This window comes from Pinus tabuliformis, chromosome 5_2 (assembly GCF_031772625.1).
Source record: "Pinus tabuliformis cultivar Carrire ecotype Pingquan chromosome 5_2, CPIR1, whole genome shotgun sequence".
In the NCBI taxonomy this organism is placed as follows: domain Eukaryota; kingdom Viridiplantae; phylum Streptophyta; class Pinopsida; order Pinales; family Pinaceae; genus Pinus; species Pinus tabuliformis.
Window position 1 is genome coordinate 359,048,814 of NC_142306.1, and position 72,089 is coordinate 359,120,902.

The following is a 72,089-nucleotide window of genomic DNA, read 5'->3' on the forward strand; positions in this document are numbered from 1 at the left end:
CATGGAAGCTTTCACAAGGACGACAAAACGACACAGGCTAATCAACCACATTTGTTGACTAGCGGATTTCCTTGCATAACACTCATCTTCTTAGTATGTTCAATTTTCATATCCTTGATTCACTGAGTTAACTCTTTAATAGGGTCATGGTCAACCTTTTTGACTTCTTTTCCTTTAGGCTCATAAGACTGCGTTGGACCTCTTTCAAAACTAGGAATCTCATATTTTCCAGATGCTTTCTTATCCTTTTCCAACCCTTCAGCTAAACTCTGAGCAGTGTTTGAGTCAATTGGCTTAGCACGTCTCAACTCATAAGAAGTATCAACACTAAATGCATCTAGATAGTATTCCAACAAAGATTTATCAATGGGCTTATAATCTTGATGCATGTCTTTAACAATACCATTAAACTTCTTATTAAATTCATCAATGGTCTCATTTTCCTTTTTCTTGATATCACTGATGGCTTTGAGTAAATATCTTCCTTCTCTCTTATCCCCATATTTATCTTTGAAGGCAGTGAAAATGGCTTGCAGAGAGTCAAAAGAATTATTAGGCTTGTCTAAAAACCAGTCTAATGCATCTTCTTCCAAGGAAATGACAAAGAGCTTCATCTTGACATCTTCGTGACTGTAAGTTGCTCTGTTAGCATGTTTCATCAAGAAAGTTGAAAAGACTTTGATGTAATAAGCTTCAACAATGATTGCATTGTTCCCTTGGAAGGAAGGAATTTTGAACAATGTAAACTTTGAAACGGGAACTATAAACTCAAAACGGGAACTCTGGTAAAAAAACCCAAAAAAAAATAAAAAACAGTGCTAAAAACGAAAAGTGTGTATACTGGAACGATGTTTTTATTTTTTAGGCGTCAATTTTGAACATGTTTTAAAAATGGCAGTGACTACGAAATTTACTATGAAATTTTCATGCAAAATATAGCTTCAAAATGAAAGTGATGACACTGGAACAATGATTTTTTTTTTAGGGTCAATTTTCAAAATTTAAAAAAATGTTGATAAAACCAAATTTTTATGTGTCAAACAAAGTTGTTTATGAGGGAAAAAACCCACCAATGTTTTTGGTAGAATAACATTTTTCTTTCTTAAGTATAAATTTAACATGTTTTCAACCATAACATGCTAGATACAAAAAAAATTGAATTTTTTTCAACTATAAAATTAAAAAACCCTGACATTATGAACAAATTACATCACTAAATGAATTCAAAAGTCATTATTTGTATATTGAATAAAACATACATTATATCTCTAATTTAATATTGCATTGTAAATATTTTAAACAATAAAATTTATCATAATTAAGACATATAATCCAACAACATAAAAATGCCTCATAACTTCTCATTTAACACCATATGGAAAACATTAATTTTATTTGAAGATACGATGCATACATCAGTGATATAAACTGTCTTAAAGAATTATTCAAAATCACTCATATTTTTTTTCACACCATCAGAATTCACATCTTCAGATGAGTGACTGGATGCTGACGAAGATGTTCCATATTCTTCTCTTTCATCAACTAGTGCCCCATCTGAGTCCACATGCATGCCCAACATTTCAGGTTTCAAAATTATTCTAGATCTACGACTGGTTTTAGCTGACTCCCATGTCAACACTGTTCCTTCTGGTAACAACCTTTTCAGAATCTCTATCGTCTTAAAGCGAAGAGTTCCTCTCTTTGTTAAATTGAAGTCATAAACAAGTATGTCAACATCCTCCAATTTTAATGTCTGTGCGGCGGCGATTTACATGTGTACCATTTCTTTTTCTTTTTCCGCCATTTTTTTGTCAACTACCATCTCTGGCTTATACACACCATTGAATGGGTGTGTATTTGTGGCATACCAATGTACTTCAACACTTATAACATCCTCATTTTCTGTAAATACCTTTACAACTTTAGCAACCCAAAATGGATAGCCATTGGGATCTCCATCTGCTAGCACTGCAATCATGCAACCCTCCTTAATATCCTGTACTGAACCCCTATAAAGGTCTTCCATGGCTTCACGTTGTGCACGAGATCTTCTGGAACCAATATATATCTCTCTTTCCGCTCCCTGTGAAGAATTAATAATACCTTGAGATTGTTGCTGTTCAACAATGTTTACTTCCTCATGTTCATTCGACACATTTTGTGGCCAAATAAATGGATTTTTCAAAGGTATATCTTCATTTGTTGTTGTCGAAATGATATCACTTCGATTATTGAAAAATGACTCCCACCAAACTGAATCAGCAATGTCAAAGTACTCATATGTATATCTAATACATTTTTTAATTTCTTCCAGGCAGTCAGAATAATTTATAGCTCTATTCTGTCTACGTGCATTCTGAACTTCACCAACTGATTGTAATAACAATATTTTTGATGCAAATATTGGATGATCTGGAATGAACTTCAAAAATTGCAAACCTGATGATGGTGCCCATTCTGTAATAGTTGAATACTTCTTGCCCCATATTAGTGTTTTCCCATCAATTTTTTTGATACGAAATTGATGTTGGAAGCTAATGTCATTAAGTTGTTCAATGCATTTCCCCTCACCATATGATCCCAGAATAAACCTTCGCATGTCAACAGTTTCTTCCAACACATCAAAAGTAGGCTCTGGCATGTATGATTTTTTAATACATTCAATTAGTGATGGTAAGCTCCCAACTTCCTTCCTCCTCAATGTCACTGAAAAACCGTTGAACATCTAATCAATATGGTCATGAGTGTGCCCAACAAGAAGGAAGCCAACCTTTACTTTTTGAAAAATTTTCAATTCAACAAGCATGTTTAGATATCCAAAAACAACCTGATTTTTGTTTTCACGGCAAGTGTTGTCCAATTGTAGATACAAACTTATAGGAAGATCACCAGACCAATGAGAAATCACATCATGAATTATGGTTATGGTCAAATTTGCATCATTATGAATATTTGGCGCTGTGAAGTACACCCTTGGCAACATTTTCCCATTGAAGACCATACAACCGACCAAGTGAAATTGAATAAAGTTTTCCTCTTGTAAATTTTTGGGTGTGCGAACAAAATGTGGTAAAAGCGTTTTCTTCTGGTCCATACCATCAATTATCAAACCCAAATATTTATTCGGATTATCATAACACTTCTTTCGATGCTTGTACAACTTCTTCATTTCGTTTGTTTGTTGTTCGCGATGCTCCTGAAGTTCTTTGACAATTAAATCTACACAACATAAAAGAGATTCATTAAGAAATATGTTTTCATAGTTGATGACTATACAATTTTAAAAGTTAAAGTTATGAATGCTTACCTCTTTCTGAGCCTTCACATTTGTCCCTTTTTGATTTAAGAGAAGCACATGTACTGCAAATCCCCATCCTTGTCTTCTTAGGAATACGGACATTGTTGAATTCTTTCTTCCATACCTTCACAAAATATTGATATGTAATAAACTGGCCATGTCCCTCAGCACCTTCTGCATATTCTTTGTATAAGTTGTAGATTTATCGTCTTGAAAAATTATCTGGAATATGTATTGTCTCTCTATTTGGCATACACTCTCCATGCTTTGAAAAGAAATATTTCATCCATGACATTGCAGTATTTGATAATGGACCAAACTGTCTTTTATGACGTACTTCTGAATAAAATGTGGGATCATTTTCCAAATTTTCTTGAATTCTCGAGAGACGAAAATTCCCAATCGAATGAAACATTTTGAAACCTTTTCTACAGATAAAAAAAGGTCCCAATATGATAATCATAACCTGACAATGTAGATTGCATGCACCCAACTAAATATGAATTTTGCATGCTTTTATTCATTGACAAATATCTCTCCCTGCTTTCTAATGCAAATTTGAAATCCATATGTTACAAGCAATCTTTTTGGCAACATTCACTTGAAATGAGAGCACTGATAGAACTTCTTCTCGTCAGATATTCTGCTCTACCCCTTGTATAACTAGAACAACTTGTATTGATACGAAAAGGTCTGCTCCTACTCCTTGATACAATATTTCTTGGCAACATCTCCATCATTGGATCATCATTTGTATAAGGCTTTTCATCATCATTAAGAGGAATGTTATCCACACTATGATCAGCTCTGCTTTTCAAATATTTCCTCGGAGGATATTCTTCATCTTCCGCTTCTTCAGTGCTACTGTCGTAGTCCTTAGAATTCGCACTGAATGGAAAATTTGATTCGATGTTTAATGGATATTCTTCCTCATATGCATTGTCAGTGCTACTCTCATAGTCCATAGAATTAGGACTACGTTGAAAATGTGACTGTTTATTTATTGAAGATGCTACATCCCATCCTTTGTCACTGCTACCTTTATACTCATTAGAATTAGGACTAAGTGCATCATCCTGTCCTTCATCATTGCTGCTCTCATAGTCCTTAGAATTAGGACTAAGAGGACACAATGACACTCCATTCTTTTGAAATTCATCATCACGCTCTTCATAACTATTGCTCTCACAGTCCGCAGAATTAGGACTATGTTGACACTGCGGCATTTTAATCTTTTGAAATTCATCATCCCACTCTTTATCACTGCTGCTCTCATAGTCCTTAGAATTAGGACTAACTGGACACTGTGACACTCCATACTTTTGAAAATCAACATCATGCTTTTCATCACTACTGCTCTCATAGTCCTTAGAATTAGGACTAAGTGGACACTTTGACACTCCATACTTTTGAAAATCAACATCATGCTTTTCATCACTACTGCTCTCATAGTCCTTAGAATTAGGACTAAGTGGACACTTTGACACTCCATTCTTTTGAAATTCGTTATCACGCTCTTCATCAATGCTGATCTCATAGTCCTCAGAATTAGGATTAAGTGGACACCGTGACACTCCATTCTTTTGAAATTTGCCATCATGCTCTTCAAAACTGCTGCTCTCATAGTCCTCACAATTAGGACTAAGTGGACACCGTGACACTCCATTCTTTTGAACTTCACCATCATGCTCTTCAAAACTGCTGCTCTCATAGTCCTCAGAATTAGGACTAAGTGGACACCGTGACACTCCATTCTTTTGAACTTCACCATCATGCTCTTCAAAACTGCTGCTCTCATAGTCCTCAGAATTAGGATTAAGTGGACATCGTGGCACTCCGTTCTTTTGAACTTCACCATCATGCTCTTCATCACTGCGGCTTTCATAGTCCTTAGAAGTAGGACTAAGTGGAATCTGTGACTCTTTATTTATTTGAAATTCTCCATCCCCTCTTTCATCAGTGATACTCTCATAGTCCTTAGAATCAGGACTAAGTGGAAGAATTGACTTTCTATTCATAGTGTAAGAATTCCCGCTATATTCATCAATATGAGTAGAGTTGTTACGCGATGAAGAAGTTGATGGTGTATAAATCGAAACTTCACTATCAGAACAATCCATCCATTTCAAATAGAAGATGTTGAATGATACAAATGGAGAGTCTCCTAAAGATATTATATAGCTTAAAGAATGAAATTTTCCCTCCAAAAATTTTCGCGAAAATATTTCCCTCCAAAAAGTTTCGCGAAAATATTTCCCTCCAAAAAGTCTGTTAAATTTATTTACCTTCACTATTTTGTTCTACAATTTATTGAAAAATGTAAACTAAATTTTTTTATGAAATAAATCATTAAAATTAAAATTGTACACTACAACTTCTACATTAATTATTTTAATAGTTAAACTATATAATATTCGCTTTACAATTCTACAATATTCACTTTATAATATTTTAAAACAAATTATCTCACATTCAACCCGTTGTAAAACAAATCTATAATATTCACTTTATAATATTGTAAAACAAATTATCCCATATTAACCGTACAGTAAAACATCTACGTAATTTCACTTATATATTAAAATTTCATTATCACTATTACTCACATCACATCCAGGTTTCTGAAAATCGTTGAAAGACTCGTGAATTTGTGGTGCAGCTAAATCGATATCAAAAATATATTCAACGAAGAATTTTCGCAATTGAAAGGTAAGTTAAATTTTTTTCCTTGAAAACTTTTATATTAAATTAGTTTAATGAAAAAGATTATTATTATTATTATTATTTTTTTTAATTAATAATTTTCCTGAGCCAAAATAACAATTACATCCACCGTGAGCATGGTGGGTCCGATCAAACTCATTTGCTTAATACCCGTGGGTGGACCGATGTGGTGTCGCGGGGTGGGCGGGGAGGTCGGGCGGGGTGTGAGGGCATGGGGGAGCGGCAGGGGGTGTGGAGGCAGCTCGTGCAGGCGCCACCCGGGCCGCCCGCATCCTCGCCCGGCAGGCGGCAGGGCGATTCCCGAGCGGCAGGGGGTGTGGAGGCAGCTCGTGCAGGCGCCACCCGGGCTCTCGCATCCCCGCCCGGCAGGCGGCAGGGCGATTCCCGGAATCGCCCTGCCACCTGCCGGGCGGGGGCGCCGGCGGCCCGGGTGGGCGCCTGCACGAGCTTGAGTCACCCTGCGGCTTGCCGGTCGGGGGCGCGGGCGGCCCGGGTGGCTCGCTCCCGGAAGGCGGTAGGGCGATTCCCGGAATCTCCCTGTCGCTTTCTGGGCGGCCCGGGTGGCGCCTACACGGTTAATTCCTGCCACCTACCGGGCAGGGCGCGGGCGGCCCGGGTGGTGCCTGCACGAGCTGATTCCTGCCGCCTGTCGGGCAGGGGGGCGGGCGACGCCTGCACGAGGCAGCTTGTGCAGGTACCACCCGGGCCGCTCGCGCCCCCGCCCGACAGGTGGCAGGGCGATTCCGGGAATTGCCCTGCCGCCTGCAGGGCGGGGGCGTGGGCGGCCCGGGTGGTGCTTGCACGAGGCGGGTGAGGGGGGGGATAGGGAGGGCGCCCGGAGGGGTGGGGCAGGCGAGTGAGGGCGTCGAGCGGGTGAGGGCTCCCGGAGGGGTGGTGTAAGGTCCTCGGAGCTGCGGTGCGGTTGGGCGCCGGGTGACCGTGCACGAGCGCGCGATGGGCGTGCGATAGTGCGACGGGCGGGTGCGACGAACCGGGCGTGCGGAGGAAATGCGATGTTTCTGCGAGCTCCTTGCGACGAAACCTGCGACACTTGGAAAACAATGCGATGGGTGAACAATGGTTTATACACACGGTTGGAGGTTGCGATGAAGGGTTGGCCGACATACCATGGTGGGTAAGGCCGACTTAAGGCCGACTTAACAAACATCCAAAGGTGTGTATGTGCGATGGTGGGCGGTCGGCTGGGCAGCCCACCCACATGCGATGGAGTCTATATATGTGCGTGCGATGGAGTTCATTACAACCAACAAACTTCGCACTACATCTTCGCTCTTGGAAGAGAGTCTTCAATGCGCAGATTTGAGGAGGATGAGCGCATAGCTCATGCGCTCCTCTAGTGAGTCGCACTTGGTGAAAGGCGTTCTTGGTGAGAGGTGGATGCGTTGGGCAAGGCGTGCCCGAGTGTATTGTGCGGAGGCGTTTGTGCGGCGACTTGGCGTGGGTGTCTTGGCGACTCGGGTGAGCGCCCGCCCACCGTGCAAGTGTGCACGAAGGTGAGACGGAGGTTGGAACCAGAGGTTGTAGAGTTGGGCAGGCGGTACTACGTGTTGTGCACACAATTTGGGCGTTTGTCAAGAGTTGGCAAGCGGGACTGCGTGTGGGCAGGGATACACGGTTTGGGCGTTTGCGACCAAACGAAGAGCGAACCGGCGAAGACGTGCAACGAGGTGAACGACAGGTTGGAGAGTCGTGCGACAACCGTGCGGAGGTGCCGACGAGCTGGGCAACCGAGTTTGCCGAAGTTGTGAAAATTTGGCTATGTAAATTTGGGGTTTCCCAAGGACTTAGTCTGTACATTGTAAAAATGATGATTATATAATATATTGATTCAGGCAGACTCACATTACGGGGAGTTGCCCCTCCCCTTTATACTGTTGCAATTGTTGTTGTTCTTGTTATAATTGCTATGGATAATGAATGAGTATGGCTTCATTGGTATAAAGGATAAATGTATGTTTACGTAGTTGCGAAACACAAGTTAAGTAATGTTAAAGTGAAAGTAGGCGTAGTCCACGAACATAAGTGTTGGTGAAAAGAAAGTGTTTGGTGGTGCCGCACCTCGCTATAAGCGGTTGGAAGACTACCGCAGGTGTAGGAGCATGACAGTGGGTATCAGAGCAGGTCTGAAGACTTGGAGAAGTCTTGCAGGAAGCTGGGTGAAGCAAGTGTGCATACACTTGGAAGTTGATGACATGTGATATTGAGGCTTGAACAAGGTTAAGGTGTTGAAGCATTTGAAGGTAGTTTCAAGACTCGGTTTGAGCAGGGTTGCTCGTGACAGTGGAAGCAGGTTTAGCAGAGGTGAAGCTTAGTGCTTGGACCAAGCTGAACGACAAGACATGGCAAGTTTGGGAGAAGGTGAAGGAAAGCTCTTGCTTACCTTATACAGGTTGAAGAGGTTGAAGGAAGAGAAGCCCCGGATCCGAAAGGAACTTGAAGTCTTGGAAAAGAATGTTGAAGACGAACTTCTTCAACTTGGATGGACAATGGAGCAAGGTGAAGTTGCAGATTGTGCTATCAAGGAAGAGGAAGCCGTGATGTTTGAAGATGTTGCAGACATGACAACGATGGAGGATGAACTTGAGGATGATCAAGTTGGACCAGGATCGTGCGGTTTGCAGACATGGATGAATGAGGAAGAGCCTCATGATGATGATGAAGGACAAGGATTGTTGATTGTTGCAGGACTTGTTGGGGTTGTTTGTGACCTTATGGTAGAAGGTACAAAGGCTCGTGGCAAGGGTGGAACTTGATGATCGTTGTGGATGATTGGGTCATGCTTTACCCACATGGCTAAGTGCCTGGCATGACTCATGGACAGATTGGAGGGCACACTCTTGGGTGGACTTCTCATGGCTGAGACCAAGAGATAGTCTTAGTGGACACTTTGGTGGAGGAGCTATGATGGAGGGACTCATGACATGATGATATGGTTGAGTGATCGAGTTCACTAGACCGAAGATTGCCGACTTGGATGAGGATGACCGATTGTTGTGATGAGTCTACTTGGTTGGACTACATGGGCAACTTAGTCATGGACATTAGGTTGGAGACATGGAGCATGGCAGTCTTATGCAGGGACATTGTGTGGGAGCACTTGTAGAGGTGTCATGGACATCCAATGAGGAGTGCCAAGGTAGGAATGTTGTGCAGATGGATTTGCTAGTGTGACATGGAGACTTACTACTTATGAGTTGATGGAGAGGTTGTGCACTTATGTACAACAAGACCATGGACTTGGATGGAGTTGTGAGCAGATTATGGAGCTCATGATGACATGAGGTTGTGACTTTTAGGGACTTCATATATGGTGGACTTGGAGGATCTAATGCATTGAGGAGCTGAGGTCAGAGACTTTGATGCAGTATGGGATGCATATTTTCAAAGTACATATATGGGTATGGCTTGGAAGAGTGACTTGATGTAGAGGATCGATATGAGACACTTTGGAGTGATGGAGTTACAATGATGAGGATGCTTTGGTGACTACACTTGAGCATGGGTTGAGTTGAGACTCAACTACCTTGGACAACATGTTGCAGATGAGATGAGGGCTACTTCATGGACCTGAGCATGGCTTGCACTTATATGGAGATGGATTCTTGATCGAGTTGAGGATGTGACAGGATGCTTTGAGGAACAAATGATGGGGGCATGAGGATGTGCATTCTCATGATTGAGTGTGATAGTTGGACTGGCCATCCGACTAGTTCAAACATGAGGGAGCTCAATGTGCAGAGATGTGTTAGCATTGTGTTGGAGTATCATGGCAGCAGTTCACGTGATGGCACATGATGAGGTTGACACGGGATGTTGCAGTGGAGATTGTGATAGAGGGGTCGATGATCATGGATCGAGATGATATCTGATGGAGAGCATACCGATGAGATGCATACCTTGGTATGTGGTCTTGGTGACAGATGGTAGCCAGGGCGAGACATGGTGGAGACAGTGGTTCTACATATGTTGCGATGATGGTTGCAGTATGTGGAGGAGTTGACATCATGGATATTGATGATCTTGGTGGATGGCTACTGGGATGATATGTTGTCGAGGACGACAATGATTTCAGGTGGAGGAGGATGTAAGGTCCTCGGAGCTGCGGTGCGGTTGGGCACCGGGTGACCGTGCACGGGCGCGCGACGGGCGTGCGATAGTGCGACGGGCGGGTGCGACGAACCGAGCGTGCGGAGGAAATGCGACGTTTCTGCGAGCTCCTTGCGACGAAACCTGCGACACTTGGAAAACAATGCGATGGATGAACAATGGTTTATACACACGGTTGGAGGTTGCGATGAAGGGTTGGCCGACATACCATGGTGGGTAAGGCCGACTTAAAAACAAACATCCAAGGGTGTGTATGTGCGATGGTGGGCGGTCGGCTGGGCAGCCCACCCACATGCGATGGAGTCTATATATGTGCGTGCGATGGAGTTCATTACAACCAACAAACTTCGCACTACATCTTCGCTCTTGGAAGAGAGTCTTTAGTGCGCAGATTTGAGGAGGATGAGCGCATAGATCATGCGCTCCTCTAGTGAGTCGCACTTGGTGAAAGGTGTTCTTGGTGAGAGGTGGATGCGTTGGGCAAGGCGTGCCCGGGTGTATTGTGCGGAGGCGTTTGTGCGGCGACTTGGCGTGGGTGTCTTGGCGACTCGGGTGAGCGCCCGCCCACCGTGCAAGTGTGCACGAAGGTGAGACGGAGGTTGGAACCGAAGGTCATAGAGTTGGGCAGGCGGTACTATGTGTTGTGCACACGATTTGGGCGTTTGTCAAGAGTTGGCAAGCGGGACTGCGTGTGGGCAGGGATACACGGTTTGGGCGTTTGCGACCAAACGAAGAGCGAACCGGCGAAGACGTGCGACGAGGTGAACGACGGGTTGGAGAGTCGTGCGGCGACCGTGCGGAGGTGCCGACGAGCTGGGCAACCGAGTTTGCCGAAGTTGTGAAAATTTGGCTAAGTGTAAATTTGGGGTTTCCCAAGGACTTAGTCTGTACATTGTAAAAATGATGATTATATAATATATTGATTCGGGCAGACTCACATTACGGGGAGTTGCCCCTCCCCTTTATACTGTTGCAATTGTTGTTGTTCTTGTTATAATTGCTATGGATAATGAATGAGTATGGGCTTCATTGGTATAAAGGATAAATGTATGTTTACTTAGTTGCGAAACACAAGCTAAGTAATGTTAAAGTGAAAGTAGGCGTAGTCCACGAACATAAGTATTGGTGAAAAGAAAGTGTTCGGTGGTGCTGCACCTTGCTATAAGTGGTTGGAAGACTACCGCAGGTGTAGGAGCGTGACAGGTGGGGTGGGCGGGTGGGTGAGGGCGCTCGGGGGGATGGGGCGGGCGGGCAGGCGGGTGAGGGCACCGGGCAAGGGGGGCGGGTGAGGGCGCCCGGACGGGTGGGGCGGGCGCTCGGGCTTGGCGGGCGAGCGGGCGAGGGCGCCCGGGCGGGTGAGGGGGGGGGTAGGGAGGGCACCCGGAGGGGTGGGGCGGGCGGGTGAGGGCGCCCGAAGGGGTAGGGGGTGGGTGGGTGGGTGGGTGGGCGGGCGGGCGGGTGAGGGGGGGTAGGGAGGGTTGGGGCGGGCGGGTGAGGGCGCCCGGGCGGTGGTGCAGGTGAGGGCGCCCAGGCAGCCCGGGGGGGGGGTTGGGAGGGTTGTGGTGAGCGGGTGGGTGAGGGCGCCCGTGCCGTGCAGGGGGGGGTCGGGTGAGGGCGCCCGGGCAAAATGTTTTATTCGTGATTTACTTTTTTTACACTAGAATGTTAATGCATGCCCTTTTGGAATGTGAGGGGCGGTGGGTGGGGCGATTGTTGATTAAAATTTATGATATATTTTCGTTGTTAATTTAAGTTAATATGTTTTTATTATTTACTGATTTATGTGTTTCTATTTTTCAGGAAAATGGCATTAAAGAGAATTTCAGTGAATCTTTCTGGACCAAAGACTCTTAAAGGTGCATCTAAAAGAAACATTGGTGAACGAACTCCACTTGAGCTCATGGCTACAAATCTTTCAAGTGCCTCAGGTGATAAGAAGATGATTTCAGACTGGAAGAATCGAAAGAGGTGAAATTTCCATCAAGAATCTGGTATGTGAAAGAAAGAGAAAGTACAGATGTGAATATATATCTATATATCGATATACCGAATGATAATGGAAATTTTGAGGTGATGGGAAGAGTCGTAGATATGTGTTCGGTACCGGACACTGAAGTTGTTTACGTACTTACAAAATCTCCCAAGTCACATGAAAGGGTTAAATACCAACTATCATATTCATTGTATGACACGAGAGAGGTATCTACAAAGTTGTGTAATCAAATCGTAAATGAGATGACACAAAACATTGTAAGTATTGTTATTTATATTTGTATTTTGCGTTCTTGAAAGTGTCTCACTATCTTTTTTAACTTTGTTTTTCATTGACATATGATATTTTGTTTGGCAGAATTTCGTTGAATGTTGTTCAATTAGGTTGGGAGGCATTCATTTCATTGAGCATGATATCATGAAAGTTGTCGGCAGTTTTTACGCAGTGTCAGAAGAAGATGTGGAAAATAGGCAAAATGAAGTAATTGATAATGCTACAAAACTACATCCAAAGAATCAGAGAAAAAGGCCTCTGGTGGATAAATCTAGCAAGGGTAAACACGTTACTTTTGAGAACGATGAAGTTGAAATTGACAATGGAACATATGTTGTCATTACTGAAGATGACATTGGAACTGAGAAGAGCCATAAAAAACCAAAAGTAACAATGCCCAAGAATAACTCTGTTGGGAATGTTATGACCAAGAAAAGTAAAGTTGATGATTTTGAAGCAGTCGTTACCAACAGTCAAGAACCTAGTGAAACTTCAAAAGAAAGCAGAGAAATCATTACACCAGGAGTTGATTTAGAGGATGGCATTATCAAAACAAAACAAAATGTCATTCGAGAGAATTTGACAAAGAGAAACTTAATTGATGGTGGTCGCACATTTCAGTTTAATGTCAGGCAAACCTATAAAGCAAGTGAAGGACAATGTCAATATCAAGTTAGAAAGCCACATCATCTGCATGTTCACAACTTGAAGACATTGATGAGGTACAATCCATATGCTCATGTGGTTAGTTATGTGCTTCTTGTTGATCCACTTCAAGTTCCCAACAAAGAAGCATTTGATAAGTCAAAATGTTTTGAATACAATTATTATGTGCTTGGGGGGAAACATTCTGTAGAAGCTCAAAGACAATTGATGGAGGAATATCCTAATAACCCACGTTTTGAAACAATGAAATGTATCATTTACGCTGGTTTATCAGATACAGAAGCAAAGTTAGTGGAATGGGATCATAATTTAGATAATGAATATAGGATATCTATGACTTTCATCCAAAGGGTTAGATTTATTCATAGTGAATTTGAAGAAAAATGTGGTGGGGATAGGATAAATGTTACTGCAAATTTCCGAAAGGAATGTTGTATGGAAATAGGATATCAAATTGAAGAGAAAACCAATTCAAAAGGTGGAAAAGGCAGCAAACATAGTGATTTATTCAGAGGTGTTGATAACATTTTCCAATTGGCATTTAGAACTGGAGATGTTTGGAGGTTGATTGATGAGATTTTTAGCATGTGGGAAGACATTGCCATTAAAACCAGAAGGTCAAAAAGTCTAAGCCATTGATATGTGGCAACAGTAAATTAGCTCCCGAAATGAAGCATCTTCCAGACGATATGACTATCACACCTTGGAGGGCGATGCAAGGAGTGAAAGATGAAAAATTGTCAAAACAATATTATCTCGTGTGAGGTCAGGGGAATTATCATTGGAGGAAATGTTTGAAGAATTTCAAAATTAAGTTTGTTGAAATATTTTTATTTATTTCTAGATTATAATTATATTTTAAATAAAACATGTTGTTCTTGGTAGTATTTGTTATACATATCATTATATTAACTTTTTGTTACTTTATCTATGCAGTCACAAAGTTTATATGAAAATTCAAGAACAAATGGTTAGATTGTTGAATGAAGATAGTTGGGATGATGTTGTACGCAACTATCCAAATTCAAGTTCTACATCAACATTAAAAGCTTTTTATCTTGCATTTAAAAAGGTATCTTGATTTATACATTCATTTTTATTCATCTGTGTACTATTTTTAATTTATAACTTACACATATATTTGTTTATTTTATAAAAGATGAGGAAGGATGATAATGGAGTGCCAGATAGTTTCAAAACCTTTATTGAAAAAATAAAGATCGAAAGACTAAGGAAGCAACGTATTAAGAATGTTCAACTTGATCCAACTCTTAATCATTTCATTTGGAATGGGTTAGACACTATTCAATATCAAGTAATACAAGGCGACTGTGAAGACATTGCTAATCTCATACCTAAAAGGGATTATGGCTTAGTCATTGCAGATATTCCCCATGGTTTCAATATTCCAAACATTGACTATAATAGTGACCCTTATACTTATCAAGCTCTTAGTAAAGTGGTTGTGGGATTTATAGAAGTCACGTCATCACCATTATGGAGATTTGTGACATTTAATTTAGACACACAATTCGCAATGATATTGTCAAGCTTCAAGGGAAAAGCAAATTCAATGATGCAGCTTACATGGTAAGACGTTTAAAATGTATATTTGATTAATGTTGAAAAATTTATTTATGTACAAGTTAATTGAACTTTTACTATTTCATGTTACAAGAAAAAGTCAAATCTTCTTAACAATGAAGATCAACAATTTATAAATGATTGTGAGTTCATTCATATTGATAGTTGGGCAAAAGATGATAGCCATATGTCTATGATCTTTAATCGGGTAGACAGAAAGAGTCATAGCCAAATACTGACTTATGATGCTGTTGTGAGAAAACTAACATATGAAGACAAAGAAACAAAAGGAGAGATAGTTAACATTTATCAAAAACCACAATTATTGATTAACTATCTTATAGACATTTGTTCAAATGAAGGAGATTGGGTTCTCGATTTATTTTCTGGCTTAGGTAAGTTTTATTATATGGAATTGAATTTCAATATGTTATTTTTTTAATTAATATGTCATTGTACTAATTTAGTTCATTATTTCTTTTGTGCTCGATAATTAGGTACAACACTAGCATGTTGCCTTCAAAAAAGAAGAAATTGCATTGCAATTAAAAAAGATCCAGTACAGTGCAATTTCATTCAGCAAAGAATTAATGCTCTTCAATTTTTTCCAGATGCAATGCAAGAAATTGGGTTGAAGAAAGGGGACTTTAGTGAATCACGTGTGGCAAAAAAGGCAAAGGAACCCCAACCACCATTACATGGAATGTTTGGAAGGACATACATTGAGAGATTCGCAAACATCAAAGACCCATTAGAAGAGGAAAATGAGAAAAATGAAACAGAAAATATTGTGGAAGAAGACAATGATAAAGCTCTAGAGGACGAAGAGTTTGGATTACGTGACATTGTTGATAAAATATAAGTTATGCTTGTAAATCAAGCTTTGCAATGTTTTGACTTTGACATTTTATGAGAAGAATAAACACTCAATTAGGGTTGTTATACGTTCAATATTTGTAATATGTGATTTTTGCATTGATTTTTAAGTTAATCATTATTTTTTGAAAAAAAAGTGATTATCATTATTTTTTTGACATGAAATTCATAAAAAAACTATTATTTAACCATTTTTAGTTAAAATTATCGTATAAAAATTGTGATTTTGACATGTCAATTCTAGCAAAAAATTATCAAAACATGTAGTTTTTTAGTTATATTTATGTTAAAAATGGTTATTTTTATGTCCATTGTTAAAAAATATTGTTTTTTAGAAACAATTATTTCATGTGGATTGAAAAATTAATTAAGGATGTATAAATATGTAGAATATCGAAAATTCTAAATATCGACCTTCTAATTTAAAAATGCAAAACAATAAAAACCTCACGAAAAAAAATAATAAAAATTAAAAAAAACAAGAAAATGTGAAGAAAACGACCACTTCAAAAATTATCAAATTTACAAAATAATTATTTATATTTTATACATTAAAAAATTTAAAGCCAAAAAACAGGGCTTTTAAAAAAAGGGTGTGATGCAGAATACCCACTTTTTTAAATCAGCATGAAAATCAATACCATTCTAAAACGTGATGTACATAAAAAAAATTAAAGTGCCAAAAACTATTCTCTAAAAAAAACGTGTGCGTTCTGCATCACCCTTTTTCAAAATCAGGTCACTTTTTTGCTATCTCTACGAAACGGGTAACAGTATCAGTTCCCGTTTCAAAGTTTACATTGTTTTTGTCCAAACCATTTTTTGGAAGATCATAAGGATGACCCTGTATATTAGCAAAGTTAAAAGGAGCAAAAAAATCCATGGTGTTTGGCCCAACACGGCTAGGGAGAAGCAAATGGATATCATGGAGGGCTTCTTGATGCAGGAGCATTCTACTTTCAAGTCAAAATTTATTTTGACTAGACCTAGGGGTTTTCATTTACCAAGGGAGTTGGTTCTCTAAATGAGTGAAATTGTTAAATTTAATGTATTTTTCTAAGTTTTTAGAATAATCGAAAGTAATTGATTAAGGTGAGGATTGATGTAATTAGATCTTCTCCAAAAGGGATATCTCGAGAGTATTTGGGAGAGTTAGAGAGATTTTAGAGTTAGTTGGATTTATGAGAGGATTTTGTGATCTAGGAGATTTATAGATAGGATTTGTTGAGAAGATTGTGGATTTGAACTAATTCTAGATTAGAATTCCCTTTTGTATATACTTTGTAAGACAAAAGGGATAAAGAGGAGGATAGAAAGAGTCACGAGAGTTTTGAAGGCCGAATAGGGCCAAGAGGCCAAAGGAGGGATTCATTGATTATCAGGGAGAAGGGCCTTTTGTAATTATTTGTTTGTATATTCCTAAGGAGAACAACTCTATTTAGGGTGTAATTGAACTCTGAGTCTCTGTTTCTTGTTGGATGAGTGTTTGCTTATTATTTACAAGTGTGGCATATATATTTTTGTTCAATTATTAATGTTGCAGGTGTGGTTGAAGCTCAGAAGGGCTCCATATTATTATATATACTGTTTGCAAGATCAGAGTAGCCAACGTAAGTGTGGTGGGAATTAAGCTCAGGAGAGACAGGGATTGATTGTTGATCAATGAAGGATCGATGATCCATTAAATAGAGGTCATGGGAGTTTTTTTAAGAGTACCGAGCATTGCGCACCAGTAAAAGGGAAACTTGAAGATAAAGGCTGGAAACTAGAACAAAAGAGTCGAGTTTGAACCATAGGAGCCATAAGCGATATAATCAAGCTAGAGGAGTAGAACACAGAGGAGCGACACACATTTAGTTTTTTAAGAGTTTCGACGGGATCGATCACTTGACAACGCCGAGAGACGGAAGTTGGACTTTTGTTGGACGAAGATTGTTAATTAACAACGCCAGGTTGGAAGGTTGGAAGCCCGTAAGGTTTTCGAATTTTTGTTTTTAAAACTCGCATGAAAATTGACGGAGGAGTGTGGTAGTAGTTGACAGGAAACCCAGAATCCAAGGACTTCTAATTAATGTTATTCAGGAAAGCGCTGGGCACTATCGAGCAAGCATTTAAGAAGAGAGCTCACGTGGTAGTGTGGGACCACTGAGGATTATAATAAGAGGACGGAAGGTTTATTAAAAGGAGTGCGAGCGACGACAAAGACTTATCAGCGAAGAGAGGCAATGTGCATTGGGCCATACTCGGAAGGCTACAACCTGAAAGATTGAAGGATTAACATTTTAACAAAAGTTACAAGATATGAAAGGTCTGGGTTTTTTTTAAGCGCTTGGTTATAAGCGAGGTCAGAAGGCATGATTCAATGGGGGGGGGGGAAGGAGCTGGGACTGGAGCAAAGTAAAAGGACCCAATCTATGCACGCTGCACTGAAATAAAGGTAAAGGGGCTGTGTTATAACATAATATTAGGGCATATGTTTAAAAGGATTGCATTGTAAATATTATAAAGGGAGATACCATTTTAAATAATCCCGCTATAATTTATATAAGGGGATTATATCTCGTAAGCTATATGAAGCAATATAGGGTATGAAGGAAGCACCTTTTTTGTAGCACAGAATTGGGACTATGGGTAAAGCAAGCTCAGAATTGGGCTTGCATCAAAGTGGTATCAGAGCTATATAATAGAGACAAAGTGATGATCAGATCAATTCTTTAAGAGGGAAAGTGGTATCAGAGCATTCAAGCTTTGAATCCAGAATAAGAGTGGATGAGAAGAAGAATATGTGCTATAATAGAGGCAATTTTGATTTGTTTCGCAATTTTAAATATTGAAGATTGTTGATCACAGGGAGACGCTTGGAAATTTATGAAGACATCATAGATTGTGAGCACAAAAGACTACAACAGAAAAACATTGCCAACATAAAACTGAAACAGGGGAACGAGTTTGAGACTGAAACTATTGGAGAAGCAAAAAGACAGGTTTGAATATTGTTTTTGGTATGATTGCAGAAAGAGCCTTGATGATTCTTTAGGCATAGGGTAGATTTTGTTTTGGATTGGAAGATGTTTGTTTGAAATATTACAATTGAATAGGAATTGTAAATGATGGAGCAAGTTGAAATTCTCTTAATATGAAGAAATATCCAGAGAGGAGTGTATCAGAAGAGACAAGGTGCACAAAATTGTTGAAAGAACGAGATCTTGGGGAAAGGTCTTGATAGGTATTGATGTTTTTATTGACACTAGCCATAAAGTGTTGTGTTGCAGGTAGCAGCCATACAACAAATGAAGTTGTGATAGGAGAAACCCCAAATGAGAATGTGTTTGCAGGGTGGAGCAAACACTAGTAGAAGGAAGTTGACATCAGTCAGATAGCCAACAACACTGCAAAAGAGAAAAGGAAGCAAGCAGGCTCTCAGAAGTAAGGATGAATGTGACAAATCCCAACAACAAGATGGATTGCTGAGAAAGGACAATAGAAGTTCTCTAAAGAGAAAGTGAGCAGGTGAAATTGTAGCAACCTAACAACTTTTGAAGTTGAAGAGAAGGTGTGCTCTAGAGGAAGGAGAAGAGGTTCTACTACAGAGAACCAAGAGAATGACAACTTCCAACAAGCAGAGTTGGGTAGAAGTTGTTGCAAGCAGTTCCATAGTGAGTGCGGGTAGAATTGCCTAGAGAGAGAAAAATGAGGCTTGTTGTAGCTCACAAGTGAACAAGGAGAGTTCACAAAGAGAAGGAGGAGGTACAGTGGCTATGAATAGTCATGTGATGGGTTCAAAGGAAAGTCATGATCATAGAAGATAGGATGTCGAAACAACTGGCAAAAAGAGAATGAGTGATGAAGAAAAGGAGCAGGAGATAGCTGAGATGAAGGAGGTGCTTAGTCAAATGAAGAATCTGTTAATTTCTAGTAGCATTGGACATGGAATGAGCCTCAAAATTTGCAGGGAGGCTTGGACACATGTATTCCACCATACCCAGAAATCGTTTTGGGAAATTCCCCTTGGAGACAATTTTATTAAAATAATTGATTATTTTTAATGGGTGCCTAAGTCTAAACTTAGGAAATTAAAATAATTAAAGGGTATAAATCAAACTGTGGGTGAAACTTCTAGAAGAAGACAAGGATCAAGCCAAAATGATCTGAGCCATTGATTAGAATCTAATGTGGGCCATTGGTTCTCAACTGGAGGATTATGAGAGGAGGCTTGATGGGCATTTGGAAATTACATCGAGTAAGATATCAAAGATCGAATTTCTGAAGAGAGCAACACAACAGTTGCTAGAGAGAGATTCAAAGTGATTTTTTGCAGTGTGGGGCAGGGATAGTTATGGTTGGAGAGTTTCCCGATCTGGGAATACATCGCAGAGGAGGCAGAGAGAGATCCAGAAGAGGTAGCGTAGAGGCCACGCTGGGCAACAAACACTCACGCAGAGGAAACACAAAGCTTCAAAGGGAGTTTGAATTCCAACCACGAGAGAAGAATTTCAATGTGGGACGCTAGGCTGTGAGACCGAAAGGCTTGAAGTTCGAACCTCCTGACAACAAGATATCTGGGAAGAGGTGACACATATCCCCAGAGAGGCTGACACATAACTATGTAGGCTGACGCAGTAGCTGCGCAGAGCCACCGTGGCACTAGCCATCTAGGGCTCAGATCAATGTCAGATCCCTAGTGATAGTGTGAGGTATTTCTCACTAATATTATACCGGTCAGATTCTTTGTATTGGATAGCAAGCAAGGCATCCAAAGATTGTATTCAGAAAACCACTGTTTAGTAATACAAACCCTCAACCGCTGGACTGATTTTCCCACACTCGGTTTTTTCGGGGACATTTGTCCAAAAATAATTGTGTAGATGTGTGATGATTATTTCTCTCTTGTGTTGTATTTAGTTTCCGAAGTTTTTATTTGTGTAGGTTGCAGTGTATTTAATTCGATATTTTCCGTATCACAACACTAGTAAATTGTTTAATAGAATTAACATCAGTTGTTGCAGTAGGAATCAGGTAATCGATTTTTCACAAAAGAAACTACAGAAACAGATGAAGCAGTTGCAAAAGAAATTGAGAAATGGAATTTATGTTGGAAAACCAATCCAATGGTTAGTCAAGAAATTGCATGCAAGAAACTAGAGAAAGTGGACGAGGCATTTGATTAGAAAATGGTTGAGGATGCTCAGAGAATCTGAATCTGAGGAAGAGGTCAAGTGCATTTGTGCACCAGAACAAGGATCAATCCTAGGAGAGGATGATAGCAATGAAGACACTGATATGAGACCTTTCGAGAATCTCACAAAATGTTTGGACAATTAATAGGTGATGGCCGAAATGTTGATAGAAGAAAAGGGCCAGATTAATTTTAATTTTAACCATTGGAGTATGAATGCAAGAGTTTTTACAGATGAAGGTCATAAAATTATTTTGTTCTATGTAGAGAAGAAGAACAGTCACTGGATATTTCTGAACAAGTTGAGAAAAATGTTAGAAAATTATATATTACAGAGCAATGGAACACATAAAATATGCAGAAATATAAACACAAAAAACACACAAAACAAGAGAGACACAGATATACGTGGTTCACCCAGTTTGGGCTATGTCCACCCCGAACATCCAGTCCTTCCTTTCTATTATCCAACAAAATGAAGAGACACAACCTACAGCAAATCCGCTGTAATATCCTCTGTTTTCTCTCACAGTCTCACCTCTCTATTTCTCGCTCACAGAATACACATCTATATCTCAGCCTCCAATACAATGCCCTCATACAAAGAAAGGGGTTGCCTTCTAGGGAAAAAAACCCTAAACTAAGCATAATTTCTATTGTCAGATCATATGCCTAATGAACGGCCCAAATTGACTAGAAATTACTATACTTTTACAAGGCAATTTTACATTTGTTTTTAGCTTCGGGGGCGCTGCCCCCGAGCCCTTGGACCCCCCAGTCGGGGGGGATCGGTCCCCCCGGACCCTTGCGGGGGGGACAAGTCCCCCCCGCACCCCCCCGCATGGAGGGGTGTACAAACTTCCTGGGGTATACATCCGGCTGAAACAAAGACCTCTGAACAATCATGCTCCACACACAACAAAAAAGACAAAATTGTCTTTGGAATTTAGTCAAAATGAAGATATGGAGGAACAACCCGAGAATCAAAAGCACATGTGTGTAGATACTAAGGATGATGAGGAGAAAGTTGTTACTATGGAAGAGGCAAATTTGATGGGAAAATTGAGAGTTTTAGTGCTGCATGAGGAAAGGGTAGTGGAGGCAACAAAGGAGACTTCAAGGTCTCATATTTTTAAAATTGACAAATTGTTTGTGTTTGCAGGTAATGAAGATGTGCAGGAACCAGTGAGATGGCTTGGAAATACTTCAATTAATGAAGTACAAGAACCATTGGAAGAGGACCTACAAGACTATAGAGAAGTAAGCATGGAAAAAATTGCAGCTGAATTGAGTTTTTAGAAGACTGGTTGGAGAAATCGAGGACAATAGATTGTAGTAGTCCAATTAAGGACGAGGTTAATTTTTCCATGGAGGAAATGCAACGACAAATGGACAACAATGATAGCGAGTTCCAGTAGAAAATACAAGGCATTATGAGGGAAAATCCAAGCAATTGGTATATGATATGTTAGTGGAGGACAATAGCAAAGTTCAACAAGGAAACACCAAATTCTAGCAAGTAACCATTGATTTCTGCCATCAAGGTTTTGAGGGAGAAATTTTGTGGCATCAAGGTTCTGTGGCTTTGTTTTGGTAGCGAAGGGCTAATATGTGATAATGCATGCCTATTCAAGGAATTTCTAGGGACAATGAGGGTAAACAAGTGAAGTCTAGGCAACAAACAACCCTGAAACCCTACTTCATTCATGCAACACATCTTGAAGGAGTCCTTCTGTGGCAGAGAAATTGTTTAAAAGGATGAATCTTTTGTAGCAAAGTTTCCCGAGGCCCAATCTGAGGAAACTATCATCATGGAGGTGTCTTTTCTATGGAAATGAGGGACTTACTAGGTAGCGAAACATTACCTAAGGCAGTGGTAATCTTGGAGGTGTCATTTATGTGGTAGTGAGGCACTAACTGGGCAGCGAAACCCTACCTGAGGAAACAACCATCTTGGAAGTAGAAGCGAGGCCTTAAATGGGCAGTGACATTTGCTAAGGGATATTACAATATCTCTTGGGGACTGTAGTGGCATCATATCATTTCCCCAACCTTTATTGTGACAACAAATACCATCTGAGGGATCTCCTAGGCCTCAATTGGTGGCAACGAGAGGTTTTTAGCAACCTAGAAATTAAGTTGATGGTGGTAGTAGGCAGTGAGAACGCAATTGAGGAGCGAAGAAGTGAGAGATTTCAGGCAATCAACAAGGCCATAACTGGATGTAAGGTCAGAATAATGGTATAGAGACAACAAAGAATGTTGGCATAATTAGAGTTTGATTGTGGAGTTAAACTACAATGTATTTTGGATGGATCATGTACTTGTAACCTACTATTGAGTTGGCTTATTTGTATAAGTTTATTAGTGTAATCAAATACTTGTCTACCCTATTTGTTCATTTAATATTATTTATGTTTGCAAAAGCTAAAGGAATACTATGATACTAGCTAGAATAAAAAAATTGTGATGTGCTCTTTTCAACCCTAAGGGTAATTTTCCAAGCGACACTACAATTGTATTAGAGCTGGCTCTCCTACCAACCTGGAGGGTTTATTCAAAAAATATTGCAACATGAATTAGTTCCCCCTTGGGAAATGAGTACACAAAGTTTTGGCAAAAATTCAAAGATCATAATAAGAACCTAACAAAAAGGATAGGATAGGCTAGAGCATGGGTGAAGGTACAACTAGTTTATTTACATGACTAGCACCTTCTAACAAGGATCAAATGGATGCCCACATAAATCAAGCAAGGGAGGCCAAAATTAAATAGATAGGTTCCAAAACCTCTGAACAACCAATAATCGCATGCCTATCTTCTTGTCTAATCCCAATAGATCCCAGTAGCAAAGAGTTGATGCCTATCGTCAACAATCAACTTTGGGGGCCTTCTGTAGAAGACCGTAGCATGATCCAATCTCATTCAAAATAGTTGCAAGAAATTCAAGAGGGTTCTTTGGTAGGACACTCGATCCATCTTGATAATGGGTTATATCAGATATCTGAAATATCTTTTATTCAAGACATGGGTCCCGTTCAAATGTTGCCAAATGAGTTTCAACAAAGTTTTTAGGAGCCTAATGATCTTGAAATTGTGGGAAGTATAAAGGAGGCTCAATCGTTTACTCACCGGCAAGCAAAGAAAGACAAAAGTGCTTCTATAGGCATCAAGAAGGGAAAACTCGTTGATGATGTGCTTGGAGAAGAGGATGATTCCTAGGGATAGAGAAAAAGGCCTAAAAGGGTGCAGATTAAGGTGAATGTGGATTCAACTAATTTCTATGAAGTTCACCCTCTTTCTGTCAGTGCTAACGTCTATGACGATGAACCAACTAATGGGACAAATCCTAGCAAATTGGTCTTAAAATTTGAATACTTGCTAAAGCTCATGTTGTTTGTGTTGGGATTGATGGTGTGCAAGGAGGCAATGATAATTTTTTTTCTTATAAACTTGTTTCCAAAAGACATTGGGATGGAGCTTCCTCCTCAAATATATAAACTGCCCACAAGTGTCAATTTGGCATATGATGAGAAAAGAACACAAATTCCATTTAAATGGGTTCAACACTTGGCAGGCATTGACTTTTTCCCGAAGCTCCTCCACTGTTTGTCGATAACATATCTGGAAACATTGAAGTTGCAAAAGGTGCACCTAATTTAGCAATTCTGAATATATATAGAGAACAACATCATGTACAAACCATTTTGCAGCGGATTCTTGCTCGATAGAAGTCTCAAATGGATCTTAAGGAGAAACTTGACTCATTATCAAAGCTTAGGTTGCCACCTTCAATATTCAAAAATGTACCATGGGCAATGTATAACTAAAAATGCATTTTGCATAGCCGATCTTCAGTGGAAGTTGGACATACATATTTCAGTAACTTTTGTTGCTGGAGAAGAGCCATGGACTGATACATCACTTTTTTTGGATGCAGAGGGCGGCTCTCTAAAAGTAGAATTAGAGAGTACAAGGGAAGATGGGGGAGCTCCCATTAGGAACACATGCTTCCACCATGCTAATGAAAGAATCTGATTTTGAGAATTTAGACCCTCTCACTTTCATTTCAAAAAGTTTCGCTCTCGAAAGGGGGACATATGAATAATATAAATGATTTATTTATGGTAGCTTGGATGTTGGAGACAATTTAAGTGAAGATTTTGGGGAAGATTTCGCTGTGGCAATGCAAACTTATCTTGATTAATTTGAATTAGCACGAACAAAACTGGAAGAAGATTTTGTAGTAGATGTTAGATGGGTATTAAAGTTGGAAAGGCCTGGGAGGATTTTGCAGTGAGAGAATTTTGTCTAATATATAGGAGAGAAAATGATCATTGTCAAAATATAGTTGATATGGAAGTAGAAGGTTTTCATAAAATAACTTCCTATCATGATTGTCTATATATATTGGTAAATTTTCGACTAGGATTGAGGCATAGCAAACTTTGTTTCCTGTGCTATTTTCTAATGGAAATCTAATAAAGCAAGGGGATATGAAGGATGAAAAACACTACGCTGATTGGGAACATCCTATGAAGAATCCTTGCTATCTATTTGCCTCGGTTCCTCACCCATTAGTCAGTAGAAACAATACATTGATTACATGATTAGGATGCCAAGTTTCACTTCGCATTTGAGCTCATATCGATGATATATCAAAGACTACTCATGCCTTGTATTCTCTCAAGGTGGCCATGAAATGGGATGAGGATGCATTTGGTCTAGAATATGATCTTCATATATTTAACATTGTGACAATACCTGATTTTAACATGGGAATGATGGAGAACAAGAGCCTTAATATTTTTAATTAAAGGCTTGTTTTAGCATCACCACAAACTACAACGGATGCAAACTATGCTGCTATCTTGGGTGTTATTGGTCATGAGTACTTAAATGGACTGGTAATAGAGTAACATGTTGTGATTAGTTTCCTTTAAGTTTAAATGAAGGATTTACAGTTGTTGAATTGAGACTTCTGTGATCCATAATAGTTATAAGAATAGCTTCGGCGTAAATCACATATAGAAAGACCTTTGTTGACGCGTTTCGAGCCAGCAAGTGTGGCTCATCGTCAAGACAAGTTGAAGAAAACAGATCCAGCTTTGCATGTTAAATAGTCAGAGCAAGGCCTCCAACAACTATCTAGATTAATGGTTAGCTTTGACAGGATTTACAGTTTTTAGAGATTTGTTTGACATGGGCAGTTGTGTTGTTAAGTGAATTGCAAATGTGGTGAAGCTTCGTAATTATCAATTTCCTCAAGATGCTAGTCCCATGGCTCACCTTGTGCATCCCCATTCATATATTAAGATGACCAATTTATATACTGTAATAGTGTATGAGAAGGGCGCAAAAGTTGTCAACATGTACAATACCATGTTAGGGAAATAGGGGTTTTGTAAGGGAATGGATCTTTATTTTTAGAGACATGATGGGCATGTTGTAATTTGTGAAGATTTATTTTCTGCTATGCATGATACCAATAATGCAAATCTTTCGAATTTCTTGCTATGGTATTCACAAGCGGAAACCTTTGTTCTAAAAGTGCAATCATCCTACAACCCTGAGGGAAATACTTATACCCTTGAGTTTAGGCAAGAAATTCCTCCTATGCTAGGTCAATTAGTGAAAGAACTGATGTTTACACCTGTGGCTCTTGTGTTGATGGATTCCATCAGAAAGTATTTGCCTCTTTCATTAGTCTATAATGGAGAATATTTGCAGTCCTTTACTAGTGAAGGTCATTTTGTTTCAACAATAATCCTCTGTATTTAAAAGGAGGAAGAAGAGTTTGTCTTCATTGACATTCTTGAAAGGAAAATTCCCTCTCTATTACGCAATTATAGTGCTCCTGTGCATCTTGTTTCAAATATCACCGATGATGATGTGCTCAATAGTGTGAGGAGGAGTAAGGGTCATGGAATTAATAATGGAAATTTTGATTTTGATGACTTCCCTGTGTGTGGAGGTAGAAATGGAAGCACAATTGGTAGAAAGAAAGAACAAAATGAGAAGAAATTTTTTAGTCGCAGGGATTTTGGAGTGGATGAGAGCTTGCGATTTTCCATTGTTAAAGCAAGTCACATTCTAGACTTGGATTTAGATGACAATGATGATGGTGATGATGTTGCTGTTGATTCTAATTGGAAAAAGGCAAGCGATGGAAGTGTATCTAAAAGAAATGGTAGAGATTCTGATAGTGCTAGAGAAAAAGGGCGGGCCCATAATTATGATGAATATGGGTGGTTTGGAAGTCACAGAGGAAGGAATATGGATAATTTGATAGATCTTCATTCTTGAAACCAATAGGAGAGAAGAAAAATTTCAAAAACTTTGGGGAATTGGATTTGGATGATGATGATGAGGATGATATCTTTGAGTTTGAGGACAAAAAACCTTAGAAATCTAGATTATAGTTGAGAGGAGAGAAAGCTCTGATCATGGCAAGGGAGAAGAAAAATTACAGGCTATTAAATTTGTTGTAGGGTAGGAAGCAGAGGAATGAAACATGCACTAGGTTGAAGTATTCAAAGTTTGACAATGAAGCGAGGATAATATAGGAAATGTATGTTGGAGCATTCTTCAAGCATAATTGAGATCATAGTATTGATGTACCAACCCCGCAATTGCTTGAGGACAATCAATGTCGGGAAAGGGGAATTGTAATGTCCTCTTCTAACTAAATTTCCCAAGGGATGAAAAAGTGGCCTATTCAACCCCGTAGGCTATGGCCATTTGTAAAAGGGGAAACCCATTATTTGATGTTATTGGGGTAACATTGGATAATTTGGGGTAATTAGAGGAAAACTTGTGATAAAAGCCAATTTGGGGCAAAATGGAGGGAAACTTGTTAGCCCCTCAAATTAAAATTAAGAGGGAAGACACCAAAGGGAATCTATAAAAAGGAGAGAGGAGAATCATTTTACTCATCATGGATTGTGGATCTTTTTAATTTTTGAGTTGAGGCTCTTGGATGGTTTTAAGACCCCTTTCCTTTGATTGGTTTCATTGGTGAAAGATTCCACCCTAGCCAATACCTTCTCTTTAGTTTGTTTAAACATAGTTCATGAGACAACATTCATATAATTGTGGCAATAAGGTTTTTTGAGGGAGAAATTTTGTTGTATCATGGTTTTGTGGCTTTGTTTAGGTAGTGAAGGGGTAATCTATGAAAATTTAGGCCTACTCAAGGCTTTTCTAGGGACAGTGAGGGTTAGCAAGTGAAATCTGGGCAACAAATAACCCTAAAACCCTACCTGAGGCATGGAACACACCTTGAAGGAGTCCTTTTGTGGTAATGAAATTGTTTAAAAGGGTGAATATTTGGTAGCAGAGTTTCCTGAGGCCCAATTTGAGGTAATGACCATCTTGGAGGTGTCTTTTCTATGGTAGTGAGACACTTACTGGGTTGCAGAACCTTACTTAAGTAAGTGGTCACCTTGGAGGTGTCTTTTCTATGGTAGTGAGGCACTAACTGGGAAACAAAACCCTACATGAGTTAGTGACCATCTTGGAAGTAGCAGGCAGACCCTAACTGGGTAGTGACATTTCCTAAGGGATATTTCAATATCTTTGGGGCATTGTATTGATAGTAGATCATTTTGCTACGCTTGATTGTGTCAAAAAATACCATATGGGGGATTTCCTAGGCTTGGTTAGGGGTAGGGAGAGGTTGCTAGCAACCTGGTAATTAAATTGATGGTGGCAGTAGGCAGTGAGACATCACAATTGAGGTAAGGAAGAAGTGATGGATTTTGGGTAGCCAACAAGGCCATAGCTAGTTGTAAGGTCATAATAGTAGTATAGGGACATGTTGACAGTGCTGGACCAGCCAACATGTCAAGGGATCTCCCCGCTAAGAAGTCCAAACTAGACCTCAGACCATTTGGTGTAGGAGTCCCAGCAGTGGGTCGTATGGTATCACCTTGACCGTGGTTTCGCAAAAAGGTAAGTAAGATGTTCCTGTTGGTGGCAAGGGGGTGACATAGGCAACGAGTCAAGGAATGTGCATGAGCGGTTTTAACACACGGGGGTGAGGTGAGTGCACCCCTTGGAAGCCTGTGAAAGCACGAAGTTAAGAAGGGATCACACGAGCTAAGATGCATCACAAACTGGAAGGCAAGTGAGCTAGCAATCCAAAGTGATGGTTATACCAACAACACATTTCAGTAAGATTCATACATACATATACAGAAAATAGCTACACATGCATGGCTAAGCAAACATATACATATATCATTTAGAGTAAACAGGATCGTTGAAATACAATACGACATATGCATGAAACGTGCTGGCTCTGTTATATTAAGAAATATAAGTTCTACTCATACAATACAACGATGACCAACCACTAGTTTTGACAGCAGAACGTTACAGTCACTGTCGCTTGCTTCTCCAAAGAGATATACTAGCTCCGAACAATGGAGAAGCCAAGGCTCGTTACAATACTCTCCAAGCTTTCTCTAAGATACTCCTATCGGAAGCTTGGCTGACCAAAAGGCTTTATAATGAGTTAGGAGGGAATATATATAGCAAAGGGTGGGGTGGCCTAACATTCCCCTTTGTGACTGCTCACCTATCCTCATGAATCTTCATCTACTCTATGACTGTTACATCTAACTATCGACACTTGAACTTTCACTTGACAAGACATTACATACAATCTGCACATGTACCCATGTGAGACAAAATAGGATTGAGCAAAGCCATGCAAGGCATCACTATGATTCAGACAACTATGGGAAGACCAACTCTTCGACATCCTCATGATGGTCGACAGTGGGGAATTGATGCCAAGCTTGGTAGTCTGCGATGGTATTCGTGTATTCTGAGGTGACATCTTTCTGGAAACGAACTCTTGCCTCCATAGCATCCGGGGACATTGCTCGAGCTCCTCTGTCCATCTCGTCTGATAACATGCGCATCATTATCTTGAGTGCAACTGGACTAGCGACATACTGATGCATGGTGTCTGCACAGATCACCAAGTCTACGCTGGTGGCTATGCACATCAACTTGTCAAAGTACAAGATAAGTTCCAGTCTGACTTGTGTCTTTGTCTTTGCCTAGGTGAGTGTCCCAATGGACGGGATTGTGTGTGCACGCACAACAACATCCATACTCCTGAATACCTGTGCATGGGAAGCCTGTAGACTAGTGATGAGCTGCGAGAGGTCTTCATAGTTCAGGATCTGATTCCAGATATGTGCCTTCAGCTCAACCGCTCTGGGCTTCATCATCTTTGGCAAGTGCAACGAGGCTCCCTTGTATCTCATTGTTCATGTTTGCATGTCGTCAACAACAACATGCACGTTTGACAAGATATGTGCTCTCCTAGCACATCACTGCTGCCAACCGTTGAGACGAAAAACTACTTTATGCACGACGCCAAACTTGGAATACAACGCCCGCATGATTGACTCAAGGGACAATACTTCATCCAATATTTCCTTCTTCAACTCTGCTCGGGTGGATGCTATAACCAGTTCTCCTCCCTGTTTGGTCGTCTATAACTCCTTAGCCATTCGCTCATTCTCGGCTATCAGGAAGCGAACACTCAAGCTAGTGGCTTTGACATATGCTTTAGTAGCATCGGCCAATGTTGCTAGATGTTTGCGCACATCAAACACGATCACTCGTTCCTCAAACTAGACAGAAGATGTATGATCATCCAGAGTAGACACTCTGCGAGATTGCACAACTCTATATTGTGACTTGTCAAATGATATGTTGTGCATCTCTCCTTCTGGATTGTCTCCAAGGATCTTAGTGTCTCCTTGGTAGCTTGGGACTTGCTCCGCTTCCGGATCCGGTAAGCTGGTAAGTCGACCTCCTAGTGTTAAGGCATGAGGTTGATGTCTTGCTCTGACTCGTATTTCTCCATATCCGTATCCATCTGCTCAAGTGCTTGTTCAATCTCTTGAGCAAAGCCCTACTCTTGCGATTGTTCACCCTGTCTGCTTGGTGCCAGTTGTTCGAATGAGTCGACTACCTGTACGGGCATAGTTTCATTTGCCTGTACATGTTGTGCCCCTCGCTGTGCCTATTCCTGTTGCTCTTCCTTCTCCTGTCTGCACAACTCTTGTTCCTTTTGGAGTTTCTCCTTCAACTCATGCAACTCCCTCTCTGTTTCCTCCATTCTCCATTTTTCTCTCTGCCTTTACGCGTTCCTCTTATCGCGCTGTTGCCTCTTCGCCTCTATTGCCAAAGCTACTTTCTGCACAAGTGGGTCTGCTCTGAACTTGCAACTTTTTTCTGCCTCCACGCTGTCGACAATCTTCCTCTTGCCTTTATCGCGCGTCGGTATGTTTACCTCTGCCGCTGGTGCTACTGGTGCTCTCTTGGATGCTGCTTAACACTGATTCGCTAACCATTCCACAACAATGCTGACCTGTTCATTGGGCTTGGAGAAGCTGTGACAATATATCCATGGGTCTTCCTCCACCCAATGACATGCCCCGTGGATCCACTGAAACTGTACTCTCGCGCAGTGATCTTTTACAAAACAATGTGGGTCATACGGATTGAAGCTTCAGACGTCGAAAGGATATTTCTTGATCTCCTCTGCTTCGATATCTGCATGCTTGAAATTTCGTATCTCATATAACCCGATCCACAATAGAAGAGCGGGCCAAGGTGCCTTCTTCTTCTGGTGCAGCCTAGCTGACAGTCCTGCTGAGATGTGGTATGATACTTCTTGCATGACGAGCTTGTCCATGGAAAACTTTGGCAAAACATGCGGAGGCTTCTCCGCGCTGTACATTTGTATGAAGGTGCCGAATGGTGAGGCATACCAATCTGCTATGTCGATCAGTGCCTCCATTGTTGCCTTCGACATGCAAGGTGGATCCTGCTCAAATATCATCTTGTACACCGGGGTGAAAAAATGATCTGACAGTTGTGTGATGACTCCTCTAAAGCTGCATTCAGACAACATTTTACAATAAGTATTCACAGAGGTTTCCGTCGATGTCCATGCCCACTTCATGCCCGGGAGCTCCTAATGGGGACAGATTGCATCCAAGATGTAAGATTTCTTCTTGTTCACCTTTGGGTAGCTGCTGAGCTCTTGTTACCTGTTCCTTCAACCTGTGAGCCAACATGTCGAACCAATTGCATGCTTTGCCTTCACTGGCCAATTGGTCCAACGCGATCACCCAACTCTGTGGGAAGGTCTTTGTGGTCTCTTGGCCATACAAGCGACATGAAAAGATGACCAAGTATTGATACGCCGTCCGCAATATCTTCGTTTTGTAAACTTGGTTGGGTTTCATCCTGAATTTGGCTGGCTCCTTCACCCAGTTCTTCAAGATATCCCTGGAGTTGGCATTGCTACTGAGTATGATGAAGGGTGTTTCCATGGTGATCACGGGCTTCAACATATGGTACATCTGTTCGTAATCCTGTGCCCTGAAGGTAGAAATCTGCATCCCACTGACATTTCTCAATGTCATCGTCTTAGGATCAGTGTGTGAGACGATCCAATGTATCATGTCTATGCATGGGGACACGGGATACTTGTATGCAATCTGGTACAAGCCAAACTTGTGAATGTTCACATAGACTTGGCTATCTTCAAGGTATTCCCCAAATGTTTCTGCAAATACATCATTGACCTCTTGCCATTTCAGCTTGATGTCCTTGTCTACAATCAGCTTGGTGTCTTCATAGATCGGCAAACTTGTAGGCACTCGCTCAACTGCTGCTCCAATTGCACTTCTGTCAGTGTCCTTTGATGCTGCTCTCTTGGAGGCCATTGATCTTGAATTGTTTGGAGGTAGATGAACACCTGCTATATCTGGAGACATGGCAACATGCATGGAAAGAAATCTATCAGCTAAAACCAAAGCAAACTTGAGGAACAACATGCAACATACTTGGGGATTGACTGGAAAGGATTACGCATTTTTCCTGGGAGGCCAGGATATTGGTTGCCGGAACTGCGCAAAAGGCAGTGCAGACCGTTTGGAGGCTCGCTGGGTGCTGGGATTGCGTACACTGCAATCCAGACTAGCCTGCTGGGGGAAGGGATTGCGCGCGTGCTGGGTGCTGGGATTGTACAATGCACATTTTCAACTAGCAAGGGTTGCAGGCCCAGTGACTGCATTGCACAATTTTCTGGGCCAGAAGTCACTTCCTCTCAAAATTATGCAATGAAATACTGGAGGACAGTCACTGGGTAGAAATGTGCATTTTTTGGGAGGAATGCAAAGCCTTCCCTCGCAGGATTGCATAATGCTATCTTAGCGAGGTAGAGTCTGGGCCAAGGCAGCCTAGACCCGCCGACAGGTAACTGAAAGCAAATGGGGATGTGAATGCATGGCGATGCTAAGTGTAAGCAAGGGTGAACGATCGTGCATGAAAACAATGAATGCAAGATTCAGAAAACAGAACAACATGCATGTGTATGAAGCGAGTTGCCGAATCATCGACCGTTGGTGAAAAATAGTGTGATGCATGCGACAACAATGAGATGCTAACAAAAACTGAAACGGTGCTAGTACAAGATAATATGCATGTAAACGATAACAAGCGTTCATGGAAATGAAGCAGACAACACTCACACAAGCCAAAACACAAAAAGTGACAAAAATGTTGCAAAAGAGAAGTTAAGCGGACTTACCCAGAAATAACTAAGCTGGATGTGTCGAAGACTCCTGGATGTGCTGTGGGATGTCAAAGCTCCAAGATCGATGTGAAGAAGTGAGCTCTGAAGCATCGAATAAATAAGTTTGAGGCTCATGACGCGCATGCCACAAATCTAGGAAAAAGTGACACTTGGAGGAAATATTCTAAAACGATCTTTGCATGTAACCTCTAGCTGCTAAAAATAGCTCCCTAAAATCTAGGGATGCTTTTTGCATGTTTCTTTTTCTAATTCAAGAAAAAGCATGCCATGCATGTAAGTCAAGTTTTCTCGGTCCCGGGTGGAACTGGTCAACCTGATGGCAGATGCAACAACTTGCTTGCCTGAGGGAGAAATTTGCGCATTTCTGAGAAGGAGCTGGGCTGGCTGCCCAAAGGGGTTGCGCAATTTCTGGGCTGAGTAGTCCTGTTGAGTAAGATTGTGGAGTTTTCAAAAGAAAGGCTGACTGACTGGATAGCGCAATTTCTGAGCTCAGCAGGCTGCCATTCAGATTTGCGCAATTTCTGGAGGGAAGATTGGTTCCCCTCCAGAATGGCGCAATTTCTTGAGGGAGCTACTTAGCCAGCAGTTGGACCAAGTTCGAAGAAGTAGCCTGTGAGGGGAGTGAAGCAAGCTATCATTCACAGGCTGTCATGTTGCTGAAAAACCAATGAAGCTTGTGTACTTGACAATGCAAGACATGCTGCTGAGGATGGTTGGAAGGGAGGCTCCAAAATGAAGCTAAGGCAAAATTTTGGAGGGTGGTTGTAGCTACTACAATAGGACAATAGGTACTACTGGTACAATTAGTGCTAGATTGTGGATTGAAACTACAATGTGTTTTGGATGGATCATGTACTTTTAACCTAATATTGAATTGGCTTATTTTGATAAGTTGATTGTTGTAATCAAATAATTGTATACACTGTTTGTGCATTCAATATTATCTCTATTTACAAAAATTGAAGGAATACTGTGATACTAGCTAGAATACAAAATTTTTCATGTGCTCTTTTCAACCCTAAGGGTAATTTTCCCTAAGGGACACTATATACACTTCCTTGGGTTGTGAAAGTTAAGGGGGGATGAGAGTGCAGTTGGAATTGCTGCTAGATTTTAGTACCTTGGCCTAGCCATTGCTTGTTTCGATTCTAAGACCTAGTTGGCTTAGGTAGCTTTTGCCTTGGTGAATCATAACCCTAACTAGGGGGTGACCTATTGTGGAGAGAGATAGAACAATAATGTTTGTAGCTGGGTGGAATGTCTGAGGTCTATAACCAGTTGGTCATAAAATATAGGTATATTTTATGATATGTTTTTTTATGCGTAGTGTTATGTGTATTTACATGCTTAATTTTGTTATTCTATGCATGTTTATAATTCCATATGTATGTGTCATTTTGCATTATTTTTCATGTTGCTAGGATTTCATAAGTGTATTATATGAAGGGCATAAGACCATGTGGTATCAAAACTCAGACTAGGGGTTTGGGTCCATGAGAGTGTGGTGTTAGAGTAGAGTGTAATGTTAAATGAGCTCTCAAGGAAGTTGCTATTAATTGATTAATGGTACTAGAATGTTAATCATAGAAGATATGAACTAGGTTTAAGGAATTTTTAAATTGATTTGTTTTAGAGTTTGAATTGTAGTGAAAAATGTCTAGAAGTGAGTCTGGGGTCTGTTACATATATAAACTTAAACTGGCATACCCTTGAATTTTGGGAAGTGCACCTTAAATAAATTCAAGGGTGGATACATTGTAGGAAGGGAAGAGATGAAATTTATTGGTGCTAACTTCATCCCAACTATTTTAATTTTAACAAGTAATAATTTGCAATCATTATTGAAAAATCAACAAAATCATAGAAAATTAATAATCATCACTCATTTTTTATGTATCATATTTGAAAATATGAAAATACGTCTTTAATCATGATTCATGAGTTAAGGAAGGTCCCATTTTGTGTGTGTGTGTATATTTATGATGTATATAATAATAATAAAGTCTAACTTAAGGTCACAATCTCATCAATCACCAAAATGGACCCCCTCGTTTATAAAATAAGGCATCCTTTTTGTTAGTGTCAGTCTTTCCAGCCTTCCTCCAGTGATCAAATATGCTCTTACAAAGTGGTCTCAGAGTTTCCAAGTCAAATTTTGTCATTTCAAAGAGTTTTCAAGCAAAATTTGGTCACTAGGCATTAGGTCTAGGGTTTGCTTTAACTCCTTCTAAAGTTGTCCAAATGCCAATCTATGTCACTATTCAGCTGAGTCTATCATCATTCATAGGGTTTTCATTATCATGTCAGTGTCTAATGAGTCATTTTACATCTTGTTCATGCTTCAGTTGTGCCTTGGCAAGGTCATTTCCCTCTCCTAGGGTTTTGAAAGCCAATTTCTCTTGGACGGTCAAATCATCGGAAAAACTTGTTTCCTGATGTTCATACACCTTCCCCTATCCTCAAAGTACCTTATCAAACACTTCCCATCCCTTAGATCCGTCAAATTCCTCATTTTTGCACAAACCCTAGTTTCTAGCTACAACCTGGCAATTTTCTAGGTTTGGCCTGTGTTTTGCACTTTTCGACCCCTTCCCCTCACTCAATCTCTGAGATTCCACTTTCCCCTGCTTCCTAACATCTCTCCCCACTCCCAAAAATTTCCCCAAGAATTTAGAAGCCCCCTATCCCCTTCATTTCGCTCCATTTCGACAAAATCCCTTGTTTCACACATCGGGACAAGTTGCACTCAAATGATGTTTCAGAGCAATAAAAGATGAATTTTGGAAAACTGAGAGAGTTTTTTGTCCATAACATGCCAAAGAAGAAAAAACTCCTTCACTTTTTGCACAGGTGTCATGGTTTTAGAGAAATGCCAAAATTACAATCGCTGGATCCAAGGAGTTTGGCTAAGGCACAAAAAAGGAGAAAGAGGTCAAATATCCTCCGTATCTTGGCTGAGGCTTCACTCAAAGATCATGGAACTCACTAGCTCAGCCACAGCACAAATCCCAAGAAATTTTGAGAATTTTGGGTAATTTTGGCATTTTTTGGTAATTTACAGGTTTTGGCTCCTCAACGGGTCTCACCCCCGGTGAAACCCTTTGTCATGGCAACTCCTTTTCACAAAAACTCAGCATTTCCTGATTTTTTATGCAAAGTTACATATTCCCATGGATGGAATTGAGTTTTTATGGAGTTTTGGGCCTCCAGAAGGTCAAAATACATGAAAAATTTGACTTTCTGCCCCTTTTTTGAACTGCAGAAAGCTGTCCTGGGAGAATTGATTTTTGATAGGGAAAATGAACTCCAAATTGAAAAGTTCTAGTTGGGTTGGAAAGTAGACTCAAAAACCTTTCCAACGAGCTATCCTGCACCTGATTCTGACACCGGGAAGTGCCTCAAACAGAGCTCCAAAGGGGCGCGACCCGTTGAGCAGGGGTGCGTGACCCGTTGAGCAGACTTTGCCAGATTTCACTGTACAGCTCGGAAAAGCACAGTTTGACTTGGTTTGACTTTTTGGGGTTGAAGATGATTATATTTGATGTAATTATTGTAACTCTAAGACACTTTTACTCTTGTTTAGCACTTCTAGAAGATTCATTCATGTCAAGGGTAAATATTTAATGAATGAATTGGTTTCCTAGCTTATAGAGGCAAGTTGTTTTGACTGCCTAGATTTTAGTGCTCAGTTTAGAATTAGTTGAAACAACTCCTAGAAGGATGAGCTCGACCCCTAGAGGAAAGGGAAGAGGTTGGCTTGCCTATATTATGTATTTTCTTAATCATTTTCAAGGGTTGGAAGGTTGGACTCTTAAGGGAGAAGCTATCATTGTATATTTTCACTGTATCTCTGCAATTTTTGGCTAAGGAAGACCAGGGTTTTGCAGTCATCTTTGGGATTCTTGTGGACTCATGTGTTGATGGTGTGTTTCTCAATGTTCTTTTAAGCTTTGTTATGTGATTCATTTCCTTTCTTTACTGCTGCACATTAAACAAATGAAGTGTTAAAGTATGAATTCATGCTAGCCATGCTCTGCTTTTAAATTTGTTTAATTTCAATGTTTTCTTCTGTCTAAAGAGAATTCAAAGTGATTTTTTGCTCTCTTTAGCTCATCATCTTTCATTCCTGACCATTCATTTTAGTTAAAGGCATCAACGCTGTCTCCTACCTCGCCCCAAGGAACCCCCTGTAGAAACTGTGTCCAATCCCCGCACCCGAAATTGCAATTCCTCAATTTGCCACCAAAGACCCAAAAAACCCCAAATCAACCTTTTTAATCAGTTTACTAGCCTAATATCAGTGTTACCTTGTTGGTCATCTCATCCCATTGGAGATTTACCGAGATTGACCAGAGAGAGCCTTCTCCTGCCCCGTAGGGCTAGCTACGAGGCTGAATGGTTTGATGTTGCCTTGAGGTTTGCCTTTCTCAGCCTGAGGTGAAATCTCAAGCGCTAACACTTTTCACACAACGATTGATTTCTTAGTCTATGTGTGTGTACATGCCCTACCCACTATTGGATTCAAACTTGTGGTCTACAAGGAGGAATCACATGTTCTTAGCAACTAGGGAAACTTAGGTCCTACCATTGGGCCCTTTCAAAGCAATACAACACAAATAATACAAAAAAGTTTAAGAGGTTTTTCTCTTGATGTATAATGGAAGGTATTGACATGGTACATATTGAAAAGTGTAGGAATTTATAGGGTAAGTTCCTCACATAGAACGCTAAAGGACACCGCTCACAAATAGATCACATATCAGTACACCGATATTCTTGACATGGTTAAAACCCTCAAAGAGGGAAACAGGCCACGGCCTGAGCCAACGTGACCACTTCAAGCAATTTATTAATAAAAGAAAGAAAATTTACATAATCTTCTCTCATGAACAGTTACCCTACAAATGACCCTCCATGCTCTTTAAATAGAGATCATGGACCAATCGGGTGTTAAGCCAGATATGAAGTGTTGGTAATACCGAGGAGAGAATGAACCGTTAGATCAATTCATGTCTAGAACATATCGAGACCATCAGATTGTAAATTAAAAAAGTACATAGTAAAGAAACACACTTTACTTAACTCTACACTAGACAAAGTTATACTTAACTATTTCCTATGTGTCAGAATATCCTAACATCCCCCTTAAGAAAAAATTGGGATAGGATTGAAGGATGTACAAATATGACACAATACGATAAGGAAGGATGCATTAGAGCATATCCCCCCTTAGTGACAACTTCCTGAACTCCAAACATAAATTGAAGTTTACTAAACTTCGCCTCTGTGAGAGCCTTTGTAAAGATGTTTGCAACTTGATCGTTGGTTGAACACTATTGCACTTCAAGAACATGGTCATGAATGAGATTTTTGATGAAGTGCATGTGTAGTTCAATGTGTTTGTTGCGCTGATGTTGGACTGGATCTTTGCATAGTTCAATGGAATTTTGATTATCACACCAAAGTGTAGTTGGATGCTGCTGCTGAAAGTGAAAATCTGGCAGGATTTGACAAAGCCACAGGGCTTCCTTACTAGCTTCTACGCTGCCACGATACTCTACTTCTACTGAAGAAAGAGAAATGGCACTTTGTTTCTTGCAAGCCCATGTAATATTTCAAGAACCAAGAGTGAAGACACAACCTGTAGTAGACTTTCGATCATCAGGGTCACCAGCCCAATTGGAATCAGTGAAACCAACCAATAGAGGAGATGCTTCTGCACTGTAATGAATCCCAAACTGAATTGTACCTCGAACATAACGAAGTATTCTTTTCGCTGCTTTCCAATGACTTTCATGTGGATTTTTCATAAACCGAGCAATAAGGCCAACAACAAAGGAAAGGTCAGGGCGGGTATGGGTCAGATACAAAAGTTTTCCTACAAGCTGGTGGTATAAGGTAGCATCAATTTCAGGGGAAGTACAAGTGACTGAAAGTTTGGCTCCAGACTGAAAGGGAGAAGGGACTGACTTACAATCTTCCATGTGAAAGTGGTGTAGAAGATCACAAGCATACTTGGACTGGGAAAGGGAAATACCTTCCTTGGATTGCAAGACTTGAAGACCAAGAAAATAATGCAAGTGTCCTAAGTCTGTCATTTCAAACTTGTTTTTAAGGTTATACTTCACATGGTTTATAAGGTTGGTATCACTACGAGTAAGGATTAGAGCATCAACATAAAGAACAAGAATGATAAGAGACTTACCCAGTTTCTTGTTGTAGACAGTATTGTCAGAATGACACCTAGAAAAGCCAGTATCTAAAAGAGAGCTAGCCATTTTGGCATACCAAGCCCAAGGGGCTTGGTTGAGACCATAAAGGGATTTCTTAAGGCGACATACAAGGATGGAGTCTATTTGTATAGCCAGGAGGTTGTTCCATATCATGCAAGAAGGCAAATTTAACATCCATCTGATTGACTTCCCATTTGAAAGAGGCGACAAGGGAAATTACAAGGCAGATAGAGTTCATTTTGGAAACAGGGGAGAAGGTTTCGATATAGTCAATGCCTTCAACTTGTGAAAAACCATTAGCAACAAGACGAGTTTTATGTTTATCAACTTTTCCATCTGGTCCAAACTTGGTTCTTTAAACCCATTTGCATCTAACAAGTTTTCATCCCTTTGGAAGAGGAACAAGATCCCATGTATCATTTGCCAATAATGAACGATATTCTTTATTCATAGATACATCCCAATTTGGATGGCCTGAAGCTTTTGCAAAGGTGTCATGATTATAATTTGCTGAATCTTGAGCCAGTGAAGAAGAGGCTCTATCGAACTGAGAACATGTACGTCATTGATTTGTAGGATCACTTGCAAGAGCACCTGCTGAATCCTAAGTAGCACTGACCCATTTTGGAAGCTAAGGAGCTGAAGGAGGATCTTGAGAAGGCGGGGGAGGATTTTCATCCTCGCTGTCATCATCTAAAGAAGAAATATTTTCAGAAGTAGAAGGGATAGAGAGAGGTGGCAAATCTGCCGAACTACGCTCGTAGGTTGATCTATTTTCAACAAACTTTACATTTCTTCTAATGATAACATTTTTGGACTTAGGTGAAAGAAGTCTATATCCTTTGACATCTTCAAAATATCCAACAAAAATGCATTTTTCACTTTAGGTTCTAAGGCTTTATGTTACTCATTTGGAATATGGGCCCATGCTTCACTTCTGTTAGCACCTAAATTTTCCTTAGGTTGAAGGAAGGAAAAATTCAGGGTAACCACAAACCACGCTCAGTCTGGTAGCTAGCCCTACCAGAACAGGAGAGGGCTCTCTCTGGGTCACACTCAGGAAAATAAACAATAGGGTCTGAGATGACTCAAAAATGGATACTGATTTTAGGCTAGGTAAATAAATATGATGGAGATGTTTGAAGAATGACTAAGTTTTCTGGGATGTGTGGGGCCAAGGAACAACATGAGCAGAGAATTTAACTCAAAGACGCAGGTTGTTTCGTGAGGCAAGACAGGCAGAAAGTCTAGCTTTTAGAGTTGAAAAAATGTGAGGTGGAGAGATTGTTTGAGAGTGTGAAAAAGGGCATAAACACATGAATCCTTTTCAACAGAAGAAAACATAGAACGTGAAAACTATCCCAAGGCAGAGCAGTACACTGAATTCTACCTTTTTACTTAGAAAGCTTTCACTGGAAATGAATGTAAATGAAAATATGAAACATAACGAAATACATATGAAACATAAAGAAGATACATTTGCTAAACTCACACCGCAGGAATCTCATGAACTAGAGCCGCAATCTTTCATTAATTTTATGTCAAAATGTACAGTGAGTGACTGAGTTTTTCTCCCACAATTCCAAAAAATGCCAACCATCCCTTTGCAAATGGTTTGCATACAATAAATAGACTATGCTATGAGGAAATAGAACGACCAAGATTTGGGGAGTTTTTCGAATCATTACAAAGTGGAAGTGGAAAGCCAACCATTAGTTACAGCTGCAGCGTTACAAAAATGACAAATGGCTTGGGTGACTACTCGCCTTCCTTTTCCACTTGGGTAGGAGCCCACCTTTAGTGAAAATAATTTTTAAACATTACCTTAGTTGCCGAGAAAAATATAGTGTAAATGAGCGGGCCCACTTGGAGAAAGTCGCGAATCGAAATTTCGCGAAGCGGGCGCGATTTTGGCCTTTTTATCTATATGCGCCGCGCCAAAAGCTATATGCGCCACGCCACTTTGGAGGTGATTTTGAGGTACCTGCAAGAGTCCAAATTATGCCCAAGTGTGCTTTTTGGAAATCCTAGCCTGTCTACTTTCCAACCCAAGTGGAATTTCTGAATTTGGTGCTCATTTGCCCCTCCAAAACTTCATTCTCCCAAGACTGCTTCCTGTGTGTCAAAATAGGGGCAGAGAGGTCATTTTTTGAGTGTTTTTGACCTCCTGGGGACTCAAATCATGCCCAAATTTCTTGTCCATGCACCAGCAGGCATGATTTTTCATGCTGAATCCAAAAATGCAAGCCATTTGTGATTTGGAGCTCCCAATCCTAAGCGTCGCGGGGAGAAAAAACCTGTGTTGTGACAAAAAATTTGCCATGTGACCAAAATTGCCCCAAATTTCTTGAAATTTGGGCTGGAGCTTCCTTATCAAGTGTTATTCTGGGCCAAAGAGGCTTCGGCCAATATCTGAAGTCGATCGAGCTCCATTTTCCTCTTTTGCTTCTTGATTTCCTTCCTCAATTTCGCCTTCAAATTCCTGATTCAGGCCTTGCACACTTTGTTTCGCGCCATGTAGTGGAAAGCCATGTGTCTCAGCAATGCATGGTCCTTGTCGGCCTTGTCCAGCAGCCTCTCCAAGTGCATGTTAACTCTCTCGAGGTTGGCCTCCCGATCATCATTAATCTCTTGCTCCAATGACGTGAGCTCAACTCTTCTCCTTTGTGCAGCTTGGCGATGCTCACGAATGTTTTGTAGCTCCATGATCGCTTGCTGATCCTCCAGCTGTTTGTTCCTCTGCTCCAGATATTTCATGTTCCATTTGGATCTTTCCAAATCAAGGGACAAGGCTTGAATCTCTGCTTTTTGCTCCTGGATGATATCTTTGAGCTGTGCACTTGTCGGTTCTGTATCTGTCTCATCATCATGAAGGAGAACGAATTCGGTCTCTCATTCACTTGATGGCTCACCTGAAGGCCCCTCATCCTGCATTGGCTCCTTACCTTTGTCCTGTTCCTATGATGCTAATGGTGGAAGCGAGGCCCCTTCCACCCCGGGTGGAGATAACACTCGCTTTACCGCTGCAAACAAACATCTGGTGCCTTTCTGATATGTGATGAAAACCGGCACACTAGCAGTCTCATGGCGCTCATACCGACGAGAAGGTTCACCCTCTTGCTTAACCTCTGATAATACCTGTGAAGTGCTGAAGAAGTCACGAGAGATGAAATCATCCCAAGTAATGCCTTGCAATCCCAGCTGATGAACCACCAAAATCTTAATAAGAGCAAAGTGATAAACATTGTTAAGTTGCTACCGAGGGGTCTTGTGCTGCATGAAGGTGTTCATCCTCTCTATGTTCCTGCAAATGAAAAATGGGATGTTCATCATCTGTACCCTGGTAAAGTGCATGAGCAACCTGATGTGATAGGCATATAGACGAGAGAACCTCCCCTCACAGCTAAAGTACTTCATGATCAACTTCATGAGTGGAGCATATTCATCTTTCAAATATTTGAATGGAAAGACTCTTGTGAGCTGCCTCAAGCAACTGGCCTTAATGTAAGGCTCATAATGCTGTCGATCAACTTTCTGTTTCTTGTGCCATGGTTCTCCAACATTCGGTATACCGGTTGCTAATGAGACAGTTTCAAGTGTCAGTGTGAAGGTGACCCCGACCAAGATAGAGTGATCTCCATGTAGGTGAAGCACAAAAAGACGGGCCAACTCATGATGAACTCGAACATTAGCCACTCTTTGACAAAACTCAAAACATGATAGATGCTGGAAACATGACATAGCAAGAGGGCATGCCTGCAATTCTGTGAGGGTGGTTGGCTCATCCCTAACATGTTTTCCACTTTTGTGATGTCTCCGGGGAGCCTGTTCTTCTGAGGATGAATCACTTTGTGTTTCCATCTCATACTCCGATGAATGCTCAGATGCCACGACTACTGTATGTGTACTGTGCTTGGACTGCCCCTTGATGATGGTAGGAAACTAGGTGTTGTTGTGAGATCTGCCACCAAGGGGAACAATGCAAAAAGGGAGTGTTAGGAAGGGGAATAATATGATGGGAATAGGGGTTATGGGGGGAAATTTTGTTTAGGGATAGGTAGGAGGGTTTGGGGATTTTATAGGGTAGGGTTTTGGGGTTTACATTGACCAATGAGTGGAGGGATAGGGAATATGGGTTTAGTAATGTTTTAGGGTAGGGAAAATAGGGAAAAATGGGATAGGGGGGAAGGGAACAATGGAAAGGAGTGAAAAAGTGAGAGGTGAAAGAGGAGCCTTGGCAACAATACCACAATTTTGCAACCCTAGCAATAGCTTTGGTGATTTCAAGTGGTAGGGTTTAGGCGTTTTTTATTGCAATTATACATAGCCATGAACCACCATATGTTCACAAAATTTGATGAGCAAGCCAAGAGATAGACCCTACCTGGCAATTGGAAGGAATTCCAAAAGATTTGATGCAATTGGGAACAATTTCGGGCCTCTGTGGGTGTGCGTCGCGGAACAAACCCAATGCACCGCGCTCAGTATATGCGTCGCGCCCATTTTAGTTTTACACTGCGGGGTCGCACTCTGTGTGCCGCACTCCCTATATGCGCCGTGCCCCTCTGTGTGTGCGCCGCGCTCCTGAAACCGACTCCAAACTCACTCAAACGCGTGCTTTGCACTCTCAATCACTTTGCTATGTTTCTCTATGACCTTGGTGTGCATAATGATTTGGTTGATTGTGGAAACTTGTATATAAATACCTTGGAGTCATGGGTTTAATTTTTGCTTCTTCAAAACCCACTTTAATAATGTTTCACTTTGACAATTTTCAATGATTTAATGCAACACTGAATTTCACTTTTCCCTTTGAATTTTTAGCTAAAATGATGAAATTTTTTGGCACTTTTGCAGGGGTCGCACGACATGGAATTTGGCCAAGGAAACCATGACTGCACTTGAAGAAACCAACTGGAGAATTTTTTGAAAATTATCACAAATGACACACTATTTGACTTTTCTTCAAAACAAAGTTTTGAAGAACAGTGGTAATCTGTCAACATGATGATGAAAATCTCTGAATCATAACTTTGTAAGGGCCTCCCTCTGGCTTGCATGGCTTTATTGGACATGTTTGAAGACCAATTTATTTGATCCCTAGACCTAATGACTGAAAATGACTCTCGTCCATTAAAAGATCGAACATTGACTGTCATGGACTTTAGTGAACCTTGACAAAAGACTTGAGCCAGCAGGTGCCAGACATGAGGGGAACTGACTAACAAGACCTTTTCTGTCAGATTATGGCATGCCCCTAGCGGAATGCAGTTGAGTGAATGGAGCGAGACTCTTAAAAATGAAATGCAGAAAGAGTTTTGATCTCTGACGGAGGACTGACAAGACCGACTCTAACAACTTCCAAAAATACGAAAGTGACTTACATCTGGTTTAATTGAGCTCCATGCTTCTTCTAGAGTAATATCTTCTTCTGGAGTAATATTCTTTAAAACCTTAGTAGGAGTGTGATTTACTATGTAATTTGCACATTTAATTGTTTCTGCCCAATAATTAAGACCAAGTCCTTTATATTGAAGCATAGAATTAGCCATTTCTTTTAAGGTGCAATTCTTCCTTTCAACTACACCATTTTGTTGTGGAGTATATGGAACAATATGTTTCATTTGAATTCCATGTTCAGTGCAAAAGTTGATGAATTTGTTGTTAACATATTCTCTGCCATTATCAGATCTTAGCTTAAGAATTTGATGTCCAGATTGTTTCTCAACAAAGGCCTTAAAGGCCAAGAACATGTTAAAGACTTCACTCTTGAGTTTTAAGAAGTATACCCAGTGCGTTTGGAGAAATCATAAATGAAAGTTAAGAAATAATTGTAGCCAAAGAATGAAACCACTGGAAGTGGACCACATAAATCACTATGCACAAGCTGTAAAGGGTCTGAGGCGTGCCAAGAGGCACGTTTTTCAAAACTATCCCGATGATGTTTTCTGAGTACACATTCGGAACAAACACCATCTCTGCAAGATACCGTAGGAAGACCTGTCACCATATTTTCTTTACATAGATTTTTAAGGGAGCGATAGCTTAAGTGACAAATCTCTCATGCCAAAGTTTGCTCACTTCATCATTATGAGCAAAAAATATCGAGGGAAGAGTTGATGACCCAAAGTTGTTAAAATTATACAACCTTGTAGAATCATCAGCAATGCCAGTAGCTAAAATATTTCTAGGATCTCTTAGGTCCTTAATTACAACATCATGAAGTGAAAATTCAACGATTTTACCTTCACCCGAATGAGTTATCTGATATATAGATAAAAGGTTGCAGGATAAGGTTGGAACACATAATACATCATTAAATTGATCACTGTCTAGATGAATAGTTCCAGTCCCTACAACACTAAGAGATCTATCATCACCAACATATATATTTTTGGTGTTACAATCATTTAAAGAAGAAAATTACGACTTTCTTTTTGGCCATGTGATAAGAAGCTCCAAAATCAATGTGCCACTCATGAGAATGGGAAGAAGAAGATACATTTAGTGCATAACTAGACAGAGATGCTTAACAACCACATGCAGAAAGTGCTATTGCTGAAGATGAAGTTGAAGTTGAAGAGTGCTCCAAATGGATGTTATGCTTCTTCATTGCTGCTTCCAAGGCTTCCATCTTCTTAAAGCATTTGGATTCTAAGTGGCCATCTCGATTATAAAAGTTGCAATGTCTATCAGTCTTCTTCCATTTGTTTTTATTTGCCTTATCATTTTGTTGAATTGATTTTTCATTTTGAGACTGAAAGTGCTTAGGTCCCTTGGTTGGTTTAGGACCATTATTTTTAGGATGCTACTTCTTAGGATTCTTTGAACTTGGTTGCTGCTGGGCGGCTAAGGATTTCTTAGAAGAGTTTCTAAGCTTAAGAAGACCAAGATGTAAGATTTTTTCTTGTTCTATTATTAAAGAATCACAAAAGGCATCAAAAGAGGGGGACTTGTAGTCTTGTCCTTGAGAAATAAAGGCTTCTCTAGCAGAATGGAAGGTGGAAACAAACACAGAGTAGGCTGGTCCCAACTTAGTAAGAATGGAATAAATAAGGCTTCCATATTCTTTCTTAACCTTAACACCTTCCAAGACAAGGCTAAGGGTTTTGAAATTGGACAAAAAATCTTCAATGGAATAAAAATTATTGGGGTCCAACGTAAACAACACATTTTTGAGTTGATGGGCTCTAATTTCATTTTTAATTCCAAAAACTTTATTGAGTTGTTTCATTGCTTCATGAGGGGTATCAAGTTTTGTGATATGGAATCTAAGGTCTGAAGAAATAGACATCCCTATCAACCCACATGCTTGATCTTTCAATTTTCCCATTTGGTTTGCTTATCTTCATCTTTAGGTTTAGACTCTTGGCCTGAGGCTATTCCATAAAGACCTTTACTTCGAAGTAAATCCTCCATGTAGGACACCCATTGAAAGTAGTTGGTGCTGTCAAGAATAACTTGGCATGGAATTTCCATTTTAATAGAAACTTAAGCTATAGATGTTTAAAATAAGTGTTCCAATGGAAATATTTCGAAAAATTAGGTCGATTAAAAAAAACAGCTTCCGGATGAAGAAGTTATGGCTTTTTGAACAAAAGTTGTTGAAGATGCCGACGAAGTGCGTGAATGTGCAGAAGTGAATGATAATGATATATTTAAAAAAAATCCCCGCCCACCCCATTCCAAGCTTAATCTAATTAACTCACTTAAAAAAAAAGATTTTATGTGACTCACTTTTATAAATAAGTGAAAGTCACATTTACAATGGTATTTTATGAGTTACCCACTAAATTGTAACTTAAATAAAAGATAAAGAGACTTTAAAATTATAATTGACTCACTTTTTATAATGGATGAGAACACTTTTACATAAAGTAACTTTAAAACGTAAGTTACATGTGCTTTTTGAAAAAGTAACTCAACAAAACGAAAGACTTGAACCCAAGATCTTTATTCTCATAAAGTAACTTTGGACCAAGTGAGCTAGTTTAAAAGGTTAGTCATTTTTGGAAAAGAGGAAGGTTTTTTTTTTTTAGTTACTGAAGCTTTGGGGTGCGTGCTTACTTGAAAAAACCATTTTTTCCTACAAAATAAAAAAACACACAACCCAACACGAACATGCAAAAAAAACCAAACCTTATGGCTTGAAGTTAGCTTTCGTCAGAAACTAAATATTTTCCTCAATGTTTCTAATTTTTCGAGATCACACTAAAGCACGACGGAAAAGAGCATACGCATGAGAATAATCCTTCCTTTCTGTTTCTAATTTTCCCAAAACGCACAAAGTCGCATGCAAAGAGCATACGCAGAAATGAAAGGTATATATCTGGTAATAAAAAACAAAGAGATAAATAAACCAAAATAAACCGAAATAAACAGAGAGATAAATAACTAAAACTGCAAATAAAATTTGTATACCTCCAAATCTTTAAAATGACGTAGTTTGGCCTACCAGAAACCTTTTCGTGTGAAACTAAAGTGGTTCATCATTGGAACAGATGCTCCTAACACAATAGAGCAATCCTCTTGACCCAAAAGCAGTCGGAAACAATAGATATGGGAAACGAAAGTCGGATGCAATTGTACCGCTTTGGATTTGGATCACCAATTGATGCGGCCTTGAAATATCTCTGATATGATGTAGGAATTTACAGGGTAAGTTCCTAAGATAGAACACCAAAGAACACTGCTCACAAATAGATCACAGATCAGTACACCAGTATTCTTGACGTGGTTAAAACCCTCAAAGAGGGAAATATTCCACGGTCTGAGCCAATGCGACCACTTTAGGAAATTTATTAATAAAAGAAAGAAAATTTACATAAGCTTCTCTCATGAATGGTCACCTTACAAATGACCCTCCATGCTCTTTAAATAGAGATCATGGACCAATCGGGTGTTAAGCTATGGATCAAGTGTCGGTAATACCAAAGAGAGAATGAACCGTCAAATCACTTCATGTTTAGAACATATCGTGACCGTCAGATTGTAAGTCACAAAAGTACATAGTAAAGAAACACTTTACATAACTCTACACTAGACCAAGTTATACTTAACTATTTCCTATGTGTCGGAATATCCTAACAAAAAGGTGGTTAGTACTCCACATAGTGTTGCATGATCCTTCCCCCTCCTTCCCAAGGATCTAAGGCTGGAACTATGTCCCATACGGATACTTGGGAAATCCCCTAGTGGAACCGTGGATTCATGGTTCCATCGCAATGGGATGATTCCTCGAAATACAAAACCGCATGGGCCCAATCCATGGTTCTGGATTTCTGATCCATGGTTCTGGAAAGGGATTTGCGGCAGATCAGGCACAGATTCAGGTGGATCCAAAGTGGATCCGAGGGTCAATTAGCGGTTCCACTGAGTTCGACCTTTTGTTATTTTTTTGGTGCTTTAACTTGACCTATCAACAACATTGAAGCTCAAAATCAATCACCACTGCAATACAACCATCAAATACATCTGCATTAACACTCTGAATCACCCACAACTAAATCACTGAAAACCCATCGTCATTGAAGCAATTCACAATCAATCAATCTGAACATTTAGAATACTGTCATCAACACAATCACCAAAACACAGAGCAGAACCCAGAATTCTACAACAATATCCAGATCCAACTGCAACTTCAAATATCATATCTCATAATGTATATGTTACTTTGATGAACTAAACCAGCATGTATACGTGCTTTTTCCAAAGCCAACCAACGTATACATCTGCAAATATTAATTCATAATTTTGCAGCTATTCCAGACTTCAGTTATACCCAGATCATAATATTTACAGAATATCACATGCGTCAATATTCAGATCTAGACTATACAAGATCAAACCATATAATGATAATTCATTTCAAGCCTTAAGATCACAATCCATCATTAAATCTTATCCCTCATCAACCGCTAAGGTTAATCCTTGGTTGAGATTAAGCAAAGCACCATAAGCCGATAACCTGCATACTAGATCTCACACTTCATCAGATATTCGATACTTGCACACTTGGCCTAATGATTTTCTCCTCCTTATATAGTATTAGGCCTTTCTCAATACCATGGATCAAAACCACTTAGGACTAATACCTTGGACCAAATACCTAGGGTCAATACCTCAGACCAATACCTTGGACCAATACCATGGATCAAAATACCTTGGACCAAATACCACGGAACAAAAACTTAGTTTTCCAACATATACACTTTTTTCCTTCTGTGAAAGTGCGTGTGTACGTATATGCTACTTGTGTTCAGTGAACCTACGTGTATACATAGCTTGGTCAAGATGAACCTGCGTATACCTCTCTTTCTTCATTCTTTGTAGTCTGATATGCAATTCTTTGCTGTTGACATGCTGCACCGTGATCTTCCATCTGAGTGAGTTGCTATCAAGGACAATACTTGTATCATAATGCCAACAATCTCCCCCTTTGGACTTGATGGCAACAACAACACCAAGTCACTCTCCCTCTTTGACATCAAGGGCAAAGGGCAGACCAAGATATTCTCCCCTTTTGATTTACATTATGTTGTTCATGCTCCCCCTGAGTACATGATGAATTGTCTGATTGATCTCCCCCTAGAAGTTTCTTATTTAGCCACCTATTGGTTCAACAAATCCTTCCGAGATTGAAGTATGTTCATTAACAAAATCATATAGGGAGTTCACATGGTTGTTTGCACAAATTATTAGTCAATAATCCATAGCTTATATGCCAATATATATTCTTTATATCCTTTATTATTTTGTACACGAAGGAGCCATGTTTCTTTGGGCTTATGTTATTTCAAATGAAATTTCCTACTCACCAAACAAAGAGGTTCTTCATGACCACTTATCTAGTTTATGCTTTAATATATTGTAACACATTCGTAGATTTGGCCCAATCTCGAAATGTTAACTTTAATTAGGACTACTGGTCCAAGTCTGGTATGCATCATTATAGAATCACAAGGCCCTATTTTATTTCTATAAAGTTCATAATGACTTTTTGATATCATTTTGAAAGATGATTGTTGGTTCCATAGCAGATTGATTCTCTCCAGTAGCTCAAAATTTCCTCCCTGGAAAGGGAATGTTTGAATATCATGAAGAATTATTTTACATTAGATTATTTGGATTTGAAGGAAATCCTTTCCTTCTTCCTTATTTTGTCTGAGATTAATTTTTTCTTTATAGTAGTAGAAGCGTGCAAACAGTGCAAATCCTAGGCTCATCCTCACTTTGGCTTAAAGTAAACACTAGCTTTGTGTTAAAGTAAACACTCTTCCAAATGTGATGCCTTACCTTTCAAAGTTAAGAAGTACTACATTGAGGAATTCAACCCTACGTGTGATCTACAACAAAAATAGTTCATTGGAGCTAGCATTTCGTGGAGGGAAAAGGTTCTTATTGCTCAATTAAGGACCAAATTGCATCAACTTCGATGTGAAACAAGACGGTGGAAAAGGCCTAAAGAAGCTCGGGAAGAACGAGTGTGAACATTTTGCACATCTGGGGTAGTCTAATCGGAAAAACATTTCATTTTGTAATGTGATGCATTCAAAGACAAGAGAGAAAGTTATGAGAACATGTTAACATCAGTTTCTTGGCATTGTCTTTTTAGCGAGGGGATTGTTGGAAGGTTGGGCCAGCTCATCATCAATTTGAATCGGAAAAAGATTGAATTGCAAAAAACAAAAAACAAGGAACTAATGGTCTCATAGACTAGTACATGCTGAGATGCACTATATCATCCATGCTCCCCCTGAGCATATGCAGAGTCTGCAAAAATATTTTCTAAGAGAATAACATGACTCTATAACTCAACTAAGTGAGTATGACTTTCCTATCACAAATGACTCATACATACATCCATCTCCCAACCAAGTGGGGATATACCAATTTATACATGACTGAAATGTAGCAATTATTACATCATCCTTCCCATGCAAAGTGGGGATACAAATTACATCATATGACCAAAAAGGATTACGACAGACAAAGACAAATTATTACATCATGGGTCTTTATATGCCCTTTACATCGAATGATATACATGACATTTATAACAGAGACCAAATATCTAAAGAAGACCATGATAGTCATCAAAAAATATCATATGATTTGCACCATTAGCAACATCAGGATCAACGACCTGTATATTTCCATCATCAAAGGAGTCACTTGAATTAAAACAAATATGTGGATTTGTACCAAGATCTTCTAAGATAATGCCAACAATGCATTATTAGAAGCATATGCTCCCCTTGAACCTGTGTAAACTTATGAGTACCAACACATTTCTACATATCATCAGCAAATTGTAACCATATCAAACAGAGCATATAAGTGACTAAACCATATCAAACTCCTTTTCCCGAGTCTGTCCCGCTGTTTTTTCCTCAAAACACCATATACACGACTGTGCAACTTCTAACTCGCATATATACGTGACTTCTCTTCATAATAATTGCATATGAAAATTGGAATACTGAAGTTTTACACCTTCAGCTTCCTCTGAGTCTGTTATGTCTGCAAACTGAGCTATGCCACATCTTTCTGATAATAATTCCGTCTTCTTCAATACATTGGATTGTGATGATGTATGCTCCTTTTGGTTTGGTGTCCGAACTTTTCTCCTGCATTCCTTTACTTTATGTCCAAACTTGTTACATGCATAACACCTTACGTGTTTCATATTCCTTTTCTTGCAATCAATAGCTTTGTGACCAAACATATTGCAAGCAAAACAATATCCCTTAAAGTACTTGGAACGTGATGATCTTTTTGTGTGATGGTCTTGAACCATTCTACTTCTGCATCTGACTGCAACATGTCCAAAATTATGACATATAAAACATTCAAAACCATTCATCGAAGGAAATAACTGACTATCACTTCCACAGTTAGGAGTAAAAGACTTTCTTTGAAGAATTTATTTCCTTGGTTATTGATGGGGTTGACTTTTTATTTCCTTGTTGAGCATCTCAGATTTTTCATTGGAGTTTCTTACCTTACCTTGTGAGCTAGATTCACCTTCATGAAAACCAAGACCAATCTTTATAATGGGCGAACACTGAACTTTGAGGATTTCATCTAACGTTTCTGATCCTTTAGCAAATCTAAGATTCAGAGTCTTTGTCTTTTCAAGTTCTTTTCTTAGACTTACTACTTCACATTCTAACACTTCATTGTGTTTGTCCTTTTCAGTGAGTTGATGTGTCACTATGTTTATGACTGTATCCTTTTCTGCCAAACTAATTTTAAGTTGACTGATTTCTTTAAGGAAATCTTCCTTTTCTAAGGCATTATTTTCATATGCCATGAGTAGTTTAATTTCTTGATCATCTTCATCACTATTGGACAAGCCATCACTATCATCATGAGTATAATAACTTCTATTACCTTCTTCAGACATCTTTCCTTTGTCATGAGGGCATCTAGCAGCGTAATGACCAACTCTACCACAAGAAAAGCATTTGAAAGGTAGCTTACCTTTGAACCTTCCAGAACCCCGTTGAAGCTTCTTGACAAAATTTACCTCATCTTCTTCTTCTGAAATGTGTCCTGATTCATTGAGTTTTTCTTTTCCCTTTGCTGATGCTTTAAATGTGGCTTCTCTCATATCTGATGGTCCTCCTTTTCTCATCTCAAAGGCAGTTAAGATTCTGTGAAGTTGTGTCATAGTGATATTCTGCAGATCCTGTTTTTCTTCTATGGCAGACACTTTGGGTTCAAATTTAGCATACAAGGATCTCAAAACTTTCTCAGCTAAGATAAATTCCTTAATTTCTTCACCCAGATTCTTCATACAATTGACAACCTCATCTATACGTAGGAAGTAACTAGCTATGCTTTCATCACTATGCATCTTAAGAGTTTCATACTAAATTCTGAGAGTTTGAAGCTTAGCACGTTTTACTTGAGAGTCTCCTTCGTAGCTTAGAATGATTTTGTCCCATATTTCTTTGGCTGATTTGAGCTACATGACTTTGACAAACTTCCCAATAAAATAGTGACAGCTTTGGCATTGGTTTCATAATCCTTTTTACCTGTCGTATCTGTAGGAATTGCTATTGGAAATGTATATCCTCCTTCCACAATTTCCCAAACATCCATTCCAAGCGATTGTAGATAGGCTGTGGTTCTTATTTTCCAGTAAACAAAATTGCTCCCATCGAAGATTGGTGGTCTGATGGATCCCATGCTTTCTTGATTATTCATGTTGATGGATCTCCCTTCAAGCGATCAAGCTTCTTCTGAAGGACCTGCTCTGATACCAATTGTTGGAAATAATACTGAGAAGGGGGGGGTGAATCAGTATTAGTCAAATCAATAATCTTTTTCCTTTCATACTCAAAAATATATACGCTACTTCAATGAAGGTAACTCGCGTGTATACGCAACTATATTTAAGGCAACCAACATATATCCAACAAACTTATGATTCAGTTAATTCATCATATGTTGATCTTTGCATCATTTCTTAATTAACCATATAAACAGTAACCAGGTGCAATAATAACAGAACAAACCATCACACATGAGAAACACACATGAACACCAAGATTTAAGGTGGAAACCCAATGCGAGACAAAAACCACCTGCTGCTGTCTTCTTTTAATATAAGAAAAACCTGTTTACAATCTTGTACTGGTGCAGACTCATACCAGTACGTAGGCACCCACCTACAGAAGGCTACAACCTTCTCTCATTCTCCAGCTTCTACTGGAAGGGAGCTACAACCCCCTAGCTCTTGTACTAGCCGATATGTTTACTAGTACGTAGGCGCCGACCTACAGAAGGCTACAACCTTCTCTTTTCCTCCAGGGACCAAGTTTCATAAATTTTCATACTGGATACTTCTGGAACACAACACCATAATATGAAGGCCATGTTTCATCCAATTTTCATATTGGACCCATCAACAACATTGAAGCTCAAAATCAATCACCACTGCAATACAACCATAAAATACATCTGCATTAACCAATCATAAATCTCTGAATCACCCACAACTAAATCACTGAAAACCATCGTCACTGAAGCAAATCAAAATCAATCAATCTGAACATTCAGAATACTGTCATCAACACAGTCACCAGAACACAGAGCAGAACCCAGAATTCTGCAACAACAACCAGATCCAACTGCAACTTCAAATATCATATCTCATAATGTATACGCTACTTTGATGAACCGAACCAGCGTGTATACGCACTTTTCCCAAAGCCAACCAGTGTATACATCTGCAAATATTAATTCATAAGTTTGCAGCTATTCCAGACTTCAGTTATACCCAGATCATAATATTTACAGAATATCACATGGTTAGTATTTAGATCTATACTATACATCATCAAACCATATAATGATAATTCATTTCAAGCCTTAAGATCAAGATCCATCATTAGATCTTATCCCTCATCAACCGCTAAGGTTCATCCTTAGTTCAGATCATGAAAAGCACCATAAGCCGATAACCTGCATACTAGATCTCACACTTCATCAGATATTAGATACTTGCACACTTGGCCTAATGATCTTCTCCTCCTTATATATTTTTAGGCCTTTTTCAATACCATGGATCAAAACCACTTAGGACCAATACCTTGGACCAAATACCTAGGGTCAATACCTCAGACCAATACCTTGGACCAATACCATGGATCAAATACCACGGACCAAAAATTTAGTTTTCCAACATATATGCGCTTTTCCTTCTGTGAAAGTGCGTGTGTATGTATGCGCTACTTGTGTTCAGTGAACCTGCGTGTATACGCAGCTTGGTCAAGATGAACCTGCATATACCTCTCTTTCTTCATTCTTTGTAGTCTGATCTGTAATTCTTTTCTGTTGACATGCTGCACCATGATCTTCCATCTGAGTGAGTTGCCATCAATGACAATACCTTTATCATAATGCCAACAGGGGGTGGGTTCATGGTGAGTTAGGGAAAGGATATATTGGGTTAAAATTCATTCCCCGCTCTCTTTTCCTCATTCTTGCATCTTTGGGGAGCTTAGAGAAGAGAGGCTTGAGGAGAGCTAGGAGGAGTGTAGGAGGAGGAGCTAGGAGGAGTGAAGGAGGAGGATCTTGGAGGATTAAAGAAGGGCTACCATCTGAAAGAGCGAAAGAGGTAAGTGCAAACCCCAAACTCCCTCATTTTTTTGTCATTGTTTGTATTTTCTCCTTCCTCTCCTACTCTTTCCCATTATTTCTTCTTGCTCATTTCATTGTTGGGTTTCCATCTATATCCATATTCCAAAATGGTGTTCTTTTGGTTTACATGCTAAGTCACCAGATTCATCCCCCCCCTCATGTCACATATCTAGCGTGTTGAATAGGAATCTTTGATGACATGTGTTCGATTCGCTCTTGGTGAGTGTCTGAAGTTTGGGATTCGTGTCAGGAAGGTGTCCGATTCATGCCTAAAGAGAATATTTTGGATGATAGTGATAATATTAAGCGGTCATCCTCCACACCAGCAAATGCATAGATTACATTGGATACAAAGGAGGAGTATGAATAAGAGAGAAATTGTGGTACTGACGCTAAGTTTAATGTTGATGAGCTATAGGCATAACCCATAGCCTGTTGGAAAAAACCTATGAGACTCTTCCTTCTTGTTCTATAGTTCCAGGTTCTAGTGTCTTCCTTGTTTTGTATTTGCTATTTTCCATCGGTATTCCTAGTCAAGAGTCCTTAGGACTTAGAACCTATGCAATACATTTTGATTTTGATGACTTAATGAGAAAACTGTAGTTTATGGTTAATTTCTTGTGTTTGTCCAATGTCAATTTATCATTTTTGTCATTGATGTAGTAGTAAGTGCTATTTGTAAACTTGTACCATTGATGAATCATGATTGTATGCATAATGTTACAATGTACATGTATGATCAAAGTTGTATCATCATGAGAATTTGTGTACTATCTATTAAATTTTTTAATATATATATATAGATATGACGTGTCCTACGTGTCATGTTCAAGGGGCTCTTTGTGTCCCATATCAGACACTCATATTTGCATGTCCCGTGTCCCCGTGTCAGGTGACATAGCTTATATGTATCATTCCACTTTTTGTTTTCACGATGGTGTTGGGGAGAAGGAATAGGAGGGAAGAAGAAGAGGATAATGGTGCCCATATGAGTGATTCAATGTATGATGAGGAGGAAGGGTTTGAAGAGGAGGGGGATGAAGAGGACACTGAAATGCAAGAGCGGAAAGCATTGAAACCCTTGTGGAATTATGTGACCAAACTTGAGGGGGGAAAAGGTGGTGGAATATACAAGTTTGTGTGCCCTCATGGTTGTCATGGAGTGAAACCATATAGTGTTTCATATACCTATGTGAGGAGGCATCTTTGTGGGGTGATGGAAAATGATGAGAAAAAGGGTCCCTTGGGGATAACAATTTTCCCTAATATTTCAATAGAACAAAGAATAAAATACATCCAAATAGATGAGGCTTCACAACAAAAAAAAGAAACAAAAAACTCATTATGAATCAAGTGCAACGTCTAGATTTGGTAGTTCATCTCCTCATGGTACTTCTGCAACCTAGGAAAATAGAAGAACAATAACAAATTTCCTGAATGTTACTGGGAGGGATGATGTGGATGGGAAGGTGGCCCCAAAAGGATACAAGATCCCGAACTATGAGAAAGATAAAACTGTGGTATTAGAAAGAGAAAAAGCAAAGGTTAAAAGAGATTTGACACGTTTTAAAAATGAGTGGGTGGATTACGAGCTATCCATTGTATCAGATGGGTGGACAAATGTTAGAAACCAACATTTGATAAATGTTCTTGGTGTTATGCTAATGGTGTAATGTTTCTTGCAAGTCATGAATCCTCCTCCATCAGTGCAACTTCCCAAAACATTGCAGATCTCCTATTGAAATCAATCAAAGATTTTGGTCCTAATAAATCACTGATAAAGCAACAAATTGTGAGGCAACAAGAAAAATTATTGAGTTTACTCATCCGCACATCTTTAGGTCCGGGTGCTTAGTGCACACATTGAACCTCTTGATGCATGATATTGTGAAGCATAAAGAATGTGGATGGATTAATGAGATTTACAAGAAAGGGAAGCAAATCATTAAATTTATCACAGGGAATACAAGGGTGAACTACTTTCATGGCACTTACTCCAAGTAGTAGTTGCTTAAACTTTCAAAAACAAGATTTGCAAGTTATTTCCTCACCTTTAGGCAGCTAGTGAAGATGACACAAGCTTTAACTGATATGGTGACCTCTAAATCATGGGATGACATTAACGTTGATATTGTGCTAATGTAGTAAATGATACTATTCTTGACAACTACTTTTGGTCATACATTAAATATGTTTTATAATTCACCAAACCAATTTATTACATGATTAAGTTTGCAGATTCAAATTGACTAATAAATGGGGAGGTGTATGAGCAAATGGATAACATGTTGGGGTAGATTAAAGACATTGTTGAGCCTAGAGATATCACCTTGTACAATTATATTCATGCGGAGGTGGAAAAATGATGGGAAATGCTGAAAATTCCATTGCATGCCTTAGCATATGTTTTGACACCTAAATACCATCAACACCAACATTTTGTGGGGTAGGAGAAAAGCACACCTAGATCCAAATGTTTTATCTATTTATATGAAAACATTGGATAAATTAGTCCCTAATGAGGAGGAGTTTTCCATGCTACAGAAACATTTGAGCAATTATACGCTTAGAACTGGTCCATTTGGGAGCAATCATGCAAACAAAGATAAAGAGAATTTATATTATCTTGAGTGGTGGAACATGCATGGAGGTGCTGCTCCACTTCTACAAACTTTGGCATTGCGGGTGCTATCACAGGTGGTAAACACTTCTTATGCAAGAGGTGCTGGAGCTCTTATTCTTTCATCCACAATGTTAAAAGGAACATGTTTAATTTAGACTGGGAAGAGAGCTTTGTTTATTTTCACTACAACTTGACATTGTTGTCCCATTACTGTGACAATGCAAAGACTAATAAAGACCGTAAGTGTTGGGACAAAAATATAGAGGAGGCCAATTTGGATGATGGAGTGTTGCGATTAGAGAAATTGGAGGATGATGTTATCCAGGATGATGATGATCAAGTTGAGATGCCACCCCCATCTGGTCCCATGGTTTCTAGGTTCTATGCTTCAACACCACAATCAGGGGCTTCATCTTCATTAGTTCCATTGCCACAACTTCCACAACCACCATCTTCTTCATTGCCACCTTGTGGTGGATCACACTCTGTTTGTGGTGGAAGGAGATATTAGTAGATACTAGATATATTCATAGTTTACTACTTTTCTCATAGATTAGATTTGTAGTTTTGTTGTGAATTTGAACTTTTCTGTCTTACTCTTCCTAGTTCATTGTGTACTTCAGTCTTGGTGGTGGCCAAGTGGCCTATTTTGTAAACATTGTTATTTGAATTTTGGGCATGACTCATGTTGACAGTTGCTCACTTGCTAGATAAGTTTTTTGAATGTTTAATGATTATATCTTCTAAATGTTTCATGTTTTATGATATTCTTAAAAATTTGATGTGTGTTTGTAATTGCTAGAATCTAGATGGTTGATGCTCAAATAAGTAGTCATTGATGGACAATGTATGCCATATGTATCTTGTTTTATGTACAAATATGCATGTTTTCATATCTTCTACAACTAATTTGATATTTTGGATGTTTTTTTTGAATGAATATATATATATATCAAAATCTCTTCATTGTATCATTGATTTTCATTGGTTGAAGTGGGGTGTTTTAGGAAAGGTTGTTTTGATATCCTCAAGGTGTTTCTCCATGCTTTGGTTGAATTGTCGTTTCTAGAAATTCTTTGGTATGTTTTAAATTTCCCTTGGTGTTAAATGAATGCTTTTATTGAGGTTTTTTTTGGCTTGATAGTAAAGAAGGTTAAGAGCACTCTCATTTCTTGGGGCCATTCTTTGTTATGGGATCTCTTACTATAACTAAGAATGTCTTCCCCGTTGGCTTAAAGGATTTAGGGAATTGTAGTGCTCTTCCATTTGCATAAAATCCATATCTTAAGCACATTAAAAGAGGTAAACATTGGACAATATGCTTCATCTCTACCTTGAAAAGATATTCTAGAAAGACACAGACTAGATCTCATCAAATCCTAAGGGTTAGCTCAATTTGTTGAATAGTAATTCTAAATATTGTCATTGATGATGAGGCCAAATTTTAAAGGGTCAATTTTGGTTAAATTCCTCAGGGTTATTGATTGCTATTGTGGGTAGTGCTTGAGTTTCCCTCCGTCCAGATATTTCATGGAAGAGGGGGACTCCCAAAAGGTTATTCTTATAAAAAGAGAATCTCACAGAGTATATGCTTATTTCTTATGCTACTCCTCCCTCATGGTTAGAAACTACAATTGTGGTTTGTGGTTGAGATACCATTCATTTAGATTTTTTTTTTTTCAAAAGGTAGGGGGCATATTGTGAGGTTTTTCATGGAAAAAACAATAGATGTGGTGGAATATATTCCATTGCTTATGATACTCGTGTCATTACTCATTGGGTGTAGATATTCTGATAGGATCATAGAGCTTGGGAAAAATTCAAAAATATGGTGATGGCCATCCTCTTGAAACTCTTAATTTTGTTTTAAAATTGGAAGATTTAAGAATATAGGAGGGAAATGAGTGGGTGGACAATGAAAATGAAGAGATATTCATTTACAACTGTAGACTATCGAAACACTTGGGGCCAATGCATTGTTTTTCAGTTTGTTGTCACAACAAAGTGAGAAACTCATGTTCATAATTTTGAGAAGGTAGGAACAAATTCTTATTTCCGATGGGTATGTTATCCCCTTGAAAATTTAGGGCTCACTTTGCATTTTCATTTGATTTCTTCTCTCACAAGCATAGTAGAAGATCTTTGGAATTTAGTGGCAGTGGTAGGTTTAGAGGAGATACTTGGAGGCTATGCACCTTGTGTCATAAAATGTTATGAAACCAACTCACAAAAAGATAGAAAGGATAGATCAACGACTTAGAAATTAGACTCTTCGAGGGGGAAACCTCCTTTACATTACACAAATGAACCATTCTTGGATGATACAAATGAAAAAACCTCATTTCTATATATAGGAGTCTAAGGGGTCACAATATAACCAAAGCCGACATAACAATAATAATATAAGGGCACAAAAATAACAATAGTGGGCTTCTATGGGGCACAATAATAACAATATTGGGACAATAGAGGCACAACAATAACAATAAGGGCTAGAATGACAATAGTAATGGGGGAATTACTAGTATTATAGGGACCTAACATGCCCCTCTTCTTCAAAAAAGTGTTGTCCTCAACGCTTGAGTAGTTATGGATGCTTTTGTATAAAATTCTCATCCTCCCATATGGAATCTTCAGTGGATAAGTTCTTCCACTTGATGAGATACTCTGAAGTTGATCGATTTCGTAGCTGTCGAGTTCTTGTTTTTGTGACTACTTCAGGTTCCAATATGATTTTTCCTTCCTCATCAAGTTCTGGCAATTTTTTTTGAACTGGGAGCTTGTCACTTATAACCTTCTTTAAGCATGAAACATGGAAAACTGGGTGCACTCGAGAAGCTGCAGGAAGCTCCAATTTGCATGCCATAGTACCTATCTTTTGCAACACCTTGTATGGACCATAATACTTTGGTGATAATTTACTATCCTTGTTAGCTTGCTTGATGGACATTTGTTTATATGGTTGTAGTTGTAGGAAGACCCAATTAACTACATCAAAACTTCTTTCACTGCGATGTTCATCTACCTATTGTTTCATTCTATTCTGCATCAAAGTGAGGTTATCCTTTAAGAGTTGGAGAACTTGTTGTTGATGCTCGATGTGATCTTCCACTCCTTGAACCTTAGAATTTTATCTTAAATATGATGTGATGGACAGTGGATGATGTCCATAAAGTGCCATAAATGGGGTCATTTTTGTTGCAGTATGGAAGGAAGTGTTATACCACCATTAAGCCAGAGGCATCCATTTGACCCATTATGTTTGTTTATCAGATACAAAGCAACGAAGATATCCTTCCAAACATTTTTTTACTATCTCAGTTTTCCCATAAGATTGAGGATGATAAGATGAGCTATGAGCTAACTGAGTACCAAGACAATAAAATAATTTTGTCCAAAAATATATAGTGAAAATGGGATCTCTGTCGCTTACAATAATCTTTGGGTTTCCATGTAGCTTTTGAATTGTTTCCATAAATGTAGTAGAAACTGTACTCACTTTAAATGGATGAGATAATGCACAAATGTGTGCATACTTGGTAAGTTTGTCAACTACCACCATGATAACACTCTTTCCTTCGGACTTGGGTAAACCTATGATAAAATCCATTGAAACCTCCTCCCAACGTTGGCTTGAAATGAATAAAGGTTGTAATAAACCTGGGGTCTTAATTGTTTCAACTTTATTTTGTTGGCAAACCAAAAATTCCACCACAAACTTTTGAATATCTGATTTAAGACCATCCCCAAAAAATTCCTTCTTAACCTTATGGTAAGTTTTCAGAAATCATGAGTGCCCTCATAAGGGAGAGGTGTGCAATTCCATAAGAATATTTTGTTTGAGTTGGGAATTCTTACATAGGTATAACCGATATTTGTACCATAACGAATCATTTTTCCAGCTAAATGTATCAGATGTACTGGTATCTTGTTGTATATTTTGAATGCATGCCCACACTTCTTCATCATTCTTCCACTCAACACCTACTTCGTTTATCCAATCTAGTTGGATAATAGAAATGGCGCAAAGAAATGATTCCACATCCTCATCCTTTCTTGAGAGTGCATTTTCCACAACATTTTGCTTCCCTTTTTTGTAGATGATTTCAAAGTCATAACCCAACATCTTTGTGACCCATTTTTGCTGCTCTTCTGAAGATAATCTTTGTTCTAAAAAGTATTTAATACTATCATCATTTGTTTTTACCTTGAAGTGTCTTCCCATTAGGTAGGGTCACCATTTCTTAAGTGCATGTAGTATTGCCAACATTTCCTTATCATATATAGCTTTGTCTAAATACTTTCCTTTGATTTAACGACTTTCGAAAGCAATTGGTCTTTCTTCTTGCATTAAAACAACACCAATTCCATAATAAAGGTTTTTGTGAAGTCTGGTGTAGCTAAGACCGGTGCCTGGCACATTGCCTCTTTAAGATGTTCAAAGGCATTCGTTGCTTTTGGAGTCCATGACAATGCATCTTTATTCAATAATGTTGTTAGAGGTGTTTCTATTCTTGCATAATTCTTAACAAACTTGTGATAATACCCTGTCAACCCGAGAAAACCTGTAGATGCTTTATGGATGTGGGGATTTTCCCTTCCTTAATGGTTTTAATTTTTCTAGGGTCTACCTTAACACCTTCATGAGATACAATATGACCCATATATTCCACCTCTTTTACTCCAAAGAAACATTTGGAGCTTTTTGCATATAATTGTTTCTCCTCCAATAGTTTGAGCACCCTGTCAACATGTTGATCATGATCCTTCCAAGATTAGTATATCATCAAAAAATACTAACACAAATTTTCTAAGGAAGGGTTTGAAAATGGAATTCATCAAAACTTGAAATGTAGAAGGTGCATTGGTAAGGCCAAAAGGCATGACCAAAAATTCATAATGACCCTCATCAGTTATAAATGCTATTTTCAGAATGTATTCAGTCTTCATTCTAATTTGATGATATCCTGAACGAAGATCCAACTTGGTGAAGTAAATTGATCCATGCAATTCATCCATTAATTCATCAATGACTGGAATGGGAAATTTATCTTTAATAGTGAGCTTGTTGATCTCCCTATAATCTGGACACATGCGCCATGATCCATCCTTCTTGTGAACCAATATTACTGGAGCAATGAAAGAAATTTGACTATGTTGAATTATACTGACCTCTAGCATTTCTGCAACCATACGTTCAATTTCACTCTTTTTGGCATAAGGATATCTATAAGGCATGATGTTTGGAGAACACTTCTTGGAATCAAATGAATAACATGATCATGATCACGAATAGGTGAGAGGCCTTTGGGAGTCTCAAATACCTTGGAATGATTGTCCAAGAAGTTTTAGAGATCTAGAGAAATAGATGATTTCGATGTGGAAACCTCTAGTGAACATAATTGTGCAATTATGCCTCGTTGTTCTTTCTTTAGAAGCTTTGTCATTCTGTTAGCGCTGATTATCTTTTTCAGTTTCCCTGTGATACCCCTTAATTCAACTTCCTTTCCTTTTGAAGAAAATTTCATGAAAATTTCTTGAAAATTAAAAGCTATTTTACCCAAGGATTGCAACCATTGGACTCCTAGTACAACATCAGCACCACCCATTGGAATGGAAAGCATTGGGCTATTCAATACATATTCTCCCATGGATAGCTTGATATTAAGGCACTTTCCTGAGCAATTTACAGTTCGTCCACTTGCAACCATCACTTGACACTCCAGTGCTGGATATATGAAGCAATTCAATTCCTGGGCTATCTTACAATGAATAAAAAATGGGTACTGCCCGAATCAATCAACACTATTACCTTTTTCTTCTTGATATGCCCTTCTATCTTGATAGTTTGAGGAGTGGTAATTCCAACCAATGCATTACAAGATATGGTCGAATTCATTTGTTCTTTCTCTAGGGTTTCTTCTTGGTGTATATCCTCTTCTTTTGATGTTTCTTGTTCCTTTTCTTCCTCCTCTTCACAATCTATGTAAAATAATTTATTCTCAACACACTTATGACCTTTAGTGTATTTCCTATCACAAATGTAACAAAGCCCTTGTTCTCTTTTTTCTTCCAATTGTTGTGGTGTCAACCTTGTAGGTCGTGGAAGGCTAGGGACAACAACACTTCCATCTTTAAAATTGTGAGTGGTAGGCTTCCTTGTTGCCATAATTTTTATTTCCATTTTTCTTTCCAACCTGAATGCCTTCTCTAATGAATCAGGTTCCCAAAGGCAAACCTCATGTTGGATGTTATCCTTTAAAGTCCCTATGAACACATAAATCCTATGCTCCTCTGGAATATATTTTACCCTTATATTCAATTTTTGGAAGTCAATGTGTTCCATCATTGAACCCTTTTGTTTGAGATTTATCAATTGGCTAAAAAAAGTGTTTCTTTTTGTATCCTCATAATGTGTTATCATTTCATTTGTAAATATTACCCAAGTGACAATTTGTTTATGAGAGAAAAGCCATCGATACCATGCAAACTGATTTGGTTCCCAATATAACGTTGCAATGCGTACCTTTTGTTTGTTTTTCACATTATGGAGATCGAAATATTGCTCCATCTACAGTATCCATGTTACAGGATCCTTGCCATCAAACTTACTCATATCGATCTTTGGAACATGATGGGTTTCGATCCAACATTAGAGTCTATGAAATCATGATTAACGTTTATTTTGTTCTCATCATGAGTTTCCTTTACTACCCTTTCGCCATTAATAATAATTTATTGTAGAAACTTTGTCAAATATATCTGCAAATCTTCCATCTCAGCTTCCACGCCTTTCTTTAAACCATCCATCTTAGCTTCCATGTCATTCATATTAGATTCTACGCCTTTCATTAAACCATCCATCTTAGCTTCCATGCCATTTTTTAAACCGTACATCTTAGCTTCCACATCATACATCTTAGCTTCTATGTCTTTCTTTAAACCATCCATCTTAGCTTCTGTTACTTTTTGTGAGAGTGAATGTTGTTGCACTTGGTCTCGTAATTTTTATATATCATGTTGCATTTCTTCCTCTTCTCCATGAGTCATGCTAGAGATTTCAGGTTGCTTACTAGGTGTTTCCATTTTCTTTCTTTGGGGCATCAATTAATGATAATAATTTTCACTATGCCCTTTGATTTCCATCAAACTAATTTTTCAAACCAAACTTATGCAAAATTAAAAAAAAACTACACACCCTTTTTCACTTTGTAGGAGCTCGATATTGAATCTTTTGTATCTCTGTAATTTCAGATCTCCAAGGTCTGAAATCGCTTCTTGTGGTATCCCTTTGAGTCCTATTTCTAACTCCGCAAGTATGATCAAGATTGGATTCTCCAAGGAATAGTTATGCCAAATCTCCCACAATGACCTAATTATAGACTGGTTCAATAGAGTGAACTTGTACGAAGTTCCACGTGTCCTTGTTTCGACCTTAGGACATTAATCCCATACACAGAAAACTACAGGCCATCCTATTTCTGTAGCTTCTTACGAAATTTCAATCTGATGCTCAGAAAAAATGTTATGACGATTTTCCCCAGGTCACATGTTTGAGATATAATTCGGGATCCTACAAAAACCGTAAATTCATTGGATCATAACCCCGAAAATATAGCGAGAAAGGATCTAAAATTCAGACCTGTGGTTCAAAGAGATTTCGTCTCAAATGGGTTTTGTTTTTAGCTTCTGAAACATCACATAAAAAAGTTATAGCGAAAATTCCACGATGACCTGTTTGGAGCAGCGAAACCCTAGAATCCAAAGCTTTGATACCGAATGTTATGAAACTAGCTCACAAAAAGATAGAAAAGATAGATCAACGACTTAGAAATTAGCCTCTTCGAGGGGGAAACCTCCTTCACATTACACAAATGAGCAATTCTTGGATGATACAAATGACAAAACCTCCTTTCTATATATAGGAGTCTAAGGGGTCACAATATAACCAAAGTTGACATAACAATAATAATATAAGGGCACAAAAATAACAATAGTGGGCTTCTGTGGGGCATAATAATAAAAATATTGGGACAATAGGGGCACAACAATAACAATAAGGGCTACAATGACAATAATAATGGGGGAATTACTAGTATTATAGGGACCTGACATATTACCTAAGAATCGTTCATCCTCTGGTGGTAAGAATAAAGGTATGGATGAGTATGGATGGCTTCATGAAGGCTTTGTTGGAGGCATGCTTTCACCATGAATTTCATTGACACACACTTGACACATATCTGGAGAGATGGTTACGTGGCTTACATTACCACTTGTGCTATCGTTGATGGAGCACCCTACTCACAGCATAAAACCAAAGCTTGCTTCACAATGATAGATGATATGAGAGATTTAGAAGATCAACTTTCCTATTGTAAGATGTCCAAGGAATGAATTATGGTGAGGCAGGGGTCAAACAAAGCATAAAGGAGAAAATGTCCTACATTGCAAGACATCCAAAGCATGACGTATGGTGGGGAGAGAGCTTGAAGGAGAAACACCTTTCTTAGAGAGATGACATGGCATTAAAAGCATTTAAATGGTCAAGGTGATAAATTGATGAGGAGCGTTCCACTCCAAGGTGAGAAGAATGATATTTTCTTTCTTAATCATAAATCTACCCTCTTAAAGAGCTGCATAATATAGCTCCTTTCGAGTTGGTTTGTCTTTGTAGTGTTGGGAAAGAACTGGTTCGTTTTTAATTTTTTCGCTGTCATATTATTGTTTATGCCTGGTACCCCATTTGATCTTTGAATTTTGGAGCTAAAGGTACTACTATTCAGAATGTCTGTATGTTTATGTTTTATGGTGTCGAGAAATTTAGGGCATAACAATTAGGTGATTCCTCATCTAATGATAACTGTTTGTGAATGATCATCCAGGGCCAAAACCTCTCCAACTTGAGAGGAAAACCCAAATGAATTCTTCTTCTTATAGAGACATCAATTGATGAATACTAAGACCAATACCCTTAACTCAACAACCTGTCTAAGACCAAGTCAACTTACTTCATGTCAAAGTTAGTCCTTTGATAATTCAACTGAAATTTAATCTTCAATGTTTAGCCTTCACTCCACCAACAAAGATCTGAAATTTTCGACCTCCTTGACTGTAATATTTAACCTTATGAATTGGGCTATTCTTCTTGCACGTGTGACAAATTTAGGGTAAATTCTATCCTTTATTTCTTTGGTTAAATAGAGACGATATTTATGTTAAATTGGCATGAAGTACAAATAAGTTTATTTCCTTAACTTGGAATCTTGAAGTTTTACAATTCAATTTCTCTGCAATATGTGTATGCCTAACCCTTCCTCACACGTGTAACAGACTGTTGTGGGGAAAAATGCCTATGTAGGACGATCCTATCCACCTAAGGTGTGACAGTGCCTTAGCAACAAACAGAAACAGCTATTCTAGTATTCTTCCTTTATGAATTAAGAATGAAGAGAGATAGATGGACTAACCGGTGTCTTCCGTTTGTCCCTCGATCCAGTTTCTCTTCTCTTTGGGAGTTCCCAGCTACTTGCCTTCTCGCTCGCCCAGCTTCAACAGGTTTCTGCAAGATCACAAGAAGAGAACACTACACAAAGACATAGATTCATATTCATAACTAGTTCAGGATTAGAAATAAACTAAACATACTAATGCAATCATACATCGAAGATACATTAGTATATAGGAGAAACCAAGATAGCTTTATTGATGAATAACAAGGTTCAGGAGGAGATACAACCAAGAGAGTTCCAATCCAGCATCTCCTTCCCAGCAAATGAAATTCCTATCTTCACCTCCCCTCAAAGCATTAAGCACCCAATGATTCCAATCTCAAACCAACAACAATTCTTTGCAATAACAAAATTCCAGCCTCCAGATCTCATGGAGGAGAGATCCATATATAGATGTTTGGAGAGAGGATGAGTCAGCTTGAGATCTGACTAGTGTCCTCTCCCTCTGTCAGTTCTTGCTTCCACTTGGAGACTAAGAGCCTCTTACTCATCACTAGTCGAATTCATTGAGGCAAGTGTCATTGGAGAAGATTCTGGAAGCTTCTAGGGTCTTTCCACCTCGTTGAATGAACTTGCCATTTGTCACTTCCCGCTCAGCGCACCCTGGTAGTGCTTCTACCTGCGTTGCAGTGCACCTAGCCAGTGTAATCTCTGCATTTCAGCGTAGACAGCTAGTGGAGCCTCTGAATTGATCCTGAATTGACTTGTTTTTGAGCAGTTTCTGGTGGAGAACTTCTGTGAATTGCTGTGGTTTGTTAGCCTTGTTCCTCTAGGGGTAGGAACAACATGTTTAGGGACTTTGGATCCCTTGGATTATGGACATTTCATGCTCAATGCTGTAAGGCACAAAAATGTCAATAACAGTTGCCCCCTAAAGTATGAGGCCGTTTATCGGGTGAAATGCTTTATTAGGAGGATCCGAAGTTCATCCAATGCTGGGAGGAGACCTGTAATAAGATACAATACAATACATTATTTTTCATACTGCTTTCATGATCTAGCTGAGGCGGGCATTCCCATGCTCAGCTTTATAAATTCATTTTTCTGTACATAGAACAGACAATCATCTGATGGTAGACTGATAATTTTGATGAAATTATCATCCTTTGGGTAGGATGATTATCTGCTGCAATGATGTACATGTCAATGTCTTTATCTTTCCTGAATATATATCGCAGCCCGGATGGATGAAACTAGATCCGGGGTCTTCAAACTCGTTCGATCTTCACTCTAAGTACAAGTCGATCCATGTGAGAAATGTTCTGAAGTCGAACATGGAAAGACATCGCTTGATTACCAGTCAATGAGGTAAACCGTTAACAAGCGCGAGAGGAATCACCGATAATGATAATGACCCTCAAGGTACTGCAGTACAATTCACGTGGTGTGAATAAAGGACTTGGCATCGAACACCACACAAAATCTTTCGGTCGAAGGTCATTGATGTATACCTGTCGCCGGAAGTGAGAAACTTGCCATTGAGGCATGCAAGCTTCAAAGTACTGAAGGGGGTGTTCCTAGAACAACTTCTTGGATAATGAGCTGATTTCGACAAGAAGCGATCCGTCAAAGGAGGGCCTTAATGAATCCCACATCAGTGACACGGAACGGAGCAAATGATTTTGATGGAGGTGAAAACGATCTGATGACATATGATTCAGAGTGGCGGTCATGAAAGGATGAAGGATAATGTATGGCAGTGGATGGGACACGGTTGACTTCTCTGAACGACTTCTCTTGAACATATTACGACACTTATGCGATGGATCGGTAGCATTACCCCAAATATGGATGGTATGGCGAGACCATGGTGATGTGACCGGTGAATGAAACAACCCAACCCGATTGTGGTACGGAGGAAAAGTGTCATGTTCAAGAGCGACTTGCTACCATCAAAGTTTTCTTGAGTTTCTCCCAATTTTTCCCCAGTCATTGCTGACCAGTACCTCTTTATTTTTGTCAAGCTTGAGGAGGATAACATATGCTTGTTCTATAACTTGCCCTTCGGGCAAGCCCATCGCTATGTTTTAACGAGCCTAGCGATAGTGAAACTTGTTCTCGTCTAAAGACAAGTTTGTCGCTATTTAATGCTTTTAACGAGTCTAACGACAAAGATAACTCGGTCCTTTTCATTTTTAGAGAGTCTGAAAAGGTACGTAAAGTCAACTCCGAAAGTCCTTTTTCGTCATCTAATCCCTTAAGTCCGAAAAGTATAAAACAATACAGAAGGGATGAGTTTTCGATAGTTTTAACGAGCCGAACAAAACAAGCGCTCGATCTTTTTGTGCAATAATCCCTCAGGTCCAAAAAGATTAAAATCTAGAGGAGGGATAGCTCTTCCGGTCACTTTAACGAGCTGGAAGGCCAAAACTCGGCAATCTTTTCATATTTTACGAGTCAGATGAAAAGAGCTTAAAGAAGACTCGTCTTCTGAGGAACGAGTGATAAAACGGGTTATCAGCTGATTCCAGGTACGGGTTGGAATTTTCCAATCACGGCAGTGTCACAAGGATGGCTAGTGAAATCACTCTTCGCAGCTGTTCCTCAAAATGGGTAAACAATCATATGGAGGTGAACGATCGGCCAATGGAAAAGTGGAGGTGACGGTGCAAACACGACCAAGGCTTTAATGGCTGATAATGTTACATTCACGGTGGTTATTTACCGGAAGATAGTTCATTTTTTAACGAGCTTAAACGCGGAAAAACACTGCTCAGTCTTATGTTTATTTTTTAACGAGCATGAACTATGTGCTAAAACTGCTCGGATCTTGCGTTTATTTTTTAACGAGCATGAACTGTGTGCTAAAACTGCTCGAATCTTGCGTTTATTTTTTAACGAGCATGAACTGTGTGCAAAAACTGCTCGATTAATCCAGTCATATGATAAGAATGTCTCATGGAAGATGCTATTTTTTATGGAGCTTAGATCTTATAAAGCTTTGCTCCGGATCCTTTCGTTATGCAAGTTCGGAAACGACTAATCCTACGAGTTTAAAGGGTTAGACCTACAGGTTTAAAGGGAGGACCTAAAAATTTAAAAAATAAATAGCCGCCCCTTGCTTGCACTCCAAAAGGTTTGCATGCCCCCAGGCATAAAGTACGATTTCAAGGTTACCCCTTCTTAGTCCAATAAAACATTTGTTTTACCAGGAGAGGCCTACCTCTTTCAGGTTACCCAAAGATTGTCTCGTTAATCTTTCAAACAAAACACTCCTTCAGCGATATCTACTGAAATAGACAAAGGTGAGAGACTCCGCCTGTCAACTCACATAACTTTAACAAAAGAATCTTATTCTAGAATAACCCTCTTCCAGCATGGGCGGGGTACAGACTAGTCATATTCTCCTGCGAAAACCTACCCTATACCCAAAGTTTTCCTGCCGAAGCAGACCAGGACGCATGCCCCCTGGGTTCCAGTCATATCCTCCTGGATTACTCGCGCTCATCAGGAGGACGGACCGTGGGTTGAGACATTTCTTGCGTGAATAGACCATTTAGGGATGGTATATGACTATTTGCAATGCGTGATCCGGGAAATGAAAGCTGGTCCACGAGCTTGACCACTCTTCCTTCGTGCGGAAAACACATTACTCTAAAGAGTGAGGAGACGATGGCTCCCATGCAATATATATAGTCTCATCCAAGGAGTAGGTTATAATCCAAGGGTCCTTGAACGACCATCACGTTCATTTGAACGGTCTTCCCTTTCAATGTGATAGGCACATTGGGGAGGATCCCTAAAGGTCGACTGGTTCCTTTATCAAAGCCTGTCAGATTTCTCATTTCAGGCAAAAGCGTTGGCGAACCAAGCACTTTCCAAGCAATAGAGGAAAGGATACTCACAGATGCCCCCTCATCAATGATGGTGCCAGCCATTACCATTCTGTATATTTGAACGATAATTCTGAATGGTATGCTTGCTGGCAACCGGGGTCTGCCTAGTTGGTTCCAATCGAAGGATACAACTAGGTTGCTTGGTGGTGGGACCGAATATACGGCCAGGTATGACTCTGAAGAAGTTCCTTCCTGCGATAAAGGAATGGGCAAATTGCCCCCTTGTTCATTGGAGTCTGTGTTGATGAAGAGAATTTGGACGGTGTCGTCTTTATTCTCTTCTGTGATGGTATCATTCGAAGATAGAACCTCTGAAGGCAAAACCGGGTCAACTGTCGCCTCAACCTTTTGACTTTCGTCAGGTATGGATTCAGA

At 39.4% G+C, this 72,089-nt stretch overlaps 2 pseudogenes; both read left to right on the forward strand.

Moving 5' to 3' along the window:
• Positions 1-23,748: 23,748 nt before the first annotated feature.
• On the forward strand, positions 23,749-24,551 carry LOC149158946 (THO complex subunit 5B pseudogene; annotated as a pseudogene).
• Positions 24,552-24,978: 427 nt separating this feature from the next.
• On the forward strand, positions 24,979-27,027 carry LOC149158947 (puromycin-sensitive aminopeptidase pseudogene; annotated as a pseudogene).
• Positions 27,028-72,089: the final 45,062 nt, after the last annotated feature.